The following is a 55,593-nucleotide window of genomic DNA, read 5'->3' on the forward strand; positions in this document are numbered from 1 at the left end:
TTTCCATAATAGTGTATCTTTCCCATCCCCAACCTCTGCTGAAATGCACAATCCTTCCTCAACTGATTCAAATCTAAAAAATTATTAAAAAAACAATAATAGTAATTTATTTTACTATTCAAATTAAACAAGTTTAAGGTATAACGGTACGCATATCCAGACAATCTGTGTATCCTCACTCATCTGCTTCCTCTTTTTTTGTGTTTTATTTTTTTAATTAATCATTTAGTGAAATATATCTTAATTAAATGTAAAATTAATAATAGATTATTTTGTTTTTTAAAAATATTTTTAATAAAAAAACTCAACACTGTTTCTAAATTTAATTCATAAAATGTTATACTCTCTCAGACAAATTATTTCAAATATATATTTTTAAATGGATTGAAATTTGTTGATATAATATGAAGTCTGAGACCAATTGCAACAAAAAAACTTTCGTGTAGGCAATGCATTGGGATAACGTGCATTGTTTGATTGTCATTATTATATACCAAAAAAAAAATTGCTAGATTTGTTTTACATCGATTATTTATTCTGTTTTGGCTATAGTTTTCTTGATTGGCAAGTTATGTCAATCAATTTGATAAGTTGGGTTTGATTACTCTGGTAGAGATTCTCATCAAATATTGCAATAGTTCCTAACATTATATAATTTGCTCATTATATTATTATAAATATTGTTTCAAACCTATTTTCTGATTAGGAAACTTTTTTCAAGAATTGTTATTTTTGAAAATTTGAACTTCACACCCTTCTAAATGCGACGCCCTTATTCCTATACCAAATACTTCTTACATCAAACTCCGGGATCCAACGACCCATCAAAACTTACGCAGTAAAGTACATTCAAATACATTAACTTAAAAACCTTTTGTGCGAGAGGGAATAAATATGGTGAGAAATATATTAGTAACACGTTATCTAATTTTCTTTTTATATCTGGTGAAATTTATGTAAATTAAACTAAATATGCGAGTTTATTTTTTTATTTAAGGAATCACATTCTTAAATTAATGAGACTGATCACGTAAATTTTAACTAATAAAAGATATTAGCAAAGATTTAAGATGTATACTCGATTGTATTAATGCTTTTAAATTATGAAATTTCATCATGTACTAAAAAAATTATGAAATTTCACTCACCTATCAAACTTTTATTGATTAAACAAATACATAAAAAGAATTTACAGCAAATTCATAAGAATATTAAATTTTAATAAACATGTATATGATAATGAAACATGCACGTACATTTATGAGTAGATATATTTTATCGTATTTAATATAGATAAAAACTAGGGTGGGAGACCAAATCATGTCTTTGCTTCTCTTTTTGATTTATGACTTTTATTGTCCAAGGCTACAACCACGACGATGGTGCCATGATGACTATAAGCCTTATCATCGCCATATATCTGCTCGCCACAACATGAATCTCATACCCTAATTCTTAATTTCGAGCGTTGAGATCTTGAATATCTTAGTGTTCATTGGAAACGTTGATGGAGTCTACCATCGATGAGTGTGAACATGACAACAAGGTTCCCTTCATGCTTTAAGCGCAATGATAATGAAGTCTTTTATGAATGCACACAATGTCAAGGTCCCCTACGATGCTATTCTAGATCTGAGCTTGATTCTCTTTTTCCAAATTTGAGGTTATTGGAAAGATATGCATCAAATTCATACATTTTTTAAAAATTGGTCGTCACCATGTCCACTATATTTTTGCAATCAACTTCAAATGCAGCATTTTGCATCCCCTAGCTAGAAACGAAAGATGTGGCTTCCACAAGAGCCCACGCTTCCCCTTCCGCAACTGATAAACATGCCTCTCTCACATCAGTTCTAATGCCCACAACTATGCCGTCGTGATCACGAACGTATATTCCAGCTCCTGTGTACTTTGAGTGCTAATTGAAACTACATCTACATTGCATTTCAGGGTACCATCTTTCGTTATTGCTTCCTCCCTATATTTTTTACTTTTTATATTTATTTCCTTTTTGTTTTAAAATATTTATTAGATTTTTTTAATCATTTCTAATTAAGGTAAAATTATATTATTTATATCCTTTATATAATTTTATACTTTTCAGTTACTTCAATAGATAATTTCAACAAACACTTATAATTCAATAAAATAATTTTTTAACTTTCAATTATTAGATAATTTTTCAATTAATTTTATCAAGAATCTATATTTGACTTTTGAGATGTATTGGTTGAAGAAGAAAAATAAAAAAAGAGAGATGAATTGATACAATAAGAATGATGACAGTGATATAAGAAAATTTTAACGTATGAATATATTAAAAATAAAATTTAGATAAGATTTTGTAGATGCTGTTTTTGTATTGTTCTTTTATCAGATTTAGTAATATGCATAATGTTTTAATCCAAATTTTATTACATAATTTATTGAAATCAAATTTCAATTTTAATAAAATAAAAACATAAATATCACAAAAAAATTAGCTAAGTTTTATGCATATAATATTCCAAAAAAATAAATACTAACAACATACTTTTTTAACACGTTTTTTATTAACTAAAATTTGTCATGAGAGAAATTACAAATTTACATAAGTTACACTCATCATTTAATACACTCTACACATAAATTTATAATTTTTGATAAATGTTACTTTATATTAACAAAATAGAATCTTCATATTAAAAAAATGTGATACTAAAACTAATCCCGAGTTGCGGAGAGGATTAACATGTACTTTGATATTTTTTAAATGTTTTTATGTTTGTGTAATTTTATTATTATTATTGATTTATTTTGGTATTTTTAGTCATATTTTAAACTTAAAATTAAATATTAAATTTATTATTGTTGAAAAATTGAAATAAAACAAAAAAAAATTATTTTTTTTATAATTTTTTAATACAAAATGGGATACCACGAGTTCCCGTGAAAAGTCAGAGTACGAGAACGAAACAAAAAATATCCTACAGAAAGTGAGGACAAGGAGCAAGATAAGGCTTGGGGACGAAGCAATAAAGTACTCTCACCTCCACCCCGTCCCTTTCCCTCGCGGGTGCCATGCCTAGTTATGATTGATTAAATGTCATCAACATTTCCTAATAACTACCCCAATAAAAGGTGTCTAATAATTATAGATTCCTAACAAGTACCATCGTATTGACTTCGATTGCAGATAGACTAATGGTAGTGGCAAAGAAAATGAAATCTGAATTTTTTTTTTCTTTTTTTCTAAAGAACTCATTAATTAGTGGGTTTGCTTTTGCGTATGCCATGTGGGCATCCATGCATGCAACCGCTTGTTTATATCTCAGGCTGATGTATGATGTATCCAGTGCCATGTGACTTTTAATACTTTGATTCATGGATTCCCTTTTTTCTTTTTTCTTTTTTATAAATGTTTTACTCTCAATGAAATTTATTATTATTGTTATTATTATTTTGTTAAGGTGTGTGCATTTCTTTACTGATTTTATTATATAATTATTATAATTTATTAGTGAAATCCAAAAGAGCAGCCTTGTGTCTTGACCACGTTTGTAAATGCGTTTAATTAATTAAAAAGTGGTGAAGAATCCGCCAAGTGCCGTGAATGAAACAGACAAATTAGATTGCGAGAAATTATGACAGATGCTAAGGAATTTTACAATGGTTAAGAAAACAATTTTGCATTAAAAAAATATTGATGTTCCATTGTAATTATGGTACAAATTATCTTCCACTTATCAAGAAATATTAATAAATAAATAAAAGAAAATATTAATTTTACAAAAGTGATCTTATCATTATTTACTCATTTTTAGTTTATTATCTATATCATTAATATTATAAAAAGTATAAGTGAAAAAAATAATTAATATTATATTAAAAAAATTAAAATAACAATTATGGATAATTTTTTTCTTACACAATCATTATTATTAAACAACTAATATGATATGACATAATTGATAAATAATTTTATCTTTTAAACATATGATCATAGATTAAATATCTGACTCATGCTTATAAAAAATATGGATTTTTCAATTGTGTGTAACATTTCTCGCAATAAAAGAAATTAATTACTCAATTTTACCTAATTTAGATTAAAACTTATTTATAATGATTCATTCAATTTAACTATTATGGGAAGGAGTTGCTGAAGAGTGAAGATGAAGAGATGGTTGAGTAAAGACTGGTCGTGTATCATGCAACATACGTTGCGGGAGGAAAATCAAAGTATCGATGCCCTGGCTAAGTTTGGTGCTTCAGAGGCAAACTCTTTGAGTATGTTTTCCCAAGAGATTAGTTTTCCTTACTCGGTTTTGTTCGTTTCTGTTTTCACTTACATAACAAAAAAAAATCAATTTAATTATTATCTTTTTCTTATTTAGATTTATTAGATTCACTTTCAATCAAAATAATAAATCTCTCTCATTTATTAAATACATTCATTTCCATTAACATTTTCCATCCAAAAAGTAACTTCTCTTTTCTTAAAAAAACTACCATAATTATATTCATGAATTTTTCATTTACTACAATATTTTTCCTAAAAAAAACTAACATCACCAAACACCTAACATAAGCATTCATTTCACATGGGTATCAATGCCTATTCCCCTGACATAGAAAGTTATGACCATACAACAGCCAAACAACCCCAAAATACCACAATTTAAATCCTGTTTTTTTTTTCAAGTTTTAGATTAAGTTTTTGAAATATGTCTTGAAACTATATTAGTTTCCTAACTATAAAGTTTATATTGTTTTTTTTTTTTGGAATCAAATTTTTTTTTTATATTGAAACTATGTTAGTGGAATAATTATGCTCACGCCAGGAAATGAAAAATGCTTACGTTTTTTTATAATATGAAAAATGTTTACGTTTTTTTTTATAATATGAAAATTCTTTAAGTTAGCGATACGCTGATGTTATTCTTTTAGGGAAAATATTATAGCAAATAAAAAAAAATCCATGAATATATTTATGGAATTTGAATATTATTTTGATTTGTTTTTCAGAAATAGGAAAAATTATTTTTTTTGGAGGAAAAATATTAGAGGAATGAAAAATTCATGAATAAAATTATGGTATTTAAATATTATTTTTTTTCAAAAAGGAGAAATTATTTTTTTGCATGAAAAAATATTACAGGAAAGGAATCTATTTAATAAATGAGAAAAAGAGAAAGATTTATTATTTTAATTGAAAGGAAATTTTTTTCCCATGTGATTGGAAGTGAATCTAATAAATCTAAATAAGAAAAATATAATAATTAAATTGAAATAAAAATTAAAAATAAGTATTGAGGTAAATTTGAGTAATTAATTACATTGCACACATTAAAAAAATGTAAAAGTATTTACTAAAAAAATTATTTATCATTTGGGGTTTTGCTAGAGTATTAATTAATAATATCAAATATATTTTATTATATATTTTAAATTACTTAAAAAAGTGTACTGCATAATTTTTGTATTTTCGATTTAATATTATTTTAAAAACTGGACCAGAAGAATCGATTTGCATAAAATTAGTCTAGTGACCGGTTTGGTATTTTTTTTTTTTAAATGGTACTTTTAAAGGATTATTGGAAATCGGTAACGAACTGATCTAAAACTGATATAAATCAAACTAAAATTAGTGTAAAAAACTAAAATCTGACATTTTTTAAAATAACATATACTTTGAATTTTGTTATAAGTCAAAAAGTAATATGTGAAAATAAAAAATAGATAATGTATGATTTGTTATTCTCAAATATTTAGACAATATATAGGGGTTTGTGTAAGTTTTAAAAATAAAAGAAAGAAGTGTGTAATTTCCTTAAATCTTAGAGGAGATATATCTAATTTTCTTAAACCTCATGAAAGATATGTGTAATTTTCTTAAATTTTAAGAGAGACATGTGTAATTTTTTTTAATTTATAAAATTAACAATAAAATTGTAATTCCGTTACATATTTGTACAATAAAATCATGATTATGTTGTTAATTGTGTTTTCTCACCCGTGTTTACAAAATGAAAACATGTTTTTGTTTGGTTCTTGCTGAGGGGTATTTTGGGAATATCACAAAAGGCACCACATGGGTAGTGCAAATAGCAATATGCTATTTTTTTTTGGATCTTCTAATGTTATTATGTCTAAACTGTTATGCAACTGGCTTGGAATCTTGGGTCGCTACTTCCTGCACGTCCCTTTGTGCTTCCTGCATGCCCTAATACCTGTGTGGACAAAAATGATCATTAATGACTATATTAGTGTCATAACATATTACATATTTCCATAAACATTTTTCCATAAGTGTGCTAATATGATTCCAGAATACCAGTTTCAGAAAATGGGAGTTTTTTAAAAATACTACTCCAGAATGACAATTCTAGAACCCCTGCTACATACTTATGGAAAACATTCTCCATAACCGTGTTATATGCTTTTACGATACCTATTTTAGAAACGAGATTGTTAAAAAACTACTATTCTGGAATGAGCATTATGGAACACATACTTCATACTTTCGGAATGTCTTTTCCATAACTGTGTGTATAAGCTTCCTTAATACCTATTCTGAAAATGAGGGTGTTAAAAAAAATACTAATCCAGAATGACCATTCCAGAATACACACTACATACTTTTGAAAATCATTTCCATAAATGTGTTTATATTCTTCCAGAATACGTGTTCTGGAAATGGAGTATTAGAAAATATAATTCCAGAACACATGCTACATAATTCCAGAAAAGCTTTTCCATAATTGTGTTTATATGCTTCCAGAATACCAATTCCAAAAATGGGGGTGTTAACAAAATATAATTCTCGAACAACCACTCCGAAACACAACTTATATATTTCTAGAAAAGATCATCCATAACTGTGTTAATATATTCTTTCAGAATACATGTTCCGAAAATAAAGTGTTAAAAGAATTGAATTCCGGAACACATGTTACATATTTATGGAAAAGATCTTCCATAACTATGTTTATATGCTTCGGAAATATTTGTTTTGGAATAAAAAACAATAAAAGGGTAGTTTAGGGATATCCTGAAAATTGGGAAGTGCAGGGAGCAGCCATGGCCGTGCAGAAAGTAAGGCCCGGAATCTTTGGGTGAGATAGTTGCTTATGGCCCGAGTTATTCCATTGTGATGGGCTTACTCCCAAATCCTTTTCAAAAACTTGTTTCATTTTATTCAGGACGATGATCCATAGTTTTTATATGAAAAAGGTTAAGTAGAAAAAATGTTATAATACATTAGATCGATTAAGCGACTTGAAAGGAGATTAAGGGATAGAAATAAAAATTAACACAGTTTTTAATTTTTATACTAGTCCATGTTGACCTAAAGACCACACTTAGTCCTTGGCACCCTACCAAGAATTCCACTAACATATCGTTACAAACCCACTTGGGTTGGTAAATTAAAGTTTAAGGTGACACATATGATGAGTTGATAAGTTCATTATAAACCTTATTTGTCGTTCATGTTCATGAAACTTCTTGCAATCAAGTGAGTTTTTTTTGTAGGCATGTTGTGGCTATCATTACTTAGGAGCATGAAATTCTAGAGAGGTATATACATAGGCTCTACCATAGAGAGACATATGAATTATGTTATGGCCAAACTATTGCCCCTATGAATGGTCAAGATAAATGGACAACAACTAATGATAAGCCTATACTTCAACCAGTTTTCGAACAATGAATTGATGGACTAAAAATTGAAAAGGAGGGAACGTAATGGAGAACCAAATATAGCCAAGCTCCGAGGGGGATACACACAACAATTAGATGTATGTTTTGTTTGTTTGTTTTTCAGTTTGAAGCTCCATTAAACGCGAATTCAGTCTTTTGTTCTAATCACGTGGAGTTGTGTTGGAAAGTGAAAAATAAACACATGCAGTAGATCTGTAGTGCCACTATTTTGAACATAATAGTAAGAATTGTACCAAGAGACTTGTGGCATATAACTTGCAAAGCAAGAGGATATTATCAGAACCAATCACAAAATAAAGCCCGAGGGAGCAAAGTAAGGACAAGCTTTTAATCAGAACCAAAGTCAACAGTAGAACCAAGAATACTAGAGGTAACCTTCAAATCAGAACCAAACTTGTAATCATAGCTATGATCCAACTCTGGTTCAATTTGAATTTGTGAACCTCAATCAACCTATAAAGAGGTTGTTAATCCAAGACCAGGGAGTAATTTTTTCATTAAATCATGTACTACTAGTGACTACCAATTACCATATTCCTTAATCCTAATTATTTTGTGTTGGAGGTATAAAGTGAGATCTAAATCAGAAGCATAGAAGCAAGGTAAAATGCTTAATAGGGCTGCAACTACTACTACGGTAAAAGGATCAATAATTGATTCTGCATCTTGGGTGCTGCTAATAAGGGAAAAACTTCAACCACAAACTAGGAATATACTCGATAGGGCTATGTTATTTTACAGACCGTACATCATATAAATAACCGCACCTATAATCTACAAATACTAAAAAGGAAGTTTATTTGTAAGTCAAACAAATAAAACGGAGTAATATCGTATAAAAATATTTTATGCTTATACAATCAACTTTATATTATTTAACAATATAAAGATGAGTTAAAAAATATTCACTAATTTTATCATATTAAAACAAAATAAATCAATCACATAAATTGTCATTGTGGATGAGAAAAGACGAAAATATTAAAAGAAAAAATATTTATTATTAGAATCATAAAAAAATATAAAATAAATTATATATATTTCAATAAAAAAATTGTTTTAATTCTATTCTTTTGACCAATGTTCTAACACACTAGTTAATTTTTATAAAAAATTTAACATCAAAATCTCTCTTTCCTCTGTCACCTCAATTAACTAGAGAAGGTGGTTAGGTGTTAAAGAAAGGATAAAGTATAGTTAATGGTAAAGATGTTTATCGATAGAGGTTACTTCTGAATCTGAATTGATTAAAATTAATATGAATAATTTAGGTTAAACCATTTATATATTTGGATCGAAATCGAATCAAACCAATCAAAACTGTTAATGTACGAGTTAAGTCATGTGTTTAGATTTATAAATTTCATCAAAATTGGACCGATCAAAAGTTGTAAAGTTGTTTGGTTTGACGCTAAATACGATTAATATTAGGACTTCAAGTGTTACAATTGTAACTATTTGGGTGTTAAACTTTTTAAAGTATTATTCTTAGATATATTGTTTCACTTTTTTTCATATGTATTTTCTCTCTCATGTTTATAGTATTAATAGATGATATTTTGTTCATTTGTTTTAATAAAATTGGTTGTATAAAAACTTATTGTAAATTTTTTTTATAAGAAATAGTTGTAATTCAAACTATTATAATAAAATTTCGTTAAAAAATATTTTATTTTAAATTGTATTAGTCTATTTTAAAATATTATATTGATCATATTAAATGAATCAATTTTATTATTATCAAACATTTGATAATATTACATTAATTATATTTGATATTTGGATGAAATAAATAATAATTCTAAAAAAAATTAAATTTAAATTAGTAATCTGCTGACCTAATCATAACCCATGATTCATGATTGAATTGAGTTGAATTAAATTTAAAAAAATTATGAAAAAAATACCAAATCAATCAAATCAAATTAAGTTATAAAATTGATCAAAATTGGTCAGAATTAGTCCTTGGAACACTCTAATTAAGGGCGGTTCCACTGCCAGCGAACACAGCAATAACACTGGCGCCACGTGGCAAGCAACCATCTTGGCGCCTCCGTAGTTTATAAAAGCGTGGGACCCACCATAAAACAAAACGAACTTTTCACATGCGATTCCGTTCCCCTTGAACTCGAACTATATGTGAAATTCGTGCCTTCTCGCATACGCTTCCCACTTTCTCTAATCTCTCCCATTGCCAACGCAAACACCACTCGCAGTTTCCGAGTTTTTCATGTCAATAAAATAAAAAGGAAAAGCTAAAGAGGAGAAAGAAGCTTCAATGCTTTTGTTGACTCAGAGCATTCAAATGTTCCTTCGATCGTAGAAAACACTCTGCAATGGCGGTTACTGTTCCTGTCCCCAGCCATTCCTCAACTCTCTGCTTTTTTTCTTTCTCTAACTCACAAGGCAATTCATTATTCTCTCTTTTCTTCTTTATTTCTTTTTCATCTCATTCTTTACTTGTTTCCTCAGCAGAAAATTCACCGATAAATCTATGTAGGATTATTTTCTTGTTATAATTATCGTGATTTTTTTATGATTTATTGAGGAATTGTGTGTGAATTTCAATTTTGTGACGTTATTTCTTTTATTTTAATTGTTTTGGTTGATTTAATTAATTCCAATAACATCGCGGTCTAATCTAGCCTTATCAGGATTTTTTTAATTAGTTTCATTTTAAAACCCAATCGAATTGGACCTAGCAAAATAGGAAACTAACCAAACTGTATCGGTTACGAAATCAGAAAATTCGGTGTGAATTAATTGGAATTGGAGTTAGGAGACGGTGGTGGTGATTATGGTTTTTTTGAATTAAATGTGTGACAGTGTTGTTGTTTCGGAGGAGAGGTTATTAAGGCGGCATCATGGGGAGTAGGGCTAGGCAGGGGAGGAGATTGCAGACGATGATGAAGTGCATGTGCCTGAGGGAGCCGTTGAAGGGAGAAGATGAAACGGTTCCTTCTTCTGATTCTCTTGCAATCAGGGAATTCTATTCTTCAACGGCAAGTGGGCGTTCTGGCCCCGACGGAGAAATTGAGATGATGGGGTCGGGTTCTGGGAACATGGATGAAGCCGAATTGTCCTTGCGTGAGAGTGGCATCATGGACATCATGGACAATGAGGTTGGTTTCTTTCAAAATCCTTTGTCTTGTCCATTTCGATGATACACTGAATAGTTACTTTAAATGCCATTTGATTTTTTGTTAGGTTATTTGTTTTTGTTTTTTTATTGGCAAATGTTAGTTTTGTAAATAGAGGGGATCGAACCGGTGAGCTTCCCTTCTCCCTTAACCATCTAAATCACCTTATATCTCCATTCACTTTTATTTGTGGATAGTTGAGAGCTCTGAGTGTCAATTCAACTATTGGTTATTCAACGGATTGGTTCTTCTTATCATGTGTGTGCCATCAGGGAAAAATTATTAGGTAGTCTTGGACCATCAAGTACCAATGGTCTCAGCATAAGAATCATGTGTGACATATATGCAAGTTTTTCAATTTACGAGAAAGAATTAATAACACTCAATTGTGTGACAAATGGAGATTACTTGGGACCAAGACCACCTAATAATTTCTCGCTAACAGGGCCATGGTTACTTTCAGATCATGGCTGACGTGTGTAGTTGTTTGATAATCTAATTATTGGAGATTTTGACTTGATGCAATCTGCTACATGACTGAAATCTGCAGGAAGCAAGAGCTTTGTTAGGAAAAGATGAATATCAGGAAGGAAATATAGAAGCTGCTTTACATGTTTATGAGAGGATAAATATAAGTGCTGTGACTTCCAAGATGAAAATTTCCCTTGCCAAAAGCAGAGAACACCGTAAGAAACATTACCATTATTATGCTACTCCTCCGATGTCCATATACACGGCTGGATTACTGTTGGAAGCAATTTTCCTAAAAGCAAAATGTTTGCAGGTTCTGGGGAGGTTTAAAGGTACCCTCACTGCTTGTTGATTCATAGAATTGCACTTTGTTCTTTAACTTCAAGGAACCTGAGGCTTTTCATGCATATTTTCCTTTTGATTTGCAATTATGCACGATGACATGACATTGCTATATTTCTTCGCGTTAACTATGGGAGTTAATGTGCATGTTTTATTGTTGTCATGCACTGCTATGCAAAGTGTTCCTCTGGAATTTCTTCCCTTCGCAATGGGGCTTACAGTAGCTTTTCAGATTAACTTGACATATTTTTTCACCCTGCACACCCCATTGATCTGTCCCTTGAGTTAATAATTGTATTAAATAATCTGCCATTCATGTTTGAATGGAATGTTTGTTTGGTCTTTGTCAAATACACAAAAAAATTGACTTCAAACAATTTTTCTACTTCTGCTTTTACTTCAAATAGAAAAAGCATCATTTTTTTGTATACCCCTGACTTAGGATTTTCTGCTTTGATTGTCACATGAGTATTTTTATACTTTTTGTCAAACACCCCAGAAGCTTGAATGTTGAAACTTGGGTTTTACATAGGAAGATAGAAGAGGTTTGAATGTTGACCCAAGTTTTAAAATTTCTTTTGAAGGGACAGCTTTACCCATTCTTCTCTTTAAGGGAAATTTTAAAACTTAGGATTTACATAGGGATATAAAATGTTGTCTAACATATATTTTTAATCCTTCTTGCAGAAGCTGCCCAAACTTGTAAAGTTATTCTGGACATAGTTGAGTCTTCTTTACCTGAAGGCTTGCCTCAAAACTTCGGTGATGAGGGTAAATTGCAGGAGACTTTGAGTAAGGTAGTTGAGCTACTTCCAGAATTGTGGAAACTTGCTGATTCTCCCCGTGATGTTATTTTGTCTTACCGTCGTGCACTCCTTCACCGACGGAATCTTGATGCAAAAACCATAGCAAAGATTCAGAAAGAATTTGTTGTTTTTCTTCTATATAGTGGAGGGGAAGCAATCCTTTCAAATCTTCGTTCCCATATGGACAGCTCGTTTGTACCCAGAAACAACTTAGAAGAGGCTATTCTTCTTTTAATGATTTTGCTGAGAAAAATATCTCTAAATAAAATTGAATGGGATCCGTCAATTTTGGACCACCTTTCGTTTGCTCTATCTGTTTCAGGGGATTTGACAGCTTTAGCCCATCAATGGGAAGAATTACTCCCTGGGACTATCAATCGAAGAGAAAGATACCATGCCTTATCTCTTTGTTATTATGGTGCAGGTAATGACTTGGTAGCACTGAATCTTCTTAGGAAATTGCTGAGTAGTAGAGAGGACCCAAAACATGTTCCTTCTTTGTTAATGGCTTCTAAGATTTGTAGCATGAACCCTGATCTTGCAAAAGATGGGGCAAGCTTAGCTTGCAAGGTGCTTGAGAACTTGGATGGAAGATGTGATCAGTTGGAAAGTCTTTCCAGTTGCTTACTTGGTGTTTCACTTTCAGCACACTCAAAAATTGCTATTTCTAATTCTGAGAGGGTTGAGAAACAATCTGAGGCACTTCATTCTCTGGAAACTGCAAGCAAAGTGACCAGAATGAGGAATCCCCCTGTAATATACTACTTGAGCTTAGAATGTGCAGAGCAAAGGAAGTTGGATGTTGCACTTCATTATGCAAAATGCTTTCTAAACTTGGAAGCTGGGTCTAATATTAAAGGGTGGTTATTGTTAGCCCGGATATTATCAGCTCAAAAACAGTTTTTGGATGCTGAATCTATTGTCGATGAAGCTTTGAACCAGACTGGAATATGGGATCAAGGAGAGTTACTGCGAACAAAAGCTAAACTACAAATTGCACAGGGCCAATTGAAGAGTGCCATTGAAACCTATACTCAGCTTCTTGCTATTCTCCTAGTTCAGAGAAAAACTTTTGGTTCAAAGAAGAAGCTGTATAAGGTTTGTTGGTTTTAATGCTGATTGATTTATAATACGGAGGAGACATTGCTTGTTTTTCTGCTTACCCCCTTTTTCTCACACTTTTTGTAACAGGACTACATAGATCATGCTAGGAACATGGAAGTGGAAATATGGCATGATCTTGCTTATGTGTACATAAGTCTGTCACGGTGGCATGATGCAGAGGTGTGTCTTTCGAAATCTAAAGCCATCAAACTATACTCTGCTTCTAGATGTCATGCAATAGGTAATTAATATGGTTTATCTTTGAGTTTTATGATTTTTGTAAAGGACAATAATTGATTATAATCACATGGAAACAACTGGCAGATATTGTCTGGATTCTTAATAGTATCCTTTGTTTACAGCTAGCTATGTAATAAGTTAGATGCAGAGAGGTGCCAAAACATCACAAAGCTTGGCTGTGAAGCAAAGTATGTCTTATAAAACAATTACATAGGTCTATCGTACTCCAAATTTTACAAACTAACCTATGCTTATTTCACAACTATAACATAATTCAAAAAGTATTCCCTCGGCAAAAGTTGCAGATGTACACCTAGTAGCATCTTTAAAGCATGCATGCTCAGTGGTGCTTTAAATAATAAAAATTAATAAAGCATGAAGTTATTCTGGTTGAATTGCTAATTGTTAATATTTGGTCATAATTTAGGTGATGTTATTGGATACTAGAGTGAACTGTTTGATCAAAGATGAAATTAGTTATAAGTTCTGGCCTATCTGTATTCTCATTATGTTCACTTCCAGTCTGAATCAGGGAGATCCTCGATAAAATAGTTTCGTTAGGAATTTTTACTTTCTTTCATGTTTTCACTATTGAAATTCATGAAGATGGAAGATTTTTTATATTGATAAACCTTTGCTTATAATCATTAATCAGACAAACAGTGAGTGTACATATGTTCTGATGGGTGTGAGAATAGAGTTTAGTAGGTCATTTAAGGAAGGCTTTGGAGCCCTTTTTACATATCTTACAGAAAACTTTTAGTGGGCTTTGGTTGCGTTGCTCATGCTTGTATCTGTTTCATTTTACCATATGCAGTAAAGTTTTATATTTAGTTAACTTTCACATTTGCATATAAAGGACTTTTTCGATGATTTCACAGGTACAATGTACGAAGCAAAGGGCCTTTACAAAGAGGCTATAAAAGCTTTTCGCGATGCTTTGAGCATTGATCCCGGACATGTTCCTAGCTTGATCTCTACTGCTGTGGTTCTTAGACGGTGCAGTAATCAATCAAATCCTGCTATCAGAAGCTTTCTGATGGATGCACTACGGCATGACAGATTTAATGCTTCTGCTTGGTATAATCTTGGCATTTTTAACAAGGATGAGGGTACAATTCTAGAAGCTGCAGACTGTTTTGAGACAGCAAACTTTCTTGAAGAATCGGCACCAGTTGAACCTTTCAGATGACTGACTCTGCAAGCATTTTTGTCATTTAATCTGATGATGATGATGATGATATATATATATATAACACTTTCCCTAACACTCTTTGTGACGCACTATCTCCTGTTAGGTAAAGGTCCGGTGAGTTTCGTTTTCTATTTGGTGGGTCTTATTCACAAATTAGTAGGATCCACCTAAATTGTTAGCGAATGTGTTACTTACACTCATTGTTCAATAAGAAAAGCATGCTTCATGTTTGGTTTTTCTTGTTTGTAACTGTGAGCTGCTGCTTTTTTTGTCCTCTCTCAGTTGTCGCTCAAGGTTGAGCAGTGAGCACCGTCTTCGAAAAATATTTAAATGAAATTAACATTAAACACGATGGAATGCATCCAAATAAAACTTGGTTCATTTGTGGAGAAAGAGAGCGAAAAAAATGAACAGTAAAATAAGATGAAATTTAAATTTAAAACTTTCATCTCATTTTCATTTATTTTCACTCTACGGATACCGAATGGTACCTAAAGGTGATATATATCCAAACTACTCATAAAAACTGTAAAAGAACAGGGGAGGACGTGCTACTGTCGGATTAGACTCTCCACTTTTGATTTTGAAAGAAAAAAAAATATTGTAAAAAATTGTTCATGATCCAGTCCAGCATATCTATTATTAATATTCTGTCTTACACTGTCGAGTGTCGAGTACCAGATTCAACCGAAGTGTGTAATAAGGGCACAATAAAAAAATTACAATTATTATAAATCTATTCATTTTTGTTAAAGTTCTCTATAGAATTATCATCCTAATTTCACACGATAAATAGATAGGATTACAAAATAATCAGTTATGTTCTTTTTAATTTTTGTTCTAACTCATTAAAATATTTAATCTCACATATTTTAATAATTAAATATGTTAAGCCAAAAACAAAAAGAAAATGTTCCTTATCTACTTTTTTATTTGTATAAATTATTTTTCTATTATCAGAGATAGGTTCAAATTACAATATCATATTCTATATTCTTTAAAATCAAACATCCTGCTTTTTTGAAAGACAAATTGTGTTACATTCAAATAGTTTTTAAAGCAAAAGAATCTGATACTATTGATAAACCTTCATAAATCACTTTTTGAGTTAATGGAAATTACAATTTTGAATGTTACTAGTATTAATCTTTTTTTTTTTCTTTTTAATCCATTACATGCGGAAAAGTGTGTCACTATAGCTTTCAATAGTTGAAAATTAAAATGTTGTGGAAGGTCCCAAATTGCAAAAGAGTAATTCTATCACCAAATAATATTTTGACAACATTTTTTTATGTAATTTAAGGAAAAGACAAGAAGAATCTGAAGCGAAGAGAGAAAATTATAAATACTCTAACGTTACTAGCGGCGAAAAGTGCGTAAAAATTGGAGCAATTGGTGGAACTCGCTGGGAACATTCAAAATCCAAAGGAGAGAGCCGACAGAGTGGGGTCAAGTGTGAATGAAAATGCTGAAACTGAAACCGACATATGCACCCTAAATTGCTTGTGTCAGTCAACACTTGCAAGTGAGAAAGACAAAACACTCAAACAGGGTGATGTTATGTGCCACTCCCACTACTACTGCTCTGCTGTGTCTCACTCTATCTGTCTCTTTGAATACTGTGCCAAAATTCCACACACAAACAAACAGATAACATAACAGAAGAAGAACTCAAGAGATGGAGAGTGGCGGTAATGGGAAGAGAGCACATGAAGAAGCGGGGCCTTCATCTGGGATTGATGGAAGGAAACTTGAAATGACTGAAAAAGCGAGTGATGATGATAAAGAAGAGGAGGAGGAGGAGGAGGAGGAGGAAGAAGGAGCCATTGAAGATAGCAAAAATGGTTTTTTTGTTCCTGGGCCTCTTCTTTCTCTCAAGGAACAGATCGAACGGGACAAGGTTTTTATGATCCTCACCCCCTTTTTTTTTTCCCGAACTTCTTTGATGGTGTATGATATAGGGTAGTGGGAAGATTGAATTTTTTTCTGGTTTTTGAATGGGGTTTGTTAAGAAACCTCTCTTGAACTAAGTTTTTGTGATTATGTCCTTTTCAGGAAACCAGGGCTAAATTGTTCACAATGTATTGAATTTTTATTTTTTTTAAATACTGCATATGATATCCGAGGGTTATATCTCATAGGATAATGGCATCATTGGTTAATAAAATGATTTCTACTTATGTACCTACAGGTCCTACAGAATACCTATTTTTACATTTTACTAGTATTTTTTTCTTTCTGATTTTGAGGTTAATTATGCTGTGTAGGAGGACGAAAGCCTAAGGAGATGGAAAGAGAAGCTGTTGGGTTGCTTGGAAAGTGATATAGATGGTTTGTTTTTCTTTACTATCCATTTTTATGCTTTGTAGAACTTTTTGCTTGCTTCTATTCAAGTTCTTTCCTTCTACAGGTCAATTGGATCCTGAAGTGAAATTTCACTCCATAGGAATTCTCTCTGAGGATTTTGGTGAAATTGTCACTCCTCTACCTGTGGATGAAAATCGCAATGGCTGTACTCTATTTACTCTCAGGGAGGGGTCTCGCTATCAGCTTAAGCTAAAATTTAGTGTTCTGCACAACATTGTGTCTGGCTTGACATACTCCAACACTGTGTGGAAAGGAGGGCTTCAAGGTACACTATTAATACTTTTCTCTGTTTCTGTTTGCTAGATAATTTAGAATATGTAGCTTTATGATATTCACTATTAAAAACCAAAGGTTTGAAACTCGTAATATTTTGTTCTATGACTCAGTTTAAACCTTGCTCCTGACCTTTATAGGGCAATACAAACAGTTCCCAATGCAATATTAACTTTTAGAGAATAAGCTCACGAGTTTTTTGAGTCTAGAGCCTTAATTGAATGATGTCCACCAACACTCCAACTTAACTAATGTTCAAAATATGACACCAGGGTGCACCCCCCTTAAACCACAAACTTTGGCATGGACACTCTGACACATGCACCACACATAAACACAATTTTAAGCCGACATCCAACCCATATAAAGGTGTCTACTTGGTGTCCAAGCTAATAAAATATAATCTTTTAATTGGACACCAAGTGAGGAGTGTCTGACATGTGTTTTGTAGGTTTCAATTTCAAAAATTTGTCTAACACCTCAAACAGGAAGAGTATCCATGCTTCAAGGTTTTGGTATGCTTGAGAATCAGTTGATAATAGTGCTAAGTATTTAATCTATCCATATAACATCCTTCAAGTCTGGGTTTGGTCTAAAAGATTGCCTTTTTAGTGATCATTAAGGTCCTTTCTCGTTCTGTTTTTATGCTTTATTAACCCCATAATGGGAGACAAGGGGAGCACCACATGGCAGCTAGCCTGGAGATGGAGAATAGTAAATGCTATCTGGTAGGGCTTTCTCCCTTCTAGGAGTTGAATTTTAATTCAGTTTTAGTAGCACAGAACTTTATATTAAAACACTGGGTTAACCCCAAGAAAAGGTCTCAAACTATGTTTAATGCTTATTAGTTGTCAAACAACATTTGGTTTTCTTGAATAAGAAATTTTATGTGGTGTGGATGGTATTGCATATAAATTCTTAAAATGTGAGTTTGAATCCTACAAAGCCGGCTTGAATGGGGAGGGTTGTGTTCCACTTATATACATTACTTTAGTCATATCTCTAGTTGATGTGAGACTAAATCACCACCACAAGACTACAATTAAGGCAATCTTCAAAGAGGGCGCAACTAAGGGGTCACCGCAATTAAGGCAGCTTTCCAACAAAAGTGATAACATAATTGCATATGACAATTAAGTTGAATTACTGCATTTATTTATTGACATATATTGTAAGAAATTGGGCAAATGGTAATGGTGTCTTTTTTAATGTATTACATAATAATTTGATTTTATTCTTGGGTTTTCTCAGTTGATCAGAGCAAAGGAATGTTGGGTGCTTTTGCTCCTCAAAAGGAGCCATATGTATACGCCTTGAAGGAGGACACCACTCCTTCCGGTGCACTTGCAAGGGGTGTTTACTCAGCCAAACTTAAGGTATGGGAAAGTAAAAAATACATTTTCCAACTGGATGCTTTGCCCATAATTTTAATATATGTGGTGGCTTTTCTTAATTTATTCAAAGTGGATTTTCAATCTGGAAGACAATATATGCTCACTCCCTGCTTTGTTGGATAGCTTCGGTAATAAAATTTTATCAAGTATTGTTGATGTTGTGAAGTTTTATACAGATATGTATGATCTGAAACTTGTTTAACATTGTCAGAACATCCGCAATTCTGTTCATTCCTTTAATTTTAGGAATTCTGTTCAATGTGCATCTGAAAACTCCTACCTTCTGCTCAAAACTCTGGTTTGGTTGAGTGGAAGAGAATGAAATTGAGAAGAAATATTTGAATTAAAGTAGTGTATGAAAATGTGGGACCCACACAATTCCACTCTAAAGTAAAACAACCAAACAACCACTTAATATATGGGATCCAATAATTTTCAATTCTGCTATTTTCACTATTACTGTGAGGTCATTACAGCATAGAGACTGAGTTTTATCCTCATAAGAAATACATTAAGACCAGCCAAGAAGTTTAGTATCGATGTTAGGGCGCACTAGGTCCATTTTACATTTGTTAAGAGTACAACAGAGGCACGAAGTGAAAAAGTACAACATACTACCTTTAAATTCTTCCATGTCCTTCCTTCTTTGCACTTTCCACATGCTCAACCAAGCACACCTAAAAGGATTGATTGTTTAATTTTCATTATGTATTTTACAATCACCATATTTCAATCTGCTATAGGCTATTACAAAATTGAAATCCAAATGTTTGAAAATGTGAAGAGTTTCCATTAGTTGCTCAAGTTGTCAAGTTATTAGAAAGAATATTGTGGTTTACTCCGTATAATTTGTGCAATTGATCCTTAGAGATGGATAAACTTGTTCCTATTTGGTTGCTGTGTTACAGTTTGAAGATGATGACAGAAGGTGTCACATGGAACTCAAATATTTATTCGAGATAAAAAAGAGAAGCTAGTCCGGTTTTTCTGACACCATGTTTTTATATATCCTCCCAAAATCCTTAATTATATTTCTGAACATGTGTTATGGATGCTACAGCTTTGTATTTGTTTCCTAATACACAGAAAGGGGATGGACTCCGTTATGAAATTCTGATGGCTCTCTTTTTTTTTTTTTTTTTTCCTTTTCTTTTTTGATAACTTGTGATGGTTTATTGTAAGAACTAGAAAATGACTATTTTGAACATTTGCTCTTATAAATGAGAATGAATTTTAGAGTTATAGGATTTTTGTTTAAACTAAAAAACAATTTAAAAAAGTACTTTTTAAAAAGGTATTTTTTTAAGAATCAAATAGAATTTATTTCTTAAAAAAAGTAGAAAAATGTTTTTTTGAGAAAAAATAGTTTAGACAAACACATAAAAAAAACATAAAATAGCTTATTTTATTAAAAAAATTGTTTTTCTTTTAAAAAAATAAGTTTAAATAAACAGGTCCATAATCATTGATTGGAAATTTAACCTTTTTAAGATTTTAATAATTTCATTAATTATTGAATATGAACATATATTTTACCATAATCTCAATCATCTTTCAATAAATGAATATAATTTCACACTTCTCACTCCACGTACCAATATAATTTCACACTTAATTCCCACTCCACATTGCTTGTAATCAATTATTAACATCTATGATTTATATATGCACTAATAGTATTTTCTTTATAAAAAAAAAAAAAAGATAGAAAGAAGAATCTGATTTCTCCAACTCGTGTTTTTTTTTCTCAAAGTTAGAAAATGTGAAATATGATTTCTAAATTTAATTTAAATTTTTGTTAAAATATTACTCCTTCCGTTCTATTATAATTGTTGTGTAAGAAAAAAAATATTTTAAAATAATTGTTATTTTAATTTTAAAATGATATTAATTACGTTTTTTTACTTGTATCTTTTATATATTAATGATGAATTGCAAAACGTAAAAAAATTAATGATGATATAAGATTAATTTTATAAAAATATCATTTTTTTCATTTATTTATTTTTTATTGGTTTGTATAAAATAATATAGGGTGACAATTACTTTCGGACGGAGGGAGTAATAAAAATGTCTCGTCTTATTTAAATTTCAGAGCCATCAAGCACTTAGAGCATCTCTGGCATGGGGTTTCATGAGTTGATCAAAATTAAAAAAAAGCTGCTTAATAAGTTTTTATCATTGGATCATATGACTTGGTAATGTGTTGCTTAAGTGAATTGTTTATATAAACAACAATTCCTTAATTCATTCTTATATATTAAAGAATCATTTTTTAATTATAAAATTTAATGTAGTTCAAGTTAATCACTCTACCAACTTTAGCATTAGAGTATTTATGTAAATTTTTTAAATTTGTGATATTATAGAGTTTACACATTTAAGACACATAATTCATTTAAGCAATCATACATTATAAATGCTCAATAATCTTAAAGTATATTCATAAAAAAGAAGTCACGTCAATTAATCAAATATGGTACATAATGATTTAAACATATATTTTGAAAGTTTAGTAATTTTGTTGTATGTTTGAAGTAAAAGTGTAATTAAGGGCATTAATTTTTAATGTAAAATTTGGGTGTTATAGTTTTGTTAATTTGTTTAAAATGTTATATTAGTTTAGATTCATTAATCTATTTAGAGGTAATTTTTTAACTTATTTATAAGTCTTTACTATAATTCAACCTTTTAAATAAAGTTTCATGTTAGATCAAACTTTTAAAAAGGATAAAACTTTTTCTTTTGAAATTTAAAAAGGACAAAACTTAATACTTAATATACTCGTAACACTATTTTCTAATTAAAATTAAATTTTTACTTAACATGCATCGATCTATAATGTGTATATTATTAAAATAAAATTTTAATTTAATTAAAAAAACAGCAATACAAACACATAAATTACTGAGTCTCTCTTCCTCTTAATAAGGTCATGTCCAATATTAAAAATAAATATCTATTTGGTAAATGGGTCAATATCAAATTTTAAATTTGAGATACATGTTAAACTCAAGCTGTGCAAAGCCAAACTTAACCCATTTCTACCTTTGTAATCTAAATACGACTATAAGATCATGTAAAAAATTATCAAACACATGCTTTGCAGTGAAGTATTTATTAGTGTCAGAAATTCAATTGAGTAAACAAGGATTAGTATTGAGGAAATACTGATCAATTTTAAAGAAATGGTAGTATTAATAAAATGTTTGGATTAGAGTTGAAGCCTTGAATGGCGAAACTGTGCGTGCCAATGCAAAAATTTGAAAGCAACTATACTGTAGTTTTAATCTAAAAGTCCGTTGTGGTTGTATTCAACTGCTTTTCAAACACACATTTAGTTGTTGAGAAAATAGGAGACACATTAACAATATAAAATATTTTTACACTATCATGAATTATTACGAATGGTAGGTTTATTAACCTTAATAATAATATATCTAATCTGATTTTTAATTGATTAACACGGTAAAAAGTTTGCACCATCGGTGTATACTTATTAATCTATTCGTTGTCCCGGTTTACATTGTATAATATTATTATGTTCTACTCCCTTGTTGAGGGAACATAAAAAAGATCCGGTAGACGATACACCCAAAATGATAGCAAATAGGGAAAAACAATCTTATTCACAAACGAGCTTATCAAAACGTTACAAAATTGTTTAGCCGTTCCTGGGAAGGGTACATCAAACTGAACCATTAAGACATAATCATCAATTTTCGAATCATACATCTTAAACGGACAGAGGTTTAAGTTTAATCACATATTTATGGTGTCAATCTAAAGTAAAGAGATAAGTAGTTGACATTGGCAAATGTAGAGAAAGAATGTAATTGTTACGAAATCAGAGAACAAAAGTTTTCAGCTTCGTACTACTGTCATCTACACTATTTGTATTCTCCCTTCCCATGTCAACTTTTTCTAACAATGGATTTAGCATATCAGTATATCACTATAGCCTGTATGTTTCTAGATCATGAAAACTATCAACCAATTGAACAATATAGCTCTACAGATCCATCATAATTCTCGCCAATTACTTATCATGGATGGCAAAGTGGGAAGTGATCACTTGGTTAACCAAGAATAGCAGTACAAATCATGTTTGAACAAATAGAAGGCAAATAACCTGAAATTCGTTTTCCAGAGCATATGAAGACGCATATCAGATGCCACCAGTAAATATATCGGTGAGAAGTGTCCGCTGCTAGTAACAGAGTATAGTACAACATTGATTACGATCTGGCCCAAGAAATACCGTGCAAATTGTGAAGTGGATAATAGACGAGTTCAGAAGTTGAGTCAAATTTCTAAACCAGCAAACAAAATATTTGCTTGTATACAGTGCCCCCACAAGTATACAATGTCAAAGAATGGCCAAACTCCAAAAGTCATGGTTGTATGAAGGAGTAATTCTGGTATTCATATGTAGCGTGTCATCCTGTAGAAAAAATTGCCAGAAGGTAATCATATCAGTACCTGGGGTGAAAAAACTTAAAGTTTGAAATAACAGTATAAAGAGAGACAAAAAAGGCACCATTAGTCTACGCATTCGATTTTAGTTCCAAATAATATTATGACTACAGATTGAAGATATGAAATGTCAGATAAGAATAGAAAGCAAGATTCTTGACATTCCCGAGAACAATATATATTACCTTTACCAACATAAGTTTCTTCACAATGCGAAGCCTTATGAAAAGTATTATTTTATTATTATTGTTCTTATTATTTGGTAAGAAACTCATTGTATATATATATATATATATATATATATATAACCATAAAATCTCTATAAGATTTATCAAACAAAAAATCAAATATTTTAAACGCTGCCACAACTAAACGTTACCACAACCATCTCTGCGATTGCCGCCATGACCCTATCGTCGCCACCAACATAACTGTCGCCATTGACGACGGTCATGTTGGTGGCAACGACAGTCATGGTGACAATCATGGTGGTGGTGGCGATAGTAACAACGACAACAGTCATGGTGGTGGCGGCGGTTGACGATCATGGTGGCAGTTGTTGTGGCAGCCATGATAATTGTGACGGAAACACTCACGATAATGATGATGATCATGGTGATGATAGGTTTGAGATATCTTATGACGTCATAAATTAATCTTTTAAGATATTTGATTCTCTGTTTGGTAAATCTTATAGAGATTTTATTGTTAAATGAAGTTTTAATTTAAATTTAAAATGTTTTAATCTTGACCTTTCATTTTAATCAAACGGTTGAGATTAGTCATTTTCATTCTCACATAAGATGATCATTCTCATATGATACGTCCTCTCTCTAAATATATATACACACACTTCACTGCCTTTTTATGTTCTATTTTTGCCTTACACCCACTGGTTTTTATGTGCCTTCTATCTAAGATTTTGAGTTTCTTTTTTTTTTAGAAGAAACAAATAAAAGTATTATTAATGGTGGCTGTGTGGAAGCACAAGATGTGCCCATCACAATCCCAAAAAGATACAACTAAACTTAATAACTTCAGCAGATTGTGTAGATTTAGCTCAAGTTGTGTAACAGTGAAAAGAAGTTATTGAAGAAGCAAAATATGCAGTTTGCACATCAAGTCTATTAGTTATGCAAATCACTACCAATAGCAAGTCAGATTAGTCAAGAGAATGACTTTAAAGGAGAAAATGATAACCAAAAGATTGAATGAGTAATTGAAGGTTTAAGGCAAGGACTCGGTAAATCTGAGAATATTGACAATTGAGCAATTTTAACTAACTTATTCTCAAGTCTACCCTACTCAAAATCATATAATAGGGCACATTCAATCCAAATAAAGGAGAACAGCTATAAAGAACATTGTAGAAGTACCTTATTATTTACAAATAATGCGACAACAATTCAGCTGTAGTATATCTCAACCTGCAGCTTTGTCCCAAGTGAACATCACCAAAAACATACCTGCATTGTTATGATACAGCTGACATATTAAAAGAATTAAAAAGAAAAAAAAGTAAAAGGATAAAAATGTTTCCAACTTACGAAGTTTTGTTATACAAAAATGTTGGGATTTATGATTAATTCTGTAATTCAGCTAACTTAACCAGTAACCATTTTGTGATCATAAAATTATCATTATTTCTGAACTGGTTAATTCTTCCTCAATTGGAAATGCATGCTGAGATTTCCAAAATCATAATCCTCCCAAAAAAATAAATCAAACCTTAAATATAGGAGACAGAAAATAACCTATATTCACAGTACTCAGGCCATGCACAACGAGCTTTCCCATAATCCCAATAACAGTCCTCATCTCTTAAAGGACCACGCTTAGCTGTAATGGAACAAAGTAAAGTAATTAAAGATTCTAAGCTTCATATTTAAAATTGTTTATAAATGTGGTAAGTACCTTTTTTTACAAACTTTGATTTTGCATCAGGATGGATATCATGCCACATCTCAAGCCATAATTCCCTCATTAGCACTGGTGATCTAACGATGTTCCTGTGATTTGCTACAAGAATATTGTGTCAGTTTACTTGTATGTGTCCTTGTAGTCAATTGCATAATTGATTACTTTTATGTGTCCTTGTAGCCTTGCAGATATTGAGACCATACTTTTTGCTCATCCATTAAAAGTAGCAGTCACTAACCAATAAAACAAATTTATGAGAAAACCCTCAATTTGGTCTTTCATAATTATGTATTACCACATTACTCCTTCAAAAATGTTGGTCACCGAATTAGTCCCCTAAAGATTCTTTCTGCCACCACTTTAATCCTCCAAAGATTTTGCCACCAAATTAATCCCTTAAAGATTTAATTTATCATCAAATCAGTTCCTCAAAGATTCTTTTTATCACCATTTTGTTCCTCCATAAGAACCAATATGGTGACATTTTAGATCTCCCTCAGATATAATTTGCCATCAAATTAAACTCAATATTTTTTTCACCGCTTTAATCCTTTATAAAGGATCAATATAATGATACTTTAGATCTTTGAGAAACTAATTTGGTGACTAAATGTTTATAGGGCTAATATGGTGACAATTTAAATTTCTGAGGGACTAATTTGATGACTAAATTTTTGAAGGACTGATGAAGTAACACGTACAAATTTGGAGGATCAAATTAAGGGTTTTCTTTATAGTTTATCATGAAATTAATAAATAATTACACATGCAGATAAATAACCCTTTCCTGGGTTAATAAATACATTTAACCAAAACTTTCCCTGGGTTTTCTTTTGCTAAGTGAATGAATTCTTTAAGTGTTAATTTTGTGACCATTGACTTTTAAATCCAGTTAGAAAATTGACAAGATACTCATCTACACCGAATTAACATAGCCTACATGGGCATGAATCATGACAAATTCATAATCTAGTCGCCGCTATTTTAGTCATGAATAAAATCATCAGTTAGTCTATGACAGCTCCAAGGACAAGTCATGCACCTTTATCAAGCTCCCAAACTGCTGTCCTCTTTCCAGGAAGACTTTCAGAATCTTCATAATATGTTATATACTTCACCCTTGGTGATCTTGTCATGTTTGGAACGATATCTTCTTCATGGTGATGTTCCACATTCAATTTAATTTGTACATCTGAGCCATCATGCTCTGACTGAAAAGTCCAATCAAAGAAAAATATGAAGATTGTGATACAAATATTAGTATGCATGCAAAAAAGTTAAATTGGAATCTGATGTGACACACATACAATTACAAAATACAAACAATAGAAAAGCGGATAGGGGGGAATAAAAAAACAACCATGGTCTCCTTGGAGTAAAACAAATTCCAAGGTCTCCTTATCAATATCATTCATTTTCATCAAGGACTTCTTATGTGGTTATGGCTTACAACTTATGGTCACACACCTATCTGTCTAAATAAAGACACGCAGCAATAATTCAATATTGTACATACCAGCAAACTAATAATTTAATTTAATAGCACACATTTGCAAATGTATTTAACTTAATCCCAAAAACATTACTGAAAAAAAAACATAATCACACTTAATGTCTTAATCAAACACTACTCACACACCATCTTTAGACCGAAATACCTGTGGAGCTTTTGTTATGTTCACTTTCGGTCCAAGCCAGTTTTTGCACCAGGAAAGGGAGAGATATGGCACCTGTAAATAATTGATTTTATTGTAGTCCAATTGTTGAATGTAGATGTAATGCTAACACATTGCAACTCCAAAAACAGTGGAAGTACAAAAGTAGGAAAAATGGTCGATAAATACATTATGCATTCCTATATAATCCCAACCACAGTAAAGGAAACATAAACTAAGTTTACCGTCTCATCGCCACTTATTGCTCCAGGGTTCCCTTCAACCAGATTCCCTGACCTGACAGTTGAGACTAAAACACTTTAACATGTTTAAGTTTAAATTGAATATTCAGAAAAATGTACAAATAAGAACTGTATAGCAATAACTATTTCCCTATGTACACATTGCTTTATCAAAAAGTAAATATTACTTTGGCAAATTAATGCCAAATTTTTTTAAACCCCCCCCCCCCCCCCCCCTCCCCGAAAATAAAAAATTGATTCCATTTACAACTACAAAAACCAACACCCCTGAAAGGCTGAAAGATCTGACAGTTACCTTGAGATTAGAGATCCTTCAAACTCATAAACGACATCCGTAATGATCCAGTTATCAGGGTAAGGCTTGCCGCTAGGAGCATAGTAGTAACCAACCTATTTTTTAAAGTCAAGATGCCGGAATTATCATTCACAATAACACTATTTCTGATCAACGGATTCCCCAAAGATTTACTGTATAAATAAAGAATTTCAGGATACAGGTAAATGTTGACAATCGGGAAAAAATTATTAATATACAAAGATTTTGACAATTGACATAATTTATAGTTAAATAAGACATAATTTTAGCTGTGAGAACTGCAAGATATTAAGGTGTCATTATACCATTGTTACCCCTTACCACTAGAAAGTATTCAGTATTCAAACAATAAGCACAAAGAAGCAAAGACCAGAATATATCACAGATAAAAAGTCTGTCTAGAATGTGCAAGACCAGAATTCAAAGCATTGAATGTTTTGAATTTTCAATAGAACTTAAAATATTAAAGGTATGGAGAGACAAGATTAATTTTTTTTTATTAATTCATTCCCACTCTATCACAAGCTTCTTTGTTGTATATTCTCCTACATGTGGCCGCTTCTGAACATAGCTAAACCAAAATGAGGGAAAGAAATAATGTAAAGGGTAGAAAATAAGCATGATGAGGTGTATAAAATGGTCAAATCACAAAATCTACTGGTACTTGTGATGTGACTTCAGCAAATGTAGATATTTCATAGAACTAAAGATTGGTGAACTTTACAGCTTTCAAAACCAAATAAAGCACACTATTTGTATGCAGGTGCATCATACGTATTGTGCCAATATTTGTTACTTTTTCAAAAATAAAATAAAATAGCAATGTCAAATATGATAAACTAAAACACGACTGCGATAGAGTTCACAACTCAAACAAACTACAACAATATGTACAGAGAGTTTAATTTTATGTACTGTCACTGTCTGTGTAAATTTACATTATCAACAAATTAAAAACCATGGTAGGTATGGGTTTTAAGGTAATTATTGTAAAAGTCAACAAACTTATCATACATGGCAATTTGTGATTGAATGAAAGTGTAAATACTCTTTAGATCATTAGTGCATTTAAATTAAATTCATATTAATAAAATAGCTTAAATATGATTTTAGTCCCTAAAACTTAAAATTGATATTTATTCCTGTAATTTTTTTAAAAAAATTAGTCCCTCTGTCCAAACGTTTTTAAAAACTTTGTTTATATAGCTAATGGATTACAAGTCGCTTACATAGTTACATTACATGACAACCCACTTTGGTTTTGCGTTCTTATTATTAAACGTCCTACCACATGTATGTTTTCCTTTCAACGTATTCATTCTGACAACGTTTGGGCACAAGGGCATTTGGACAGAGGGACTAAAACAAACATTTTTTCAAATTAGAGGGACTAAAAAGATCAATTTTTAATTCGGAAGATGAATACAAACAAACCCCAAAATTGAGGGACTAAAAACATATTTAATACAAATGAAATTCTTCGAATGAACCCTTCACAAGCAATCTGTAAAAACCCTTTACCCTTTATGTGTGTGTGTGTAAACCAGCATTCATTTAAATAAAATTCTTTTGTATTTGCAATTAAGCTAGACACTAGAAATAACAGCCATTTTGTAGGGAGAAACTATACCTTTGTCTTTGAATCAGTCCCATAAATGCAGAATACATTTTTTATTGGTGGCCGGTCCCAAGGTGTAAGGGGATTAAGAACAGGATCGCCAAGATATGATCTGAAACATTAAAGCATTTAAGCATATGCCTGTTCAATAGTAGAAGTGTAGAACTACAAGTAACAATATAAACATGTAAGTAAAAGAATATCCAAAAAAAAAAAGTAAATAAGAATAGAAATGAAAACTCACTATTAGCAACAAAACATAGTCAAAACCAACAGTTCAGGACAGCTACTGCAATAGATATTAGAGAAGATATGTTTTTATTCATAATCATAATTCCTTGTAAATGAAAGCACCCTATTTACAGTTCCTTATTAAAGCTCAAAAGTGTAATGATATTTATAAATAAATTTAAAATTTAGTTTGGGGAAGAAGAGCTTAAGTTTCATATTCAAAACAATCCTACGGTAAGAGCATATTTTCAGTCTGATGATTCCCTTTTGACATTGTAATTAGATGGCCATTCTTAGCAGCACCCCTCCAAAAAAAATGAAGCTTCAGAAGTCTCAATTTTTTGGCTTTTCATATAAAATGATCAAAATATTCTAGCAAAATATATTTTAATGATTAATGAGATAACACTAACTTCTCTAACAGGTACAAGAGCCTCTTGCTGTCTGGGTCATAATCTTCAATTGCCTTGAAAAAGGTGCCATCTGATATTTCCCGAGCTGAGAAAGATAATTGAGTAGGTAGTCCGCACTCCATGCTGGACAAGTTGGCCTCAGGTATTTCTGAGAATGAAGGATATGCATCAAATGCTGAAAACAGACATTACAATTAGGCAGTTGGGGACCAAAAGCACCATAACTTGATTGCCCACTAGCAAAGTAAAAGAATCATCAATCTTACCACGAGTTGAGGGAATTTCAATGTTGATTATTTTTGTTGGCCACCCAGATAAGTTTGTCTTAAACTCCTGCTCATCACAGTGATATGTTGGTGGACCCACTTGCCTTCCCCCAGAAAAATGCTTCCAATATTTATTATCTGTTCTACAGTACTTGGAAAAAGGCATCATCCATAATGATGAACCAAAGGAGTTGAACATCATCCGAGCTGTTCCCTGATACCTTAAAAAAATTATGATAAGCATGCATTAAGACAAGAATAAAACTGCATATGAAATAGTAAACATGAGACATATGTCAAAATAAATCCATCTATTAATCGATAGCAGTTTGATGTTTATCTAGGAGTTGGTAAACATCTAGGTTCAGACAGTGATAGAACAACACGGTGTAACTTCAATCACTTCCTGACAATCATGATGCACAGCTAAGAACTCAAGCTGCTAATTTCTATGGAATATCCAGCCAGATGTTTGGAAAAGAACTAAAATAAAAAAGAAGGAAGAACTGAATATATTTCTGTATATTTGAAGACTAGTTGTAATAGGCTAAATAATCAAAGGAAAGAAGGAAATAGGGATACCAACGTGAAAAGGAAAGAAGGAAAATAATCAAATACAAGATATTTATCATTCTAATAATATCAAACAGATTTACTACACTTCCCTTCAAGTTGGTAAATGGATATCAATCATTCCAAACTTGCTAGTAAGTTTCTGAAATTTCAATGTAAGGATTCCCTTGGTGAATACATCTGCCAATTGGAGCCCCATAGCCCCAAAAGGATGTAGGCTATGGCTAAAAGACTATTGTCCAAATTCTCTTTGATGAAGTGTTTGTCAATCTCAATATGCTTGGTTCTATCGTGTTGTACAGGGATGTGGGCAATACTAATAGCTGATTATTATCACAAAACAGCCTCATAGGGTCTTCATACTTTATCTTGAGGTCATAGAGAATGATCTTCATCCATTACACCTCATGATACAACATGTCATAGCTCAAAACTCTGCTTCTACACTAGACCGAACAACTACATTTTGTTTTTAACCCGGCATAGTTTGCATCTATATACAATTCCATGAATAGTGCACCTTCTCTTCTGAATAAGAGTCCTCTTCCTGTACTTGCCTTCAAATATAGGAGGATCCTATCTACTAGCTGCAAGTGTCTATCCTAATAATATAAAAAGTACGAGATATTTATCTATCCTAATAATATCAAATATATTCACTACAAGTATTCTTTAATATACAAGCATGATAGCCAATTGTTGAAGGTTTCATGTTATCTTAAAGATTTTCTATAAGCAATTTGGTGTTAAAAGGGTTTTGAATTTGAGACAAGTAAGAAAGGACTTGGAAGCACATGGGATTCCAGCAAAAGAAGTAGCTCAACATTTCAGAATTACTTAATTGAAGCAACTTTTGGTAGCTTTTGTGTTGGATAAATTTTTTTACAGAGTTTTGGTGCTAACTTGCTTTTATAATAAAAACATTTAAACATAAATTATATCACTTTGAAATCAATTTTAATCAAAATCAGTTTTACAAAATCAATTTTATCAATGCTCATCCAAACACACACTAAGCCCATTTCAAATGCAAGTATAGGTCACTTTGCAAATCTATCCCATGTCATGTTGCCATCATGTAGATGAAAATTTAGAAGCATGACAATAGGTAAAACATATGAAAATTAACAAATTTATATGTTGCAATCAGATAATAGAGTAAAGAAAAGACCACTAAATAATGAATAATGATGGATAAGGAAATTCTATAACGCTGTTAGATTATAAGCAGATGAAGTGTGCAAGCAACGGAAGGATGCCAAAGTTAAAGATATGGGATATTGCAAAGCTCCCAAGTGGGTGCTATAACAGTTAAGACAAAAGCATAATGAGAAAAGTTGCAAAAAAATTCTGTAAGTGGGTGCTATAACCATTAAGATTTAAGAGATCGGGTAATTATGGATTAACATCCTCTTGATTTAGATTTCTGGTCTTTTTAGACCTTCTTTCTCTCTTCCAAATTTACAGTCCTACTTAGCACCAGCTATTACAACTGCATGTTGGACAAGTGAAGCACAAAACAAAAAGCAGATACAGCATTACACTAGAAAATCCATCCTAAAAACCACTGTGTGAATGTATTTATTGCTAGTGTTGTTTTAGTCAACTATTCATATAAATCAAATAACTTTACTCTTCTGTATTTATAAACATACGTAGACCATTCCCAAGCAAGCTTACGCCAAGCAATATAATGAAAAAAACTTTAACTATACAATTTACCCTTTGCTAGTTATATTATAGTTCAGACTCTGCCCAAGAAGAGGGTATCAGAAATATTGAAAGCCAGAAAAGGGGCTATGGAAATTTGGCAATACCAGAATGAAAAACCGATATAATATTGGACAAGCATTAGCCTAGATAAATTAACAAACAAAACAAGCAAGTGCCAAAGAAAAGAGACAACAACAACAACAACAAAAGATTTATCCTGATAGGTGAGGTCGGTTATGCAAAAGAAAAGAGAAGTTGTATAAATTAAAAGGTAACCTCAGATATAGGAAGACCAAATGTGAATCCAGTAAGTGTTGCTTCAATGGTTTCCATTGCACCAAGAAGGGGAGCTCCTGAGACAACCATCAAAGAAGGAAAATCAGAATATCAATTCATTCATATCAGTAATATCCCCAAAGGGGTAACAAATGTACGTAAGTCAATCATACCAACAGCAAAATAGGCATGAATATGTTGATCCAGCCACTGGATATAATGTTTTGGTGCAATCTCTAGCTTCAACCACTCCAAGAAATAACGGAAAACATGATTACCCAATGAATGGGCAAAAACTAAAGAGGGGCCACCACGAAGTTTGTAAGCAGTTTCAAATGTTATTCTGCAAAGAGAAATACAATTTTATGTAAATATCGTCAAGGTAACTAACAAAACAATTTCATCTAATCACCTGACTTTTTTAGAAGAATAAATAGATAACTCACATTTTTCTAAAAGGTGCATTCGCAATTAGGTGTACAAGTACTATTAGAATTCAACCCTTTTGTAGTTAACCAATATTTATCAAAATATCATACTAGAGCATTCAAATTTGTATGTGTAAAACTGCCAATGTGCTGTGTATATATGGATTATTAGAATGACCAGGTGCCAAGGTTTGACATACATAGATGCAAACATACATATTTAAAGACAACGCAGCAAGAATATCACTATCATAGTATCATGTACACATTTACAAAAACTTTTGAGCACTGACAAGTTAATTAGATAATAGAAACAAATTGACCCCTAAACAAAACATACAAACCAGACAAATGAAAACAATGTCGTATCTAGCAAGCACTTTATCCAAATCACTGCAGGGAATAACAGTCTTGCTCACAGCAAGTATGACGCAAAGATCTAGAGACATACTTTAGCTTATGAAAGTAAAGGTCCCGCTCTTCAAGCTTGGAGGGCGACAATCTCCAATCATACGGAACAGCAATTATTGCATTAGCTTCTATGCCAAATTCAATACACCACTTAATCCATTCTTTCCAAACTGATGAAAGAGGTCCTGCCATTTAAACATGTACATGATACATCAGCAAACCATAAAGTACAAAAACTACAGCAAATACAGGACAAAATCATATTTGACAAATTGACACGGCATAAAGAAACACACCTGTTATATAACCTGGATCAAGTTCTGTAATGCCAGAAAGACCACTATCCGGACGGGACTTGCAATCAGGATGATCTGTCTGGTTGTAAGGATCCAACACCATGCACTTAAGCCAGCAATTGACAGCAGAAAGAAGCTGCAAAACATTAATTCTCAGTTTCTCACATACCACACTCTTAACTCTTTAAATCGCAGCTCATTAGAGCTAATTTCATACACAGCAGGAGATATAAGGTTGGCTTGATGGTGAAGGGAGAAAGGAGGGAGGGATAGGATGCGGGTTCGAGTCCCCCACTAAAAAAGACTAACAAATTAACCATTAACATTTGCCAATCAAAAAAAAAATTCATACACAGTGGACAACGGTGCTAAGCAAGTAATCATATATGGACACGTCAATAGTACAAAAACCTCATTAACGGTCATCTTTTCTCTGTATGCCTCCCTTTGTAGCATCACATTACCTATCATAGATTCCTTACGATACTTGTCTCTTTTATATCCCTTTCTTTCTATTTTTAGGTGTATAGTAGCATATGAGTGCGTGAATCATTTCCGTGCTAAAACTACGTTCCAAGCAGAGCAAATGCACAAACTCTTTATACGTCGATGTTCTCTCAGACTCATTCTTCTAGTGTCTAGGTCGTCGTCACTATAAACACACGTACAGAATTGATACAAATTGATACAACAGTCACAATTATTAAGAGTCAAAAACATCGATTGCCGAGAAAGAAAAATCTCTTGTGATTTTAATACTTTTGTTTCAGAAAAAGCAAGATTTGATCCTCATGCAGTAGAATCCAAAACGACGTAAGAAAAACGAAGCGAGAGTGAGAGAGATTACAACGTACTTTGGTTGTGTCGAGCCAGACCAAGTCGAGAGGGTTGAAATCGAGCGGAGAGTAAGGACAGTCGAGAATGGACCATGCTCGGAGCTGAGTGGACGCGAAGCCGGGGATTATAATGCCGGAGAGCTTCGAGTAGTCGAGCTCGGCGCCGTCGTCTGAGGTGGCTCCGGCGAGCACGGCGAGGAGGACGATCGAGCAGAGTAACGGGTTTTTCGCCATTGTGAGGGAGAGGGATGGAGGGAAGAATGAAAAAAACGTGACTCTGACCATCCGGTAGTTGGGGAGTGTGCGAATAAATGAAAATTCCAATCGGAAATGGTTTTTGACCTTTGAACGTTGAATTGAATTGTATCCCAGCTGACGGGCCCTTTTCTGCTTATACTTTACTGGCCTCTTCTGAACTTTTACCATTTTTTTCCCCCAAAGGTTTTTAAAAGATTACCAAAAAGCGTAAATTACCATTAGTATCTATAAGTGTACAGAGTTTTTACAATAGTATTTAAAGTTAGACAAATTTTCTAAAATGTGTAATTTGTCAATTATTCCAAAATTCAAAAAAGTTGTAATTTAAATAATGATATTAACATATAATTTAACTAATAATAATTAAGATCTGAGTCTATTAATAACTTCATACCAGTATCTTCATTAACAAAACAAAAATATTAATATATATGTAGACATCAAAATGACATAAAAGTAAATGATTAAATTTATAAACTTTAGTTTCATAAACTTATTTGAAATTTCTATAATTTCAGTTATGAAAAATAGTAATTTATTCATTAGATAAAATCCTCAGTGATTATTTGTAAAGACTATAAATGTAATATTATTATTTTGTGATTGTTCTAGAAAGGGAAAAACGAAGGCACTGGTCAAAGACACTGGGCAACTTCTTAGAAGTTTAGGCATAAACGATGTGTATTGGACATGGGTAGTGCGAGGTGGAGGCTTGGGAAAGGTGGATTTGGGGCAAACATTCTATTGCTGTTAAGGACCACTTAACTCATATCATCTGTGTTTGGGTTAGATTTATTTCCTCTGCCGCAATTGGCAATTTGCGTCGTGTTAGTGTTAGACAACAGGAATTCTCAGTCAGATAGTTCCACTTCCTTTGATTTCTACAAAGTACAAGCAGTTCACTTAAAAGTATCTTGATTTATTTAGTGATGCGTAATTTTAACTACCATTTGTGGGTTCCACCACACACACATATGCTTAGTGATGCACTTTTTTAAGAAAAAGTTTACTGGTTACGACATATTATAAAATAATTTTATATTATTATTTAATTAAAATAATTATAATAAAAATAAAAATAAAAACTTATTGTACTTAATGTTTGTGATTTGATAAAACTCATCCATAAATTATTTTGTGGTGAATGTTTTTGTAATATTCTTTTCAGTATAAATAGACAAAGTATATACAATAAAATCATGTTCCACTTTATTATGAAGCCTAGTTTTCACAAGCTCCTTACTAGAAAAATATGTTATATAGAAACAGTTAAAATTGAAAAAGTCAGCACAAGACATACTCTATCATCATCAATCAAATGATTTTTTTTTTAAATGACAATGCTCTATTTAACTCAAAAAATGTTAAAACGTTTTGAAATTTATAATGTTTTAAAACATCAAACTCGTAATGTTACAATTGAATCTTCAAGTAAACCATCTGTTGATCAATTAAGTTCTTTGGATAACATTTTACAACTAAGGATTTTAAGTTGAGCTAAGAATGAATAATTCCAAGTTTTGATCACAAACTTGTTATTCAACTCTTGTAATTGAGAGTATATGATAACCGAAAACATGTCATATTAAAAATGATGCTCCATAGTTAAAAAAAAAAATGTCACCACTTCATGACGAGGCTTATCTTGAGCTTATAAATATTGATTACTCAAAGTAGGAATATCAATAACATTATTAGCACAAAAAGTTGTGGCATTCTCAAGACTCCCACTTGTTATTTCTTAACTTTTGAAGCAATGATTTTGCAGTTGAACAAGATGTTTACAATATATTGAGACTATTGTTGCAAAACTTCACAAGATATTTGTTATTTCCATGGTTGTTTTATGAAGTACAATATGAAAATAAATTCAAATTAAATTAATGCTAAGTATATATATTGACCCTGCATCATCCTTTTAATGAATTTTGCTTATCCTTTATAAATATTATCGAGAACAATGCACGTTGTTATATACATTATTAGCAATCGTCATGTTGAGTGAAAATAAAAACCTATCATTTTTTATAATTTTTTTAATCTAAATTTCATTATTGGAAATCATAATTTGAGCTTCTTGAAGGTCGCCATGTATCTTGGAAAAATTAACAATAATTATGATAAGTGTCAAACTTGAAAAGAATTAATGAGCATGCTTAGTTTCTCTAAATGATATATGTAACCAAATTCAATTGCAACTTATAATCGTGCAATGAGCACAATAAGCATAAGAACAATTTTTGAGAAATAAATATTGTAACTCATTCCATTCACCACACATTACTACCACCATCTTAACCGTGTCCTTTAATATTTTCAACATGAAGAACAAGATGAAAAATGATTAAAACATACTCCTTTCATCCTTATTTATTAGACATAGTTGATCAAATTATACTTATTAAAAAATAAGTTAACTTAAGTATTAACATTAAATTAGTCTTTAATTGTAATATTTTTAAAAAAAATTATCCTTAACATTAATGGCAACTTATTCACTTCTCCAATCTTCTTAAGAGAAAGAAAACGATAATTATGGAGGGAATAAATTTGTTGAAGAATTATTGTCATGGTATTCTTGACATGTAAAGCATGAAAAAAAAAAAACGCTTTCGAATAAACTATCATCATTGACAAATCTCAATATAATAATCAGTTGCTTTCTCTTTAACTCTTCTCGAGCTTCATCAACTAAAATGCAAAATTTGGTATTGGCAATTTTTTTCCTATTAACATTTAGTATTTTGCTAACAATGATTTGCAAAATCTCCTTTCAAATTTTAGACGTTTATATAGTATTTTGTGGAGCATTTTCTAGCACAATACTAGCAACTTTGTGATTGTAAGTTACTCAAAGCTTTAATAGCTCAATAAAATTGCCTTTATTTTTGTAGTCAAAACTTTCCTTATTTCCTTTAAAAGCACATACTTAAAAAGTCAGCCAAATAATGTTATCAGTTGTAGTATTAGGGCATAATCGACTATTTCCCACTAATTTCCTTTAAATGACAAAGACATCAACATAAGGTATATAAACTTATGTGACAATCTTTTATAATTGTTTTCAAAGGATTTATATTTTCAATTTAAACCTTTATTGATTTAAAATTTCCCGTAAATAATTGCTTAACATTCAATTGATACAATATGTTGGATTGATGTCAAATTAAGATAACGTATATGTCATCCTAACCTTATTTAGATTTCAAATTTATCAATGCCAAATTCTATCAATTTAATTGCGAGATTAAGTAAAATTTAGATTAATTTTCAATATAAAAATTTCAATCACATAATATAAATATTATTCAAAAAAATATTTATTTATAAAATTATTTTTATATAATTTTTAAGTAAAATTGATTTTATAAGATTTCAAACTGAAAAAAAATATTGAATTGTAATTATGTTGAGAGTGACATGTATCATAATAAGGGTTCTCTTTTATTATAGATAATAATAATAATAATAGATAGTAGATACCATAGTACTGCCCTAATAGATGTCTTACATAATTTGAATATCATCCCCAAATCAGACGAATTTTATGGAAGGAAAGTAAAGATTTTTTCCACCGTGCGAAAGTAGATTAGGACCGTTAGATGTGATGGTTTTGAAATCAATGGTTAATATATTTCTTTATTTTATCTTTTCTTTTCCTCTTTTTTGTTTCTCTTTTCCAATTTGTCCATGGTTATCCCCGTTTCTCCGACTGCCCAATCTCCCTATCCTCCACCATCCCTCTGTCCATCACAAACACCATTGTATCACTGATGGAACCATTGCTTTTCCATGGCCTTCAAGAAAACAACAAACAATGAAGGACCCAACATAGAACAAATAATCCAATACAGATATAGAGCTTTCAAGATAATATTCAATTTTTTTCAGATCTGAGAAATTGATACAAAACCCAAAAACAGAAATTCACAATTCCCACTGTGAAATCAGAGGGCACAGACGATAGCGCTTGAGCCTTGTTGTCTCCGGACTCGAGTCGATGGCACGTTCCAAAGCAGTAATTGCGGCGACGGAGGAGCGAGGGCGGTTCACGGAGCGCTTTATCACCGCCGGAAGCTGCGAATGAAAGCCGTTGTCGGAGAAAACCTCCGTTTAACGGCAAAGATAGACCATCGCAACGGTGGAGGCAGAGCCACCGCCTTGTGGTGCGGGTTTAACGAAGGTGCGGTGGTGGCGCGGGTTTGACAGAGATGTGGTGGTTGCAAAGGATTGACGGAGGTGCAGTGGTGGCGCGGGTTCGATTTTTAGTTCCGGAAAGAAGGAACAAAAAGAGAAAAAAGAAAAAACAAAACTGAAGAAAATATCTAAACCGTAAATCTAAAAATGAAATGATCTAACGGTTCACATTTACTTTGGCACGGTGGGAAAAATCTTAACCTTCCATCATGTAATAAAGAAGGGGGAGTGGCGAAGACTTGAGAGAGCGAAAACGAAAATTGGCGCTCCTCGCGCTTGAAACGAAAACGTCGTCGTAGCTGAGCGCCAATCAAAACCGTAACCGCGCCCTTCTTCACAGTCAACAAATCTCAACCGTCCACGTTTCCATCACAATACATCATTTCTGAAAAGACCGCCTCCCCATAAAAACCAAATAAAATCTCAAAGTCTCTTACATCATCACCCTTTCTTTCTTTCCAAAACCAAAAATGGATGATTCTGGAAGTAAAACTAAACTGTTGAATCCATGGATGCTCCACTTCCAGAAACTCGCTCTCGAACTCAAGTGCCCTCTCTGGTTCGTCAATTTCCACTCACTCTCTCTAATTTAAACTCTATTTCGCTTTTATAGCCTTTGCAGTTGCAATTTTTTTTTTTTAATTTTCTTTAAATAAATTTCCTGCTTGTGCCTGATCCTGCAGTTTGAGTTTGTTCAAGAGGCCGGTGTTACTTCCATGCAACCACTTGTTCTGCAAGTTCGTTTCTTCTTCTTCTTCTTCTTCTTATTCTTTTCCGTAGGCTGTTTTATTGCGCGTGTTTTTTTTTTTGGTTCACGAAAGTGATTCAAAATTTGGATAATTTGTGTTTGGCAGTTCATGTTTGGCTGATTGCATAACGGCTGGGCCTGGATGTGCTGTTTGTAAGGCAACGTATGCTCAAACAGGTAACTTAATAATTGTTATTAAGCCTTGCTTGAGTTCCGGGGTGTGTTTGTCGAGTTTGCTTTATTTTATTTTTCGAATGAGAAATCAATTTTATTCCTAAAGTGATAGTTCCTAAACTAAACATATTACATATCATTTAAGTAATCTCTGCAATATTAGAAATGATACTAAATAGTCCTTCAATTATTTAAAAATCCTTCAAATTAGTCCTTAGACGTTAGTAAAATACTAGTATATCAACATAGGGGCTAAATTGATGTGTGTTTAATATTTCAGAGACTACTTTTATAATTCATTACTTTATAAAGACTATTTTGCAGAGAGGGTAACACTTGAAGGACTAAATTGATGGTTTACTCTTTATTTTTCTATTTAATAGTTTATCTCGTGGTCTAAGCTTGTTTTTGTTTTTAAATTTTATTTTTTGGTCTGACATCTAACTTATACTTCCTATGTGATGATTGTGGGTCGCAGATGTTAGGCATGTGCCTTTTGTGGAAAACGTGGTGGCAATATATAGAAGCTTGGATGCCACTTTTTGTGCTAGTTTGTTTCAGCCATGTTCTTCTGGTAAAGCCTCTTTGTTTTCAGAGAGCTTTTTCAATTGATCAAAGAAAAAAGCTATGTATTGCTTGATGCTGGTTTGATATTGTTTTTTAAAATTTGTTGATGTAGGTGATGGGAGGGTTTTGGAGCCGTGCCAAGCAATTCTTAATTCAACTTCTAGTAGTTTAAAAGCTGCCAAGCTTCCTCGGAATTTAACTAATTCAAATGAGGTTGGGGTTGGCAAGAATTTCAAATCCAAGAGTGTGGTGCATGACAAAGCAGAGGAGTTTGAGTTGTCTCGTGAGAGAGGGAAGCCCAATCCAATGCAATCTTCCCATATGGAACTTGGTGGCCGCGAAGAGTGTGGAGTTATGGAAATGGATGTGAATCAAGTGACACAATCAGCACCAGATAGCCCACCCTTTTGTGATACCAAAGGTTCAGATAATGACTTCAGTGATCAAGGCAGTGAGCATGTAAGGAAACATACTATGTTTGTACACAGTTAAATCAATGGTAGATCCAATCCTCTTTCAACATGGTTTCTCATTCTCAAAAACTCTTCATTTCAGCCATTACTTCCTGGTAGATTGGAAAATTCTTCACTAAAGAGAGCTGGCACAGGAAATGGAAATTTGAAAGAAAGAATGGGACAGCTCAGGTCTGAAAGTTCAGCCTCTGAAACTGAGGGTCTTGCAAGGGATCTCAAGAGACAGAAGAATCTGGACTTTAAACCTGGAAAGGAACCTGGTGCACCATTGCCCAAAATTGACATGTGTCCAACCGGAAGGATCTGTTCATTTTGCCAATCCTCTAAAATCTCAGAGGTAATATTTCACGTGCATCAATTTCCTGCATGTTATCATTGCCAGTGTATCCCCCTTTTCACTGAAAACTATGTTATCCTCATGCTATATATGCTGCTGGGCTAATTGTTGAATCTATTTTCTGGTCTTCATGGTGAATCTTTGTAGGCTACTGGACCAATGCTGCATTATGCAAATGGAAACTTAGTTACAGGAGATGCAGCAATGAAACCAAATGTCATACCTGTGCATAGAATTTGCATTGACTGGTATGCTAACTTGATATTTTGAGTATGCATTGCTTGTTGCTATAGCCTCCTAGTCTATATATTTGATGACTTGTGAAGCCACCTAAAAACAGATACCGAATCCTGATTGATCATGTGTTGTTCAAAACTTTTTAATATGCAATCATTACACGCTTACTTTAGTATCTTTTAGCTTTCTATTTGCATTTTGCTGATTAATCGGTATAAACTTTTGGAATCCAGGGCACCACAAGTGTACTTTGTTGGTGAAGTTGTTAAGAATTTGAAGGCAGAGGTGGCAAGGGGAGCAAAACTTAAATGCAGTAAATGTAATCTAAAGGGAGCTGCTCTTGGTTGCTATGTCAAATCCTGTAGAAGAACGTATCATGTTCCTTGTGCAATGGACATCTCAGATTGCCGTTGGGATCATGTACTTTCTCATATCAATGCTATTATTTTTAAATTTGCTTAAAAAATACTTGTGCTTTGCATTTATCTAAACTTTTCTGGGGCATTAACTGGTTCAGGAGGATTTTCTCTTGCTCTGTCCTGTCCATTCAAATGTCAAATTTCCATGTGAGAAAATCAGGTCCAAGAAAAAGGCAACACAGAAGCATCCCACTTTTTCTCATCTGTACGTTTTCTTCCTTGTGATTTGCTATATATTTAAACATTATTATAATCTCATTCGCTTCTTTCTCTTCCAATGTTTTGATAAATTTACAGGATTTCAAATCATTTGTTTATTTACTTTCAAAATTTAATGTCAATAGTTTAGAGTTTAGACCACAAATTAAAGTACAATGCATGCTACTATGATAATAAATATTATAGTTCATCTCTGAAATCAGAGAATTTTGCATATTTAACAGAGTGCTCAAATGGCACACTCAACCTATTATTATTAAGTAGATTTTGGGGTTATATTTGTACCACTGTTTTGTTTGTCATAATACTCTTATAAATTATGAGTGTGATTTTCCCATCAAGGTTTGATCCTATTACTGAGTAACTGCTGTATACAGGCCATCTCATCACTCAAATCGTCTTGAAGCTTCCCAGGATGCTAGTAAAAAATTGGTATTTTGTGGATCTGCTCTATCAAATGAAGAAAAGGTTAGTATGGAAGTTGTGCTTTCTTTCATTAAGTTTATTTGCCATCTTCAATATCTTTACCATTTTTCTTTTTTGGGACTTCTACTTAATTGCAAAAAGTAAAAAAATGGACGCTGAATCTTTTAATAAGTTGAACTATCTGACTTGATATAAGTGTTTATTTGTAAATCTTGAGTGTACACCTGTTGAGGAGCACACTGCATCACCTTGTGCATTATGTATCATGTTTAAACTAAATGATATATTTTCATGACCTTTCTTTTTTTTATTTCCTTCTTGATGGTGCAGGTATTTTTGATCAATTATGCAAGCAAGGTTGGTGCTACTGTGACCAAGTTCTGGACCTCAAATGTCACCCATGTAATTGCAGCAACTGATGCACATGGAGCATGCTCCAGGACGTTGAAAGTTCTGATGGCAATTCTAAATGGACGATGGGTTCTAAAAATGGATTGTAAGTTGTTTAAGGTTTTTGTTTAATGCTGCTTACTTGAGTTGGTGCTTATTTTTTATTTTAATTCTGGACAAATATTGGTGAGTCACTTAATAGCTCCAATTTGAGGGTTTTAGTTGGGAAGATGGCTTTCATTTTGGCAGACATGAGAACAAAGGCAATCATGTTCTGTGTGTTTTGGTTTCCCCTGACAAATTATAAATTGTGACCCCTATAGTAAAAAGTTACCCCTTATCTAAATATTTGACATTGTGGTAATGATTCAATCATATTAACCAAACTTGTTAATTAAGTCATTTATTTTTCTACTCATGAAAATCTTGAAATACCACTAATTTAGCATGAAATCTTGTTAGTTACTAATATAGTATAATGTAGGCTCCTTTTGTTGAAGCTTATTTAAAATAACACTTTTTTTTTAAAAAAAAATAAAACAAGTAGTTTTCTGTTTTTTTTTTTTTTTGTGTTTGTCTTAAGTTTTTTTTTTTTAAAAAAATCAGTTTTCTACTTGTTTAAAGAAACTTCTATTTGCTTCTTAAAAAATCACTTTTTTAAGAAACACTTTCTAAAATCACTTTTTTAAAGTTTAAACTAATTGGCCCATAACATCTTTTTTTAAGTATAATGATTTTGGTAATCCTAGGATCCACAATGGGGTCCTGGCACCAGGGGCTGGGGATGTGTTGTAGGCGGTAGGAAATTGGAATGGAGAGTATTTGTACGGATCTAACCTTGCTACTCTAGTTGCATGTATTTGGCACCTAGCCACCTACTAATTGGTCTGCTAACATGGGAAATTTGTGTTGGTGATTGAAACTTAATTTTCTACTTATTTTCCTGCACATATAGTAATGTTTTTCCTGTCTGATCCATATTTAACTGTCTATGACTGAGTGATGTTACTCTTAGATGCTTTTCATGATGCTTTTCATGTGTGCTTGTTATACATTCTGTTTTTTTATTTATTTATTCTTATTCATATTTTTGTATTCATGTTGGTGCCATCTATTTTGTACTGTAGGGATAAAAGCATGCATGCAAGAGATAAATCCTGTAGAGGAAGAACCGTATGAAATTAATCTTGACAATCAAGGGTGTCAAGGTGGCCCAAAAGCTGGCAGACTTAGGGCATTGGCCAATGTAAATATTCTTTCATTGCATTGGATGTTCATGTAAAGGCATGGATTGTGTTTCTTGCACCGTTGGAGTTTTTAATATCAAATAACTTGTCAAATGCCTCGTATTTTCCTTGTCAACCAACTGAAGCATCTAGATGGATATGTTAAGGCTATTTGTTCTGTTTCGCTCAGTAGTGACTCATTGACTTTTAACATTTGTTTTTCTTGTCTTTTTGAGGCTTCTGATATCCATTGTTAAAATTCTAGCTAAATCTCTTCTTTTTAAGTTCACTAATATTTCAATTGTGGTGGTAGCAGGAGCCCAAGCTATTCAGTGGCTTAAAGTTTTATTTTTCTGGAGATTACGTGTCAACTTATAAGGAAGATCTTGAAGAATTAATTGAAGTGGGGGGAGGTACTGTTTTGAGAATCAAGGAAGAATTGGAAGCACACAGACATGAATGCAAAGGGGATTCTTCAAAGTTGCTAGTTGTTTACAACCTTGATCCCCCACAAGGATGCAAGTTGGGGGAGGAAGTTTCAATTCTTTGGCAAAGGCTAAACGACGCAGAGGATTTAGCTGCGAACACTTTACAAGTCATTGGTCACACATGGATTCTTGAATCAATCGCTGCATGTAAATTGCAGCCTTTTGTTTACTAAAATGCATTAGGTAGCTGATATTTTGTCGATCACTTGATAGGGCGTTCTCTGCAAAAGTTGATCAATCGTGTACAGGATTTAGCTTGAATTTATTTGAAGTCTTGTTCGAGTCACTGGATGTTAGGGTGTAATGCTTATGTAACATTAAGTAGTTATTTACTTAGTTTTGTCTGCTCTTGCCTCGTCTTAATGACTTCACGCTGAATGTACTTATGTTTTAAAATTAACCGGATCCTCAGAGTTGAGATTGACCATGATGCCTCGTACATGCTAAGGCAAATTCTACCACGCAACAAGCTAGATGAGGTGCATCGGTGTACTAAACTATTTATCATTAATTAAATGAGTAATGCTATGTTTTCGTATTAATTTTCTTTAAAGTTTTCATTATGAGTGGGAGTTTTAGAGGTAGGAATAAATGATTTTTCATCACAGGTGCATGGATGTACCTTACCCTCCCTTGGCACTCACTCAGCATAGAAACACTCAAATGCCAAAAGCTATTTGATTCTGTCCAGCTTAATTTCAGCGTCTCAGAAAAGACTGAGTTTAGACTTCAGCTTAAAATGCTGCATACTGGTTAAATGTTTCTTAGAAGTACTTAAAAGATAATAAGCTGCATTTTCTCAATATTTGCATGCAAGAAAAGACACCAGTTGAAATTTTCTCGGCAGAGACGCGTTATAATGATTTGGTGGAATGTTCTTAAACAAGCAAAGCCCACTGCTTTTCACATTAATCAAGCTTGTAAGTAGCAAGGCAAGGGCTAAGAGAAGAAAGCACACTTTATATTCCTAAGAAGAGGTGGTGTTTTCCCTAGGATTTGCCATCTGGTTGTGGGATACTTGGGCTTATTCCAGTATTGTCCTGTTCCTGTGATGAAGAGGGGTTAATCTCCGAGCCGGATTTGGTTTGTGTAACATCAACATTATAGACAAAGAACTTGGCAACAACCAAAAAGCAGAGAAAGTTGAGAAAGCTAAGTACAGCCATGAAAGCATAATAATAATCTAAACGGGAGACGTTTAGATTATTCAAAATCCAACCATTGTGGCCATGTCTCTTGGTGACATCAGCAACAGTTGACAGAAGAAAACTGCTGAGAAAACTTCCAATACCTAAGGTGGTCGTGAAATATGCTGTTCCAAGACTTTTCATGCCATCTGGTGCTTGATCATAGAATATCTCTATCTTGGCAACTTCAACAAAGTTATCAGCAACCCCTCCCAAAGCATACTGAGGTAAGAGGATGAAAATAGTGAGAGGAATTGTATCATGCAGACCAAAGAGGTGGTTTTCTCTTGCAACCTTGAGTCTCCTTCTTTCAGCAAAGCATGCAATGATCATTATGAAGACATGCATCACAAGTCCAATGCCGAGTCTCTGCAGCATTGTGATCCCTCTGGGGTTCTTCGTGTAGCGCCGGATAGCGGGAACGAAAGCTCGGTCGTAGACAACGATGGTTATCAGCATGGAGATGGTAACAAATGCGTTGAGACATGCCGGGGGGATTTGGAAATGGGGTCCCATACTCCTGTCTAGTGTGGTGCCTTGTTTGACAAAGAGTGTGCTCGCTTGAACTACCAAGGTGCTTGGAATAATCGTTGTAAGCAAGAGAGGAATCAGTTTTGTCATTTGCTTGGTTTCCTCTACTTGGGTCACTGTGCAAAGCATCCATGGTGATGTTTGGCCAGTCTTTATAGCTGCTTTGTCAAGGAAACTGCAAGCAGAGAAGTGTGAAAATGATTCATGTGACATGGAAAGACAGATATAGTGGAATTTGAAAGGACTAAGATAAACTTTTGGTTCTTCGCCCTGACTGGTTTCAGCTTGAATTTTAAGTTTTAAAAATTTCACTTTGTTATCTTAAAGTGTATTCCTTGTCGCATATATTAGATTAAATTAGTATTTTTGTCAATTATTTTACATCAATGATGTTAATTTTGAATGGCATGAAAACTGTCTTTTGATATGATATTTCTTATTATTTGTTATATGTCACCAAGTTGATTAAGTTAATATGATAACCTGATAAAATATTAAGTGTATGTTTAAATTAAAATTTGAATAAAAAATGTTATAAAGTTTAATAAAAATGATTTTATTATAACGTGATTTCTTAGATATTTTTTGTTCAAATATATGTTAATAAAATAAATATTGTTTGAATAATATCAATAAAAAATACTTTTACTTTATATTTTTATTGTAAATATACAAATAAAAAATACTTTTAAACAATTAATTTGTGGCTTCTAAGCCAAACTCAAGTTTGTCCCAAATATAGGTAGTAGAATTAATATTTGGAGAATCCAAACATGATATCAAACTGAGTTTGTGGTTCCAAAAGTATGCTTGAAATATCCAATTCAAACATGTGTCGAAGATACTCCAATTTGGTCTAAAAGAGAGACATTCTAAGAGATTAAAGTAATTTTTTTTAAAAAAATATTAGGAAACTAATCTGAAACCAAAAGTTTAAGATAAGAGACCAAAAGTGTATTTTAGTCGATTTGAAAGGATAAAAAGTGAATGGACTTAACCTCAATGAGGAGCTCCGATCAATTCTGTTTCTCCCATTACTTGCATACTCTTCAATGCTCAGCTCATGTAGCTCTTTCGGATCGTCTGGGACATGCAGCTTCCAGTTGCTCCCAGCAGCAACATATACCTGAAGCATCCTTGTTACTGGGCTACCTGATGGCAATTTGTGTCTATAAAATGGAGTTCCTACCAGAAACACCACTACTGAAATAACAAGCCCAAGGGTGGGAAGGCCATACCCAATGGCCCAACCCTTATTGTCTTGTAAGTATACCAAGAAAGTGTTGGAGAAAAGGGTACCAAAGAAAATACTAAAGAACCACCAATTGAAGAAGGAAAGCTTGTGGGATCTCTCTTTGGGCTCAAACTCATCAAATTGGTCAGCTCCCATGGTAGAAATGTTGGGCTTGGTTCCCCCTGTGCCTATTGCAACGATGTAAAGGGCCAAGAAGAAAATACCATACTGCAATGACGATGCCCGTGGGCAATTCTGGCCTTGGTCACATGGTGATGGCCTCAGAGCTGGTAGTGAAACTGCTAGAGTCAACAGACACATTCCCTATGACCAAAGAAAACATGGAAGTACACATAATAATCACAATTTAGTTAAGTCTAAATAAATTAATGTATAGAAAACCACAATGTTTATCCAAGATTATTATCAACTCAAAGAATTGCTCATATTAATTTTAAGTATAATTATTTCATTTTAATTATACATTAGTTAGTATAATTTTTCTTCTAATCATATTTTTTTTCATTTACAAATTCAAACTCGAGACCTTAAATTATATATTTAAATTCATTTTCACCCTAATTAATGATATGTTGGTATATGTTAGGTTTTAATTTGCTTTTAATTTTATAGATGATTAATTTATATAAGAAAAATATTTTTTTTTTATACTTCATTGTTGATTCATGCATTAAATTTTTATTGTCAAGAGATCTAGTTTAATTGGTTGAACAAAGTGTGTAAGTATACTATCTTTGATTGGTATATATAAAAAAAAAATTAAATTTTTGCCACCTTAACAAATTTTTCTGGTTTTGTTCTTAATTCAAGTTTACCACTTCGTAATACTCGTCTTCAAATGGTGAAAACTGAAAAAAAAAAATCTCACATTTCATACCAGAATATAGATGCATGACGCAATTACAAAGGTCTTATATCGGCCAAGATGGGCATCGGCTATGTAAGCTCCTGCCAGTGGCATCATCCACACTGCACCCACCCAGTTGCTAACGTTGTTTGAAGCTGTCACAGTGCCCTCATGGAGCTTATTAGTTAGATATATCACTAGGTTTGATTGTATCCCGTAGAAGGCCATCCTCTCAAACACTTCATACCCTATAAATAACAAACATGCATATTCCATATTCATAAGTGATAACAATTCATAATATATAGATTAAATTACACTAACCCCATTTGTGGTTTCTTAAGATTGTAGACAACCCTTGTGCTTTTTTAATGTTTGCAACAACATCTCGTATAGGATATACAGGGCAATACTTTTCAAACAATTAAAGAAAGGTAGTGTAATGTATAAGAAATGTCGTAATAATTTCAAACAATGAAGGAGATTAATTAATGTAGGAATAGAAAAAAGAGGACATCTAGATAAATTTGACGGAACGTGTTAGCCTAATTTACTCTTCATTATACCGTGGTTTAAAACAATAAAAAAAAAAAAGAAGAGGATTGAGGATGTTAAGGCCACTAAAGGCTTCATTTACCTACTATGAAGGAACAAGCTTTCCATTTTCCCGTCTTTGATCTCAAAACGGGTCTACCCTTTAGGTCCACTGTGCCATCTTGAGTGTAATCCTCGTTCCCACTTGAAGGGCCTTTTTCTTCTATCACTGCCATATATGAGTTTGAATAATCTCTTGGGCTCTTGTCTGAAAGTTTTTTTTTTTGAGCTTCAATTCTCTCACGAGCTTAACTTTTATATTGTAAAGGCGGGGAATCTGATTTTAGAGGCTTAGCTTTCTCAAACGAATATTATACATTGTCCATTTGCATGAGCTAACTAACAAAGAAATCTTAATGCAGAAAAGAAAATCAGCCTTATATATTTGGTTTTGTACTTATCATTTATTAATTACCATGTCTTTCTTTTCCCTTTGTATTTGGTGTTTACCTTTTAATTATCGACCGGCTAGCTATTTTTAGGTCTTATCTTAGAAGTTAACGCGAGATTGACGTGTTAGAAAAGTCATGGGCTATACGTTGGCAGAAAAATTTCTGTTGATTAAAGTGGTTTTCAGTTTTCACTGAATGTATTTTTATATGCTTTTTTCCCTTTTCAGTCACCAGTCATTTGTAATATTATGCCCCCATGAGTCTCTATCTTATGCTTCATTCTTACTTTCAGAGTGCTATTCCTATCATAAACTTTTGAAACTGAAAGTGATCAATAAAATGTAATTGCCGAAAGCATATTCTTTATGCAAATACGTCCATATAGATATAGGATATGTATACACGGCCTTAAACATTGACGTCAGTTAATAGCTTTGCTAGTAATAATAAAATAAGAGTGTTACTAACATATTCTTTAATACACTCCTTTCAATACATTTTTTATTATTATTTATAATTTATTGAAGATTACAAAATTATGAGTAAAGCTTATAAAATAAGAAGTGAGACTTATAAAATTTTGTAATTTTAATAAATTTTAGTTGATAATAAAGAGTATATTAAAAAGATGGTTTTGGGTTTGGTGCTAACATTTCTCATTGAATAAAATATTAAGGGTATATGAGATGACAAGCCTAACATGTTTACATGAAGAAAAAACGTGAGATTTCTATGTAGAAAGTGATGATGAATCAATTGGAGGCACAAAAACCTTGCAGGATGATATCTATCAAATATACAAGGTTGTTGACTTGCTGTCTTAGAACCTACAAATTACACCCAAGAAAACATAGTCCGTCTTTGGAGAAAGCAAAGCATAAGATGATAAGAAGCAGGAGATGATTAACAAAAAGGAAACACGAAAATTCACGTTAGCTTCATTGACTTTTAAACAACAAAAGCACATTGGCAAGCAGCAAGCGCATGATAAACAGAGAAAAAAGGAGTCACAGCTTATAGAATTGAAGCTTAATTTCTTTACAGCAAGAACAGAGAAGCTGTATTCCCTAGGACTTGGCATCTGGTTGTGGAGTACTTTGGCTTATTTCAGTTTTGTCCTTAGATGAAGCATGGTTCATATCCAACTCCATTTTGGTTTGTGTTACATCATCATTGTAGACATATAACATGGCAATTACCACAAAGCAAAGTAAATCGATAGCGCTCAGCGCGGCCAAGAATGCATAATAATAATCTAAATGGGAGACATTTAGATTATCCAAGATTCAACCCTTATGAGCATGTCTAAGGGTGAGATCAGCAACAGTTGAAAGAAGAAAACTATTAAGAAAATTTCCAATGCTTATGGTGGTTGTGCAATATGATGTTCCCAAGCTTTTAATGGCTTCTGGTGCTTGATCATAGAAGAACTCCAACTTGGCAACATCAACAAAGGTATCAGCTGTCAAAGCAAACTGAAGGAGGAGGATGAAAATAGTAAGAGGAATTGTATCGTCCTGATCTAAGAGGTGTTTTTGTCTAGCAACACTGAGTCTCTTTCTCTCAACAAAGCATGCAGTGAGCATTACAATAACATGTAGCACAAGGCCAATTCCAAGTCTCTGCAGCAAGGAGATCCCTCTGGGGTTCTTTGTGTAGCGCTGGATCGCAGGAACGAAAAGGCGGTCATAGATCACAACGCTTGTCAGCAAGAAGATGCTTACAAGTGCTATGAGACATGCTGGAGGGATTTCAAAATGGGGTCCCATTCTCCTGTCCAGTGTGGTGCCTTGTCTGATAAAGAGTGTGGTGGTTTGAGCTATGATGATGCTTGGAATGCATGTAGTAATCAAAACCGGAACCATTTTCATCATTTGGTTGGTTTCCTCAACTTGAGTCACAATGCAAAGCATCCATGGTGATTTTTGGCCTGTCTTTACTTGTCAAGGTTATAAGAATAAGATTGTTGTGCTGTTCTAGAAGCTGCACTGCATCAATTTGGTGGCTTTGATACTAGTTCTATTAATCAATTTAAATCCTTTTCATATTACAAAAATGAATTTAATCATTAACTTTTAAAATTTTCAATTTAGTTTGAGAAATTAATATTTAGGTAAATTTATCCTTAATATTGAAAAATAAAGTTCTGAGCCAGTCAATTTAGTTGCCTGATACACACCAACTTGAAGACCAAATTGCTTAAGTTAGTTACCAAATTTGATTGATATTTATTTGTGATGATAATAACATTTTTACTTGCAGCTGCGTTAAATATTTGAAGGAAAAACTTTGCCGCTCAAAATGATCTTACCTAATTCGAACTAGATGGTCTCTGGTGGAGAGATACCCGTGTTCTAGACCAAAAAATAGCATTTTTACTAATTTAAAGAGCAATTAGATTACTAGCCTTAACGAAGAGCAATTAGATGATCTGGGACATGTACCTTCCACTTCCTCATAGCAGCCACAAAAACCTGAACCATCCTTGTAAAGGGGCTACCTGATGGCAATCTATGCCTATAAAGTGGAGTTCCTAAAAGAAACACCAAAACTGAAACGACTAGCCCAATGGTTGGGATCCCATAACCAAGTCCAAAACCAACCTTGTCTTGTATGTAAACCAAGAGAGTTTGGGCGGTCATGGTTCCAATTAGAATATTAAACACCCACCAGTTGAAGAAGGAAAGCCTCTCCTTGGGCTCAAAGCCATCAAATTGGTCAGCTCCCATTGTAGTAATGTTGGGCTTGGTTCCCCCTGTGCCTGCTGCAATGATGTACAAGGCAAAGAAGAAAATTCCCACTTGCAACGACGATGCTCATTGGCATTCCTTGTCTGCTACGCCTGGAGCACATGGTGGCTGTCTCAATGCTGCTAGTGACACTGCTTGAGTCAAGAAACACGTTCCCTACGACGAAAAATACAAGACCGTGTTCCTTAAAATGCAAGATATTGCAATATATGAAAAATTATTAAATGGTTAGTGTGGTCCATACATTTTCCATGTGACACATAATTGACTTATTGAAAAACTGTTATGTATCACATAGAATTAGCCAAGAATATGGATACGTGATCTTAGACTATGTAATAATTTTTTGCAACATACACGAGTACAATCCAATGGAGATGACTATGTTGATAAAATTTACGTTGTTCACAATCTTGTCATATATATGAAACACACCCTTACAGAAAACATAGTTGGAAAATTTGGTATAATCTAGAAGTAATTTTTTTACAACTTTTACTCGAACCATATTTTGAGACTTAAAATCACGTTCAAATCTACTAAACCATGATTTTGTCAAATATGATACTTATGTTATGAATGATACTTGTATAATTTATATTTTCCAAATTAAGATTTGAAACGTGTAAATGATAATCTAAATTAAGGTGTGCCAATACATGTTTCATACCAGAAGGTAAATAGTTGATGCTGTAACAAAGGTCCAATAACGGCCAAGATAGGCATCGGCTATGTAAGCCCCAGCAACTGGCATAATCCACACTGTACCAGACCAGTTGGTAACGTTGTTTGAAGATGTCACAGTGCCCTCGTGGAGCTTCTTTGTTAGATACTGCACTAGGTTTGATGCTATAAACACGTCAATGTAACAACATGTTCAAAAGTGACACTCAGTTTCTTTACATGTAAAAATTGTCACTTGTAAAATAATTAGTTGATGAAATTAGAGCAACATCTCCTAAATTTTTATAAAATTACACATAATCCTATTTTTTTTTAATTTTTCTACACTAATCCCCTTTTTAAGTTTAACAATATTATATTAACACCTCCTTATGTGTTTAAAAATATTATGTTGAATCTCTCCCTTTAAATCTTATACTAAACTCCCAATAAAGAAGAATGTAATGATTAAAAAAACATAAGTATTTGTGTAATTACACGAAATTTTAAAAGATGTTATTATAATTTGCTTTAGTTACTTTTATTGAAAATGTTTAAAAGCACTAATTAAAGGAGAAAAACACACAAATTTGTGACAACAAAAAAGTGGCCTCTTTGAGATAATTATATATAAAATGACATATAATACTCTAAAAAATTATGAATAAGCTAGTAATCACCGAAAACAATATTATATGAAGGAGTAAAAGGGCTCAAATTAAACTAGTCAATTTCAAAATGACATGACATTATTAAGGCCCCAATGGTTGCATTGCATTTACCTACTATGAAGGAACAAGCTCTCCATCTTCCAGTATTTGATCTTAAAACGGGTCTACCTTTGAGGTCCACTGTGCCATCTTGGGTGTAATCCTCTCTTCCACTTGCAAGGCCCTTTTCTTCTACCACCGCCATGATACTGTAGAATTTTGTGAAGTTTTTAGCTTTTCCTGAACATCTTTTATATATATATATATGGGGCATAGGAATAGGATTTTAGAATTTTGGTTTCCTTAGCCTAATAAAGTCATAACATACATCAATTACTCAATTACATTAGCTAAACTGCCAAATAAATCTAATATAAAAGACACATTTTTTTTGGTCTTTTTTGTCATTTTCTTACACATTGTCCGTCTCATTGATTTTAATGTCCCAAAAGTCTCTCCTCGTCCGTCCCATATATTTACAATCTTTGCTCATTGTACCTTTAAATTATAGGGTATGTTTGAATTTCAGGTGAGTTCTAAAAATATTTTTGAGAATAAAATTAGTTTAGAGTTATGTTTAATTATCTTTTAAAAATATGTATGAAAGTAAAATTTTATCTAAAAGTCTAATTTTAAAAAAAGTAAGACTTAAAATACTTTTGTAAATTCAATTTACAAGCTTAAATTTAATCTAAACTTAGCTTTGTGAACTTTAATTTAAACATGTAAATAGACATGTCACTAAATTACGATCTATAAGCGAAAAAAATTGTTCTGATAATAAAATAAAATTAATTTAATTTGGATATATATTAATTAATTTTAAATTTTTATATTGAATGAATTAATTTAAAAAATTATTGTGTTAAAAAAACTAAAATAATTAACTTTACTTCTATTTGGATAATAAAATAAAATTAATTTTAAAATATAATAATAACCATATTTATAAAAAGAAATGAGTTCTGCAAAATTTTATTCACTAAAAAAATAAAAATTACTGCTTACAAAATCAATTTTACTGCCTATAAATCATACGAGTTAATTTTACTAAAACAGTGAAACAAATAAGCTATCATTTAGATTTATTTTTCTCAAAGGTAATGTGATTTTGATGCCTAAATAAAGAAACAATTGATATGTTAATTTTGTCCCCTTTCATTTATTAGTTACTGGCTTATACAGGCCTTTTGTGTATATAAAATAATGAGTTAGAGACTCAAATAAGAAAATTGTAATTTCCATAAGTATTTATTCTTTGTGGATACATCCATGTACATCGCGTCAAAGGCTCAAAGTCGGAATAGTTATGTTGATTAAAAAAAAAATAACATTAAAAAATTAATTATGTCCAACTTCGAGATGTATAATGGTCCGAAGTTGAAAATCAACCGTACATCAAAGCAAAATATATACAAGGACAATAAAAAATACTAAAGATGTCATATTAGAACTGCATCTTGTTAGAACTTAGAAGTATTTTAATAATAATAATTATTTAAAGAATAAGTGTTACATTATATATTTAGGACAATATCTCCAAACTATTGATTAAAGAATAAGTCTTACATTAATTATATATTTAGGACAATATCTCGAAACTATTGATTAGGTTGATCAAGTAATCTGGTGTTAGTTGATACGTGTTCCGTGGTAGACAAATAACGCTTTGGTAACGACCACATATTTGATTTTAAGAATTAATAGTTTGTTTTCACGTAACAAAGTAAACGGGGTGGTGGTGCATTTGGCTAGCGCGTAATCCATTTTGATTCTCT

The 55,593-nt window shown here is 32.4% G+C and overlaps 5 protein-coding genes and 1 pseudogene across 13 annotated transcripts; 3 read left to right on the plus strand and 3 right to left on the minus strand.

The window, feature by feature from the left end:
* The first annotated feature begins 9,798 nt into the window (after positions 1 to 9,798).
* On the plus strand, positions 9,799 to 15,239 carry LOC100809498 (protein NPGR2). 5 transcript variants are annotated; one of them, XM_014772140.2, is made up of 7 exons: positions 9,825 to 10,110; positions 10,531 to 10,826; positions 11,395 to 11,647; positions 12,345 to 13,561; positions 13,655 to 13,808; positions 13,930 to 13,995; positions 14,689 to 14,898. In XM_014772140.2, exons 2-6 carry the CDS (start codon positions 10,569 to 10,571, stop codon positions 13,947 to 13,949), a joined length of 1,902 nt encoding a protein of 633 aa, XP_014627626.1. In that variant the 5' UTR covers positions 9,825 to 10,110; positions 10,531 to 10,568; the 3' UTR covers positions 13,950 to 13,995; positions 14,689 to 14,898. The 5 variants fall into 5 exon arrangements, with proteins under 5 accessions (XP_006604502.1, XP_014627626.1, XP_014627627.1 ...); XM_006604439.4 differs by lacking the exon at positions 13,930 to 13,995 and having other exon boundaries at positions 9,799 to 10,110; positions 14,689 to 15,239; XM_014772141.3 differs by lacking the exon at positions 13,930 to 13,995 and having other exon boundaries at positions 9,826 to 10,110; positions 13,655 to 13,747; positions 14,689 to 15,239.
* Positions 15,240 to 16,381: 1,142 nt separating this feature from the next.
* Positions 16,382 to 20,147, plus strand: LOC100810029 (rho GDP-dissociation inhibitor 1). Its single transcript, XM_003554249.5, has 5 exons — positions 16,382 to 16,902; positions 17,270 to 17,333; positions 17,413 to 17,634; positions 18,894 to 19,018; positions 19,945 to 20,147. Exons 1-5 carry the CDS (start codon positions 16,681 to 16,683, stop codon positions 20,011 to 20,013), a joined length of 702 nt encoding a protein of 233 aa, XP_003554297.1. The 5' UTR covers positions 16,382 to 16,680; the 3' UTR covers positions 20,014 to 20,147.
* A 2,499-nt stretch (positions 20,148 to 22,646) lies between these two features.
* On the minus strand, positions 22,647 to 35,139 carry LOC100806466 (phospholipid--sterol O-acyltransferase). 4 transcript variants are annotated; one of them, XR_005889916.1, is made up of 17 exons: positions 34,746 to 35,136; positions 33,892 to 34,027; positions 33,636 to 33,780; positions 32,930 to 33,099; positions 32,757 to 32,833; positions 30,195 to 30,408; positions 29,929 to 30,103; positions 29,297 to 29,396; positions 27,646 to 27,740; positions 27,333 to 27,384; positions 27,091 to 27,162; positions 26,475 to 26,643; positions 25,427 to 25,531; positions 25,267 to 25,351; positions 24,889 to 24,978; positions 23,356 to 23,480; positions 22,647 to 23,243 (listed from the first exon to the last, which is right to left on the minus strand). XR_005889916.1 is itself a non-coding variant. In XM_006604440.3 (16 exons), the coding sequence occupies exons 1-15, from the start codon at positions 35,010 to 35,012 to the stop codon at positions 24,897 to 24,899; spliced, it is 1,917 nt and encodes a 638-aa protein (XP_006604503.2). In that variant the 5' UTR covers positions 35,013 to 35,138; the 3' UTR covers positions 22,647 to 23,480; positions 24,889 to 24,896. The 4 variants fall into 4 exon arrangements, 2 of the variants coding, with proteins under 2 accessions (XP_006604503.2, XP_003553502.3); XM_006604440.3 differs by having other exon boundaries at positions 22,647 to 23,480; positions 29,929 to 30,076; positions 34,746 to 35,138; XM_003553454.5 differs by having other exon boundaries at positions 22,647 to 23,480.
* A 3,416-nt stretch (positions 35,140 to 38,555) lies between these two features.
* Positions 38,556 to 45,309, plus strand: LOC100306420 (BRCA1 carboxy-terminal domain-containing protein). 2 transcript variants are annotated; one of them, NM_001251643.2, is made up of 14 exons: positions 39,437 to 39,741; positions 39,866 to 39,919; positions 40,037 to 40,107; positions 40,583 to 40,678; positions 40,784 to 41,130; positions 41,227 to 41,481; positions 41,629 to 41,729; positions 41,952 to 42,138; positions 42,236 to 42,342; positions 42,734 to 42,824; positions 43,113 to 43,278; positions 44,300 to 44,418; positions 44,715 to 44,993; positions 45,100 to 45,309. In NM_001251643.2, exons 1-14 carry the CDS (start codon positions 39,653 to 39,655, stop codon positions 45,118 to 45,120), a joined length of 1,983 nt encoding a protein of 660 aa, NP_001238572.2. In that variant the 5' UTR covers positions 39,437 to 39,652; the 3' UTR covers positions 45,121 to 45,309. The 2 variants fall into 2 exon arrangements, with proteins under 2 accessions (XP_006603640.1, NP_001238572.2); XM_006603577.4 differs by having other exon boundaries at positions 38,556 to 39,741; positions 44,715 to 45,222.
* Positions 45,310 to 45,721: 412 nt separating this feature from the next.
* On the minus strand, positions 45,722 to 49,561 carry LOC100807002 (protein NRT1/ PTR FAMILY 5.2). Its single transcript, XM_003553455.5, has 4 exons — positions 49,344 to 49,561; positions 48,737 to 48,954; positions 47,603 to 48,162; positions 45,722 to 46,779 (listed from the first exon to the last, which is right to left on the minus strand). The coding sequence occupies exons 1-4, from the start codon at positions 49,474 to 49,476 to the stop codon at positions 45,876 to 45,878; spliced, it is 1,815 nt and encodes a 604-aa protein (XP_003553503.1). The 5' UTR covers positions 49,477 to 49,561; the 3' UTR covers positions 45,722 to 45,875.
* A 1,198-nt stretch (positions 49,562 to 50,759) lies between these two features.
* Positions 50,760 to 54,020, minus strand: LOC100807534 (protein NRT1/ PTR FAMILY 5.2-like; annotated as a pseudogene).
* Between the last annotated feature and the right edge of the window lie 1,573 nt (positions 54,021 to 55,593).

The sequence above is a fragment of the Glycine max genome, chromosome 19, assembly GCF_000004515.6.
Source record: "Glycine max cultivar Williams 82 chromosome 19, Glycine_max_v4.0, whole genome shotgun sequence".
Taxonomy (NCBI): Eukaryota; Viridiplantae; Streptophyta; class Magnoliopsida; order Fabales; family Fabaceae; genus Glycine; species Glycine max.

What these genes read in the sequence shown, in the direction of transcription:
- LOC100809498 (XM_006604439.4), top strand. Translation starts at nt 10,569, where the DNA reads ATGGGGAGTAGGGCTAGGCAGGGGAGGAGATTGCAGACGATGATGAAG. An exon ending in TGGACATCATGGACAATGAG is followed by an intron (nt 10,827 to 11,394) that starts GTTGGTTTCTTT and finishes TGAAATCTGCAG; the next exon opens with GAAGCAAGAGCTTTGTTAGG. An exon ending in TTCTAGATGTCATGCAATAG is followed by an intron (nt 13,809 to 14,688) that starts GTAATTAATATG and finishes ATGATTTCACAG; the next exon opens with GTACAATGTACGAAGCAAAG.
- LOC100810029 (XM_003554249.5), top strand. Translation starts at nt 16,681, where the DNA reads ATGGAGAGTGGCGGTAATGGGAAGAGAGCACATGAAGAAGCGGGGCCT. An exon ending in AACAGATCGAACGGGACAAG is followed by an intron (nt 16,903 to 17,269) that starts GTTTTTATGATC and finishes TATGCTGTGTAG; the next exon opens with GAGGACGAAAGCCTAAGGAG. An exon ending in TTTACTCAGCCAAACTTAAG is followed by an intron (nt 19,019 to 19,944) that starts GTATGGGAAAGT and finishes GCTGTGTTACAG; the next exon opens with TTTGAAGATGATGACAGAAG.
- LOC100806466 (XM_003553454.5), bottom strand. Translation starts at nt 35,012, where the DNA reads ATGGTCAGAGTCACGTTTTTTTCATTCTTCCCTCCATCCCTCTCCCTC. An exon ending in TGATCCAGGTTATATAACAG is followed by an intron (nt 33,781 to 33,891) that starts GTGTGTTTCTTT and finishes TTTAAATGGCAG; the next exon opens with GACCTCTTTCATCAGTTTGG. An exon ending in TGAAATTCCCTCAACTCGTG is followed by an intron (nt 30,104 to 30,194) that starts GTAAGATTGATG and finishes GTCTGTTTTCAG; the next exon opens with CATTTGATGCATATCCTTCA.
- LOC100306420 (XM_006603577.4), top strand. Translation starts at nt 39,653, where the DNA reads ATGGATGATTCTGGAAGTAAAACTAAACTGTTGAATCCATGGATGCTC. An exon ending in CATCCCACTTTTTCTCATCT is followed by an intron (nt 42,343 to 42,733) that starts GTACGTTTTCTT and finishes TGCTGTATACAG; the next exon opens with GCCATCTCATCACTCAAATC. An exon ending in ATGGGTTCTAAAAATGGATT is followed by an intron (nt 43,279 to 44,299) that starts GTAAGTTGTTTA and finishes TTTGTACTGTAG; the next exon opens with GGATAAAAGCATGCATGCAA.
- LOC100807002 (XM_003553455.5), bottom strand. Translation starts at nt 49,476, where the DNA reads ATGGCAGTGATAGAAGAAAAAGGCCCTTCAAGTGGGAACGAGGATTAC. An exon ending in AGCTTGTTCCTTCATAGTAG is followed by an intron (nt 48,955 to 49,343) that starts GTAAATGAAGCC and finishes TGTTATTTATAG; the next exon opens with GGTATGAAGTGTTTGAGAGG. An exon ending in CGTCATGCATCTATATTCTG is followed by an intron (nt 48,163 to 48,736) that starts GTATGAAATGTG and finishes CTTTGGTCATAG; the next exon opens with GGAATGTGTCTGTTGACTCT.